The sequence below is a fragment of the Myodes glareolus genome, chromosome 4 (assembly GCF_982192425.1).
Source record: "Myodes glareolus chromosome 4, mMyoGla1.1, whole genome shotgun sequence".
Lineage (NCBI taxonomy): Eukaryota > Metazoa > Chordata > Mammalia > Rodentia > Cricetidae > Myodes > Myodes glareolus.
In genome coordinates, this window is record NC_142029.1 from 107,004,187 (window position 1) to 107,076,275 (window position 72,089).

Genomic DNA, 72,089 nt, shown 5'->3' on the forward strand with positions numbered 1-72,089 from the left:
TGTGACCATGCCACTCCACCACAAAACCCAGAAAAATCAGAGGCTACCTAGATGCACAGGCTCAACCTACATGGAATGGAGGGAGAATCAATGCCTGTACCTATAATTACCCCAAACCCATATGAATCGAAGGCAATATAGTAATACATTCAACAAGACAAAGAGCAATATGGCAGGACCAGACACAGTGGTTCTATACCAGCAAGATATAACCTTCCCAAAACAGATGAAGCAGAAGAAAACGACTTTAAAAATATCTTCATGAAGATGACAGAGGCACTTGAAGAGGAGAGGAAAATTCTATTAAAGAAATGGAGATAAAGACAAACAAAAATTGAAAGAAATCAATAAATTCCTTAAAGAAAGCCAGGAAAGTTAAGAAAAAACAGGAATCTAACAGGGGAAGAAACAGTTCAAGACTTGAAAATTGAAATAGAGGCAATAAATAAAAGACAAACACAGGGAATTATGGAAATAGAAAATCTGGATAAACAAACAAAAAACATGGATGCCAACATAATCAAGAGAACACAAAAGATGAAAGAGAGAACTTCAGGCAGTAAGACATGATAGAGGAAATAGATCTCATTAGTCAGAGGAAATGTCAAATCCAACAAATTCTTAACACAATACATCCAGGAAATATGGGACACCATGAAAAGAACAAATCTAAGAATAATAGGAAAAGAAGGAGAAAAATGCCACTGCAAAGACACAAAAAATATAATCGACAAAATCATAGAAGAAAACTTTACTAACCTAAAGACAGACATGCCAATGAAGGTACAAGAAGCAAACAGAACACCAAATAGCTGGACAAAAAAAAATAGTCCCCTCACCACATAATAGTCAAAACATTAAACACAAAATAATGAAAGAATATTAAGAGCTGCAAAAGAAACTAAAAGGTAACATATAGAGGCAGATCAATCGGAATTAAACCTGACTTCTCAAAGGAAACTCTGAATACCAGAAGGTCCTGGACAGATGTTCTGCAGACACCAAGATAGATCACCAGAGACACAGACATTCCCAAATATTCCAATCAGAGGAAAAGATGGGTAGGCAAGGTAAGACCACACTCAACACCAGAATGAGCAGCACAATACCATTAAAAGCTAATAGCTCTACAACAGTAAGACTTGATCAACCAAATATAGATGAAGCAGAAGAAAATGACCTAAAGATAACTTTAGGAGAATATTTGAGGCCCTCAAAGAGGAAATGAAAAATTCCCTCAAAGAAATGGAGGAAAAGAAAAACAAAAAATTGGAAAAAAACCCATCAAATCCCTTTAAGAAAACCAAGAAAAATTAATCAAATTGAAAAATACTATTCAAGACTTGAAAGCTGAAATAGAGACAATATTGGAAACACAAGCTGAAGGAATTATAAAAATCGAAATTATCTAAACATTATTAGGAACAACAAACGAAAACATAAACAGCAGTATACAAGAGAAGGAAGAGAGAATCTCAAGTGCTGAAGATGCAATAGAGGAAATAGACTCATTGGCCAAAGAAAACATTAAATCTAGCAATAGTTTAACCACAATATCCAGGAAACATGGGACAACGTGAAGAGGCCAAACCTAAGAGTAATAGGTATAGGTAATAACAACAACAACAACAATAGGAGAAGTCCAACTCAAAGGCACAGAAAATATATTTAATAAAATCATAGAAGAAAACTTTCCCAATCTCAAGAAACATATGCTTATGAAGATACAAGAAGCTTACAGAACACCAAATAGACTGGATCAAAAGAAAATGTCCCCTTGCCAAATAATAATCAAAACACTAAATATACAGAATAAAGAAAGAATATTAAGAGCTTCAAAGGAAAAAGGCCAAGAAACATATATAGGCAGACATATCAGAATGACACTTGACTTCTCAATGAAAACAATGAAAGCCATAAGGTCCTATTCAAGCGTTATGTAGATTAAGAAACCATGCATAGCAGCCCAGATTACTATACCCAGCAAAATTTCAATCACCATAAAAGGACAAAGCAAGATATTCTATGACAGAACCATATTTAAGCAATACCTATTCACCAACCCAACGCAACACAAAGTACAAGAAAGGAAACAAAAGCCAAGGAAAATGGCTATATCAACAAAAACACAGGAAATAGATGATCTCACAAGAGCAAATCCCAAAGAATAGAAAAACACATGAAATAACATCCACCTACAATGAAAACTAAATTAACAGGAGATAGCAATCACTGGTCATTAATATCCCTTAATATAAAGGGACTAAACTCACCTATAAAAAGAAATAGGCTAACTGATTGGATATGAAGCCATAACCCATCTTTCTGCTGCATACAAAAAATACAACTCAAACTCAAAGACAGTCATCTCCTTAAAATCAATGGTTATAAAAATATTTCCATTCAAATGGACCTAAGAAACAAGCTGGTATAGCTATCCTAATATCTTACAAAATAGAATTCAAACTAAAATCACTCAAAAGAGACAAAGAAGGAAATTGCATACTAGTCACAGGAAAAATTCACCAAGAAGAAATCTCAAGACTAAACATGTATGCCCCAAATATAAGGACATCTCATATGAAGAAAAAAAGCACTTCTATTGCTTAAATCATGCATTAAACTCACACTAATAGTGGGAGACTTCAACACCTCACTCTCACCACTGGACAGGTTTGTCAGACCGAAAATTAACAGCAAAACAAGGGAACTAACAGATGCTATGACTCAAATGGACTAAACAGACATCTATAGAACATTCCATCCAAACATAAAAGAATATAGCTTCTTCTCAGCACCTCATGGGATCGTCTCAAAAATTGACCACACACTAGGTAACAAAACAAACCTCAACAAATACAAAATAAATTGGAATCACTCATGCATCTTATTGGATGATCATGGCTTAAAATTAGAATTCAACAGCAACACTAATTCTGGAAAGCCCATAAACACATGGAAATTAAACAATGCTCACCTGAAACATCAATGGATTAAGGACAAAATAACAGAAGAAATTAAAGACTTCCTAAAATTCAATAAAAATGGCCACACCACAAACCCAAATTTATTTAGGTTGGGGGTGAGGGGTTTTTATAGGAGAGCAAAAAGCGAGGTTTACAGAAGCGAGATGCAGGGTGGTAAATTCTTAACCTAGATAACAATGAGGGGACTACTCAGCAGTTTACTGTTCCTCTTATCCTGCCTCCCCCTTTCCTGGCTGGTGACCAGATGTCTGATTGCACAGCCCCTGACTCGTGACGAGCCCCGCTTTATACGTGACTCAGGCCTTGCAATCCTCTCTTTCTTTGTTTCTATGACCAATCCATAAATCTGTCTCGCAGCCAGATAAGGCTGTCTTTGCTCTAACCTCAGGTATCTTTGCTCAGCATTCCGGAGGCACTGAATTCCGGAGGCCCTTAGTTAAGCTTGCTATCTGAAAACCTTTGCAGAACGACATAACTGTGGTTAAGACGAGTTGGGGTCCCTCACCCTCTGACTTTGCAAGCTGTGTGCCTGCTCACATGTTCCTGGCTATGCCATCTGTACTGGAAGTACCCTCTATTTCAGCTCTGGACCCAACTAATGAAACCCCACCTTTGCAACCTCAGTGGTCAGCTACCTCTATACCCACACTTTCTACTCCTGTTCCTTCAGCCCCTGCCATTGTTCCTTTGACCTCTGTTTCTACTACTGTCCATTGAGCCCCTGCCATTGTTCCTTAAACCCCAGTTTCTGCTCCTGTCTCTTCAGCCCCTGCTGTTGCTCCTTCAACCCCAAGTTTCTGATTCTGTCCCTTCAGCCCCCACCGTCACTCCTTCAACCCCAGTTTCTACTTTGGTCCCTTTAGCTCCTACTCCTGTTTCTATGCTGGTTTACCCACTGCTCCCGACCAGGCTAAGGAATTCACATCTTTCCAACCTCAATAGTCAGATACTTCTGCTTCTTTACCTCCCGCTGCCTTACCACCTCCCTCTGCTTGCTCTTCAGATATCTCCACCTGCCCCAACTCCCTGCTCCAGCAGCCCTGGGTGGGATTTTGGCTAGGGACTGGTTTTTGACTTGGCTCCTGACAGGTCTTTGTAAGGTTGCCCTCAAGCCAGTAATCTATACTAAGCTCTCAGAGAGCATTCAAGATGGGAAGAAAAATCCTTCCGCATTTTTGGAATGCCTCACAAAAGCTCTGTTACAATATTCTAACTTAGATCCAGAAACGACGGAAGGCAGACAATTACTAATGACTCATTTTTTTAATAAGTGCTACTCTGACATTAGGGCGAATCTTAAATGTTTGAACAAAGGACCCTTGACTCTGAAGGCAGAAGTCTTATAGTTGGTTTTTAATGTGTACCACGTGAGAAATGACTGTCACATGCTAACCATGGCCTCCCGACCAGCCGAGGTGACAGACTGCCCAATCTGTGTTGTTCGTGCTGCTACCTTGTCACCCTGAGCTCGAGAACTGCCAGGCCCATGTTTCAAATGTGGTAGAACTGGTCATTGGGCTCAAGCATGCCCTAATCCTCATCTTGGTCCCACGAGACCTTGTCCGAGATGCCATAGGGAAGGATATTGGGGAGTAGATTGTTCTCATGCACATAGTGGCATGGAGACATCAAATCCAGAAAATTCCTAAGTTGACCTTCTAGGTCTGGCCATGGATGAGTGCGGCTGTCTAGGCTCCTTTGACCCGACCACAACCGTCATCGGTAATAGGGAGCCATGGGTAAACATCACGGTGTCAGGACGGCCCATCGCCTTTCTCTTGGACATTGTAGCCACATATTTGGTAGTCGGGGAATTCTGGGAGCCTACCTCTCCTTCTAGTTTCCCTGTTGTTGGGGTAGGGGGACAGCCTTGTCTACCTCAGCAGATCCCACCACTTAACTGTATTTTTAGAGGTATTTATCTCACTCATTCATTTTTAGTCATGCCAAACTGCCTGGTACTTCTCATGGGAAGGGATTATTCAGTAAAAGTAGGGGCTTACATTTCATTTGTTCCTCCCATTTACCTTACCCCAGACTCACCAGCAGCTCCACTCCTCTTTTCCAAGACTCCCAACCTCCCAACCCCAACGTGTCTTTTCCTCTACCAGCCATGCAGGTAGTCCCTTATGTCTGGGACACCCAAAAACCCTCTGTTGCTAAGCACCATTTCCCCATTGTTATCCATTTACAAGATCCTACTAAGTATATCACTCAAGTTCAGTACCCCCCTCTCTCCAGAGCGTTAGGGGCCTTAATCCTATTATCTCTGGCCTTTTAAGAAAAAAACCCACTTCCTACCTCTTCTCCCCTTAACACCTCTATACTTGCTGTTAAAAAACCTAATGGAACTTATCGCCTAGTTCAAGACCTCCAGCTCATTAACTCCGCAGTGGTCCCTCTTCATCCTGCAGTGCCTAACCCTTACACACTTTCCACCATTCTCCTAGGAACCTCCCACTTCTCAGTTCTAGACCTCAAGGATGCTTTTTTCTCTATTCCTCTCAGCTCTCAATCTGAAAACATCTTTGCCTTCACCTGGACTGATCCTGTCACTCACCTCTCCACACAGCTCACCTGGACTGTCCTTCTCCAGGGATTCTGGGAAAGCCCACATCTGTTTGTCCAGGCATTTACCTCTGACCTGCTCTCATTGTCTCTCCCTAAGTCTAAACTCATACAGTATGTGGATGACATTTTACTTTGCAGCCCATCATTGCAGATCAGCAAAACTGATACTTCCAGTCGTAAATTTCCTGTCCAAAAGGGGCAATCGAGTCTCACCTTCGAAAGCCAAACTGTCTACCCCATCAGGTCATTTATTTAGGATTAACTAAAACCCCAACTCAAAAGGCTATACCCTAGACAGAAAGAAACTAATTCAGTCCCTTGAAATTCCATCGAGAAAAGAAGAGGTTTTATCATTTCTAGGAATAGATGGCTTCCTGCATTCCTGGATCCCCACTTTTTCTCTCCCCACACACCCCTTATATGAGGCAGCTCTCAGCTCTCTGCATGAGTCCTTTCTCCATCCCATTTCTAAACCATTCCAGAGACTCCTGCAAGCTCTTATTCAGGCCCCAGCTCTTCATCTCCCAGATTTAACTTGTACTTTTTACCTCTATGTAAAAGAGAAGGTGAGATATGACCCTGGGGTCCTAGGACATCAACCGGGACCTTCTTTTGCACCTGTAGCATACCTGTCAAAGAAGCTGAACCTCACCACTCAGGGATGGGCACCCTGCATATGTGCTTTAGCAGCAGCTGAACTTCATATTTGTGGATCAAAAAAACTAACTTTTGGGTCACCCACCACTGTCTTCTCCAGCCACAATGTGTTCCACCTCTTAACTTACAAATGCTTCAAAACCTTACCCTTTTCCCAAGTTCTTTCCCTCCAGGTGGCACTAGTAGAAGATGCCACAGTCACTTTCCAATGCTGCCCACCTCTTAATATCTCAAATCTCCTACCTCAACTTAACATTAATTACTCCCCATTTCACTCCTAGATAGAAATCTTAGAGAATCTACTGCTGCACCCCTCACATATACAGGAGGGCAAACTGTCCCAGGCCCCTTAACCTGGTACACAGATGGCAGCTCCTTTTGTGATGGGACCCATAGAGCAGGGTATGCCATAATATCGGATACAGGGGTAGTGAGGCACGGGCACTTTCTGCCCATACCACTAATCAGCAGGTTGAATTGATAGCACTTAGCTCTGTCTTCCAGTTAACAAAAGGACACTCTTTAAATGTTTACACAGACTCCAAATATGCCTTTTATACCCTCCTGTCCCACACAGCTATCTGGATGGAACGTAGGCTTTTTACAATGAAAGGAGCATTCATAACTAACTCGGGTTATATTATGGACCCGTTAAAAGGCTCCCATCTCCCCAAAGTGATCGAATTTCTTCACTGTTGGTCTCATCAGACTGACAGTTCCATTATTTCCAAGGGAAATAACTGGGCTGACCATGCAGCTAGAACAGCAGCATTCCAGAGCCCAAACCTATCTCAAACACCTCAGGGGTTTCATACAGTACAGCCCGCATTCTCAAAGACACCCCCTGACACCCAGCAAATTGTGTTCTACCTACATCAGCTCTTTCATCCTAATAGTAAAACTCTGTTTTATGTTGTCAAGGCTCACCCCCAACCCACCCCTGAGTACTTAGAATTCTTAAAAACTATCACTGCCTCTTGTCTAATCTGTCAAAAGTAAGATCTGAAGACCAAATACTATAGCTTCCCTTTCCCCACTCACCAGGCCAGGGACTCCCATCTAGGAACTAATTGACAGTGGGATTTTACTCATATGGTCATGGTCAATAGAGTTAAATATCTCTTGGTCTTGGTGGAAACAATGTCTGGGTGGATTGAAGCATTTCCCACCACTAGTAAGAGGGATCAGACAGTTTCCAATGTTCTTCTCTGAGAAATCATCCCCTGGCTTGGAATCCCAACCTCTCTTCAGTTGGATAATGGCCCAGAGTTCACCTCCCAGATTTCCCAAAATTTGTCCAAGGTTCTTAACATTCCCTTGCATTTTCAAATCCCATACCACCCTCAGTCTTCAGGGAAGGTTTAACAAACTAATCACTCTTTTTAAAATGTTCTTGTTAAGATGTCACAGGAGCTTCATCTTGACTAGGTAAAACTTTTGCCTCTGGCCCTTCTTAGACTTAGGGCTCTCCCCAAGAGCCCCCCTTTTATCTTGCCCTTTAAACTCATGTATGGGTAGCCAGTTTTAACCCTCAGCCTCTCACCTAAAACCATTTCCCTTCCTGATCACCTGCTTGCTCTATTGTTATCCCATCTACACTCCCTATTATGGGATTTTACCAATTACTCATTACCTCAGCCATGTGTTAATTCATGCCCACCGCTGATTAAAACAGGGGATCAGGTATTATTCTCTCCCCATACCAACACCCCTCACCCCTTTCCCCTAAATGGCAGGGCCCCATTTTAAAAAAGTAATTCTTGTAACTCCCATAGCTGCCAAGCTTGAGGGACTTCCTCATTGGATTCACCTGTTGCATCTAAAACCTTTTACTCTTCCAGCTCAAGATACTCCCTCATATGAATAACTCAAACAGGGCCCTATTCCCTTAAGTTTCAGAGGACACCAAGATCAGCCACTCTCTCTCTAGTTCCAGAAAAATAAAAGCCTCATCCTTACTCAACTCTCCTGTGCCCAAAACTCCATATACTCTCCCTCTTCCTCTTCCTCCTATCTGCTTTTCCAACTTCTCCACATCTCCAATGTCATGCTTAAATTTCCAGTTAACCGCTCAGCTGTTATTACAGGGATTATCATTAAACATGGAGCCAGAGGTACAAGGACTGTCAAAAGCCCATATGAAAGAAACAATAATTAGTTTTTTGCCCCAAACTTCAGAAATCTCACAAAACAGACATTAACATAACAGGTTTATCACTGACTGCAGCAGTGTTTCCTGGATGGTAAGGTAATACCATGATGCAAAAGGAAAACCAGTGCCTTAGGATTTACTTCAAGTAAAACATTAAAGGCTCTAATAATTATCTGTTTCAATAATTTCCTCCTTCTTCCCCATCCCCACAATCTTCCATTCTATCATCATAATCATAAACTTTTAATATGTATAAAATTTATTTCTTTTCGAACATTTTTTCATAAGCTCCACAGAGTCAATTGGACCTACCTAAATGCACTAGACTAACCCAGAATAAGTATCATTTAATTTTTCCCCTATCCTGGTCTTGGGAACCCCTGGGAAATTCCCTCCTCCCATCCCCAAAAAAGAACCCCCCTCTATCTTGCATCTTGGGACTCTCCTCTCTTAATCACAGGAGTCTACAGACATAATTTTCTGCCTTTCCAGCATATTGCGAGGTCCATGATGTCAGCCAGCCAGTTCCTCAGAGCTGGAAACAGCAATCAGCCACCCCCAGACATGGTCAATCATCTAAACTCCTCAACGCCCACAAAGTCAGCATGAAGCAGTCACGAGAGATCTTATGGCACCCCATTCTCATCCATTAAGACTTCCTCAATCTCCCCAAATTTTGGTAATAAACAAAATGTTGGAATGTAATTATTCAGCCATGGTTAAGACTGCACTTCCGTGTTCTAAAGGCAGTCATGTGAGGACAGGCCCTCAGGAACAAAGGGCACTGTGTGTGACCCATATGTGCATATCTGTGGCTTCATCCACATATGACTGAGCTAAACCCTTGTGCACACGTGTGAGTTATCCATCACCTCCGTCATCAGTGTGACATAGTCCCACCAACCCCCGGTGCGCGTGAGCAGGGTAGCTTTTAAAAGCTGGATGCACCATACTCTCTGTCTGCACCTCGATCTCTAGGCCTGTGCACACTGCCCTCTAATAACCTCCTAAGCTGGTTTGTTGGCATTCTGTGTCTTCTTCTCACTCACACCAGGTAATTTTACCCTGTCTCCAAAAACAAAACAAAAAAAACACCACCACCACCAACAAAAAGAATTAGGGAAATACTAATACTTGTAACCCTTGCACTTGGGATGCTGAGGCATGAGGATAACAGTGAGTTCAAGGCCTGCCTCATCTACCAAGCAAGCTCCAAGGCTGTTACATAGAGAAACCCTGCCTCAAAAAACAAAACAAGACACAAGACACAAAAGAATTAGGAAAGTGCTCATGAAACACCACGAACCAACTAGGTGTCACTTAATAGCAATCAAAGGTGAAATATACAATGCTGCCCTGCGCTGATGTCTTGCCCGCAAGAACGACGCGGGGCACTTAGGATTCTTCTGCAGTAAAGCTTTAATGCATTGAGAGGGAGAGCATCAGCTTCCAAAGCGGAGACCCAGAATGAGGGGAACCCAGCCCTTATAAAGGAAACAGTCCTCACTTCTGACGTGTCACTCTTGGATTGGTCCGCTGCCCATTATCCCAGATGATGCCTCGGAAGTAGGCAGGGACGCAGCAGTAGAGAGTTACCAAGCACAGGCGCTGGGATTAAAGGCTTGTGCTACATCACCTTGAACTCACAGAGATCTGCCTGTCTCTGCCTCCCAGGCATTGGAACCAAAGGCGTGTACTACCACGCCTTGAGGTCACAGAGGTCAATCTGCCTCTGCCTCCCAGGCCTCGGGACTAAAGGCGTGTACCACCACACCTTGAGGTCATGAGGTCAATCTCTACCTTTGTCCCTTGAAGCAATGGAGAATGTGGTTGCGGCCCTCCACACAATGCAGAGAAATTATTTGATGAAATACAACCTGTTTTCACAGTCAAAGCTGTACAGCTAATAGAACTAGAGGGAACATGTGTCCCTCTATCAAATTTAAAAAAAGCTAGACTCTCACATGATCATAAAAGATGAAAATCTTATAGCTGACACCACCCAACCTCAAGTGAGAAAAACTTGACATAATGCAACAGGAACTCTTGCTATTCTCCAGTACACCATATAAGGGGAAATTTTGTCCCTGCAGATTTTGGAACAACTAAACCCCTCTTATCTTCTTTTCTTTTCTGTCATCCATTCATCCCCCTCAGTGAACATGTGGACATTTGAAAGGATTTGGTTCTCTTTCATTCAAGTAGAAGATTCCTCAAACATAACTCTGAAAACACTACAATTGTGTCTTCTCCAGTTCAGTTCAGTTCAGTTCAGTTTTCTACCAAAAACTCCTGTCTGGCATGTCTTTGTCTTTGGTGAGTTACTATCCCACCATCCTCACAGCATCCAAGAGAGAGCTGGCAGCAATCCATAACTTTAATTTCAGCAGAAACGCCCCCCTCCTTCTGTCCTCTGAAGGTACCAACCAGGCACTCTCACAGGGTTCACAGAGGCAGGCAGTCACACAGGCAGTGCATGTGTGTGGTATCAAGCATGTGTGTGTGTGCCCTGTCATCCTTTATGATAGGGCAATGGCACTATTAAATTGGGGTAGGTCTCAGGAGCATACAAACCCAGATCTTCATAAGGCAGTGAGTACAGGAAACTAGACCCTAAAATGTAGCCTTGAACCAGTTCTGGAACTCCCAAGTGCTGATATTAAAGGAATGTGCCACCACTGCACCACCCAGCAGGATCTCTCCTCTTCTCTGCAGGTGGACATCAGCTTGACTGACTGACATGGCACTACCCAGGACAGGAACAAATGTGCGAATGCCACTTTGGGCATCCCAGCTCCTCTGTGCACACCACATAGGTGCCCTCCCTCCACCTCTCTGCTTTACAAGAAGGTGCTAGGCCTCCATTGAGAATCCCCAGGAGGTGCCCCATTTTCTACCTCACTGTGTCTGATGGCTCTCTGAACCTTGTTAAGATCAAAGAAGGTTTCCTGTGCAGCCTGTGAAGGACGAGAATGTCAATTTTAATCCCATAAAACCCCTTCTGTATAAGCCATGTACACCTACCCCACCAGCCAGCACTGTCTTTCCATGTTTCTTAGTTTCTTCATATATTGACGTGAGGCATCTCTTTACATAGCCCTGCCTGGAAAACATGACTTTCAGAGTTCACAGAGTTCACTCTCCCTCCTGAGTGCTGAGATGATGATAGTAAATGTGTTTTGCTTCCATTTATTGTATATTTAGTTTAATGTTAAATTTTATTCAAGTGTTTCTGTGTGTTTGAGAGAGAGAGACAGTGATAGAGACAGAGACAGAGAGAGAGAGAGAGAGAAAAAAGAGAGAGGGTGTTGACTATAAAGTTATTCAACCAGACACTTTCTAGGTCACATATCAAAAGTTTTCATTATGAAAACAAAAGCCAATTAACAACTGTGAACTTTTTCTTTATTTGCTTGTTTTTTAGTTTGTTTTTCTGTTCATTCATTCATCTATTCACATATTGCTTACTTTATTTATTTACAGTGGAAGAGTTCAGTTAGAGTTAGGAATCAGTACAGAATGAGAATGATATATTGGTATTTGTAAGTTATTGTTTTTAGAAAATTGTATTGGTGTTGATTTTTATACATTGATATATTGAATATTGTATGTGAGTATGCTTCTACCTCTATTTGTATTGATATATATATACATATATTTACATTCCTACCTCTGATTAAGATATTTATGTAATGATATACATTGTTTACATTTGGAGGTCATTGTCCTCACTCATTGCACAGTTGTTCATTCTCTTAGTCTTCAAGTTAGATAAATAGAAATCAATAGTCATATATGTTTATTATATTTATATTTAGGCTAATCAGGTTATTTAGGTGCATACTTAGTATAGATAGTATAATCTTCAACCTCTTCGAAGAGCTGTGGAAAATGGTCTTTAATCTAACTCATAGTTCTATAGTAGTGAGACACAATCACTCCTGGCATCACCACTCTACTCCCGAGAGAACATTGAGCACCAAAGACACTCCACCTGGAGCTTGTCTTCTTCCTGGGAGAACTGGCCTTTGGGCAAAGAAAAAGTCCATACCTCGACCACTGACAGAATTACAAAATATCCGTAAATGGATAAAAGCAGGATTGTCTTATCTTGCCAAGACAGGGTGAGAGAGTCCTAAAAGATTTCTTGCCTTTAAAAAACGGCATGTCAGTTACATCAGGCCTTAGCCAAAGTTGGTTGACTCAACATTGCATACGAGACTTTGGGTGATTGCCCAGGTATTCAGTTGTCTCTTCCATTCGTTGCACATTTCGGAAGTTTCCCGCTTGTACTTCCGGGCTGCTTGAGTAAAATTATTTCCTTCTCAGATCTTTGATGGAGTTGAAGATTAGATAGTTGTAGTTACCCTCTACATTATTTAGACTCCCTGAAATAGAATGTTTAGTAAAACTTTTGTTATATGTTTCTTGCTTAATATTGTTTATTGTTTGTAACTTTAAATTTATTATTTGCTTCTATTGTATATGGTTGTATTTGGTTTGGTTCTGTCTTATTTTAGAAAAAAGGGGGAGATGATAGGGGAGTTCAGTCAATCACATTCTGTTCGTGGGGTGTGTCACCCTAAGGCTAAAGTTTACCTATAAACCTGGTGAGTGTGCTTCCTCTAGCTCTCTCGCCTGGCTCTTGCATCAGGATGGATCGTTTGGATTCTGGTGTAAGCTGGTGTAAGTCTTACTTCTGTTTATTAAAGTTGTATATTTTGTATTAAGAGAGTCTGGGGACTTTTCATTACCAATCGCCCTGCAACATCAGTAGGTAGGAAGGTATCATGGGAAAAGAGTAAGACATCATGACCTTCCCGTTTGGGAGGGAGCATTCTGGGTTGGGGGGGAACAGCTCAAGAAGGCAAGACTAAGATAAGAAATCTTAGTTTCAAGTGCTTCCTGCTTCCACAAGTCCTTTCCCCAAAGTCAGGCATTTAGATAAGAAAGGGTCTCCATTCATTCCCTTTTGAGGAACTTCAGGTCCTGGCATTAACATATTACTGGGGCCTATTGCCAAGGTCAATGTTAGCTACACTCCTTCAGGGACCTGAAGCCACACCCCAGTTCACTTCTGCTGGCAGCCATTTGAATTCATTCTCAGATCCTGCAGCCTCTTCAGGCCACAGACCATTTCTTTTAGAAATCCTTTCCCCACCACCCACATATATCAGATCAATAAATATTCACCAGCAGAAGCTCGAAAGAAGCTTCTCAAAAATTGTTGTGATTTTTTTTTTCTCGAGAGAGGGTTTCTGTGTAGCATTCCTAGGTGTCTGGCCTTGAACACACAGCCTGCCTTCTTTGTAGATCCTCCAAAAACCAGTTCATTTCTTTTTTTAATGCCGAATTATTTAGTTTAATTTTAGTTAATTTTCTAAAATTCCATACTTCCTTTTGAAACCGAACCCATTGATATACATTAGCAAGAGACTCTGTTGAATTTGGCATAAAATTCCAGCCAATCTGGGATATGTATGTCTTCAGATTAGAATCCAGTGCTGGACTGTCCTGCTGAGTCCCTTCTGTTCACCTGATCCCATCACTCAGACCTCACCAGCCAATCAGAGCCTCCAGCTGACCTGTTAGACAGATGGGAGGGCTCTTCCGGGAGCCAGACTTCCTTCTTGTTTCAGCTCTCTCATGAAATGTGGCTTGGGCTTTCTTGTGGGCAGATAGCGTGTCAGCTCGGCAGCTTCACCATGGTGAGTGAGGGGTTGCTCTCCACAGATGGGAGGAGGGGCTGGGCTTGGCGAGAGAGGGGCCAATGTCCCTATACTGGGTGGAGCAGCCACTGGGGCTTCAGGCCCATGTGGTGGCTGGGTGGGAGCTGGCAGACAGACAGAATTTAGCATCTTCCTGCCTCAGTAATCCTAAACTTGCAGCTCTCTGCTGGGAGCCTCTGAATCCCTTCACTGCCCGGGCTGTGTATGCACAGAGCAGAGCGTCGGGAGCCGCAGATGGTGGTGTCTGTCGTGCTTATATTGTTGTATGTGGAGAGATATCAGCACATTCGCCAAAAGCGAAGACTCCTGGTGTCTCCTGGGTCTTCAGGAGTTCTGCACTTTTAACATTTAGGTTTGGGATCCGTCTGTAGTTAATTTCGTGTGGCTTGTAAACGGTTTCTCCTGTGTAGAGTAGCGCTCCGCTACTAAACTGTGATGTAGACGAGTATAGTTGATAATAGAATTAATGGTGTGAGGATTTAAAGGTTCTTAGGAGACATTAACTCACACAAAGTAGAATTTAAGTGAGGGAGGGCTGCATGCCAAATATCCAAAGATGAGTAGCATGCACACTATGCCTGTTAGAGATTAGTATCATGAGTTGTAAATGTTTGTTCACCAGGATTAATCAGCCATTAAGGTACATTCCTATAACAAATGAGACAACCAAGATTTACACCCAGCCAGAAGACCCACTTCTCCATCAAAGGCCTCTGACCTGCTTGCTACTCAGGGGCCATTACGGGGTCACAAGCTTGTGTCCCAGGAGAGTATAACAATTCTAGAACAGCTGTATTTTTCAACTCTTAGGAAAGCAGTTGTGACTCAGTGTCCCCTGTGCTGATTGAGGAGGACTTGAATCCTGTCTGCAGTCCCACAGGGCATTGCTCTTGGCCAACCATCATACATTCTTAGATTACAAGTATGCTGCACCACCGAGCTCTCAAATTACCAGTTTGAGTCATAAAGTGGGACTGTCCATTGCAGTAACAATGAAAGGATTTGCATATGGAGCATGGCTTCTCCCTTCAGACCAGAAAAGTAGGAACGATGTACTGTGAATGCTGGAGGGGGTAAACACACTGGACAATAGCTAGATCTTAGACTGAAGTTTAAGGCCATGGGCTGCAGGGGTGTTCATTACAAGGAAGGACATGGTGATGGGACACAGTGAGTGACTTAATGTGTAATTCCCATCATACATCAATTTGTTACTTGTGAATGAAGACAGACACTGGTGGTTGTACAGTTTAGGGAGGAGAGCTTGAACTCCTAAGTATTTAGTTTCCAATTAGTGAAATCTCCCATGCAGATAATGTTCAATCCTGGTTGACACAGTGAAGTCTGTTCAGATGTTTGTGACACAGGCCATTGGATGTAACTCCATGTGTCAGCTTACAGCACTTAGCAGCTAACATTTTACATGGGACAAAGTCATCAGGAAAGTGATTACTCTGTTTCAAAGTCAGTATCACTGAGTGGTCAATTATTTTTTATCATTTTAAGAAGTGAATTATTGGTTATCATTTTTTTAGATTTCATTTTCTTCAATGGCAAGACTGGTATAAATTGTTTCCATTTTCCAATGTTTTGCAGTTTTTGAAATTTATTCTATTTTTTAAGTGCTGTTTATTTATTCATCAGTCATTTATTTATATCAGTTTGTAGTAGTGGTTCTCAACCTGGTGGTCCACGATTCCTTTTGGGAGATCAAATGAACCTATCACAGGACTGGCCTAAGACCACCAGAAAGTACAGATATTTATATTATCATTCCTAACAGTAACAAAAATATAGTTATGAAGTAGCATTAAAGATAATTTTATAGGTGGGGAGATCACTACCTCACGAGTAACTGTATTAAAGAGTCACAGCACTGGGAAGATTGAGAACAACCAGTTTAGATTAATGTCTCCTTTAGCTGAGGTTTGCATCATACTATGTAATTGAGCATTGCTGTGAACACCTAATCCTGCCTTTGCTACCCAGTACTCGACCTTGACTGGTCTGTGTGAAGGAGAATAGATCAGTGAATGAGTATCTTCCAATTTCTCTAGATTTTATTGTGAATTTACAAATGAAGTGGAACCCATGTTAGAATTGAGTTCACTGTCTAACTGTAAAGCCGGTGTAGTCACAACAGACAAAGGATGGGCAAGATGGAGGGTAAAAGCTTTTCTGCTGTGCCTGTAGTTGACATTAGCTGTGAGTAGTGAGGTGATCAATTTTAGATGTTCCATTAATGTCCTGTCTGGCCATTTGATGGGTCCCGGTGCCTTGGAGGAGGAACAGGAAGTACTCTGGGAGAATGAAGGATTTTATTAAACTACAAATTTCCCTGATTAGGGTCTTGTCTGACTATGTGGAAGGATAAACCTGGAGGATGTTTGCTTTTTGAGACACTCGATCTCTGCTCACCCAGTATGGTAACTGCTAATGTATTGAAGCCCAGCTGGGTGGTTCTAGGGGGATCCTGATTGGCAATTACGAGCACCAGAGGTAGTTTACAGGTTCTTTCCAGGATTCTCTTGTTCTGTTGTATGGAGCTGTAAGGAGGACCACAAGCCATGCCATGGTGAATGTAGGAGCGACTCTCCCCAGACCAGGAAGAGAAGGTTTGCTGAGCTGTCAGAGCTGCTTGGACAGGGATGAACCATGAGCCAGACAGGTTCTATTGTTCTTTGTGGTGTCCTGGGTAGTGGCCTTTGGCCTCTGAGCTTTGTTGAGAGTGCGGGAGACTATGAGTTTGTAATATTGTTGCCTCATAGTATGTAATTGAGAATGGCTTTGAAAACCTAATCCTGTCTCTACTGCCTACTGCTGGGTAGATAGTCCTTCAACTTTTTCAGGATTGGGCTTTGACTGGTCAGTGATAAGGAAAAATAAACCAGGTGATGAGTGACCTCCAGTCTCTCTGACTTTCAGTGTATGATTATAGATGAAGAGGGTGAGTACATAGGTCAAGCTTGAAGCTGGTAGATTCACAGTGCAGAAAGGGAGAGAAAGGACAGTGGTTGACAACTTTCCTACATCAACAGTAGTTGAGATTAGCATTGCAGAACCAGGTAATCAATTTTAGGTGCTCCACAAATATCCTGATGGTCACTTTTTAGATGTTCACAGATCTACATAAAGAACTAAACGTATCATGAAACGAAATTGCTATAGTTACAGTAGTTCAACCAAAATAGATCTGAGTAAAATGTGGCCCTGCCTTACAGGACTGTTATTTTGCTGGTTTTAAATATACACCCTGAGATAAAAGGTTTGAGAAATCTTTGATGTGCTCTAATATAAATCCCTTGTTTCTGAAGCACATGGCCATATACCCTGTTTCAACTTTTCAAAATTATTTTTTGAGATTATAACTATATCACATCCATATTCTCTTTCCTGTCCCCAAGCCTTATCATGACCCCTTAATTTCTCCTAATTCATGCCCAGTTATTTTTAACAACAGTTGTAATTGTGACTTGTGTTTGGCGGCAGGATTTCCCAGGTATGAGGCCATGGGTTTGCTGCACTGCACATTGAGTGTGTAATGGAATGTGCGTACAAAGGACCATGTGCTTTGGATGAGGACCAGGGTATGCTCTAGGAAAGTGGATGAATGTGTACTGAAATACAAACTTTCAGGACTAAGGACCTGTCTAATGGGCTGTGTGGGCAGAGCAGGAAGTACTGTGCTGTCTGAGTCATTTGATCTCTGATCACCCATTAGGGGGAACTGATAATATTCTGAGTCCCAGCAGTGTGACCTTAGCCAATAAGGGACTCTGGAAAGTCTTAGCAAGCAGGAATAATAGTGGAAGGTAGCAGGCAGGTTCTTTCCAAGATTCTTCTCTACTTTTGTTGTAATGAGTTGTAAGGAAGTCTACAAGCTATACCATAGTGAGTGTAGGGTATGCAGAGAAGATGTGTTGATCCATCATTTCTGCTTGGATTTTGATGGACCATGTGCCAGGCTGTGGTTCTGTTGCTCTGTGTAATGATTTGTTCTGTGTTCCCTGTCCTCTGAGCCTCCCTGTGTATGGATTTCCTGGGGTGAGGGAGACTCTGCATCTCTGGCATGGTAGGACATTATGCTTGTAATCTCACTGTCTAGTGTACACACAGAGTCATGCTTTTGGTGTGCAGTGGGAAGATAGTTTTGCAAACTGATAATCTGGTTTCTAGGAGTTCTGAATATTGCAGTAGTCTATTTTCAAGTTTGTCTAATAAATGTTTCAAGTAGTTTATAAGCTGGTAGAACTACAGTGACGTTGATTTAGCAATGCATGAATTAAATATTTCTAAGTTTCTACTACCACCAGCTGCAATGGTGTGATTCATTGATGTTTAGTTCCAGGAAGCACTTCCCTAAAGAAGCTGTGCATCCTTTGTTTCCAATGCTGAGTCAGGAAGACCCCTCTTACAGGAGCTGTGGCACCCTTGCTTGCTGCCAGATAACAAAACCCATCTGAAAAAAATATGTGGCTACCAAGAAGTCTTGCTTAACCCTGTTCTTTTCTATCTAGATTTTTTAAAAAAACTCTCTCACATTTTATGTTGATATAGCTGCCTAATTTTGTCACCATTTTGTTGACAGAGGCTGTTTGTTTGATTCCTGTCTTCCCAGAAATAATTTCAAACAAACTACATTGGTTACAACACTGCTTGTCCAATAGCTTTGGCTTTTATTAATTAACACGTCTTCAATTAACCTATTTCTATTAATCTGTGTATTACCACATGGCTGAACATGCCAGTAAATTACAGCATCTGTCTCCTTCAGTGACTACACATCCTCTTCCTGACTCTGCCTTCTTTTCTCCTCTATCTCTGCTTGGAATTCCCACTTTGCTCTATTATGTGCTGCCATAAGCCCAAAGCAGTTTTTTTTTTGTGTTATCCAATGAGAATAAAAACATATTCACAGCTTTCAAGGGGCAATTCCACATCTCCCTGGAAGCTACAACTGTATCGATCCTTCAAATTGCTATTATCTCCTATTTTTGATAAATAAAAGTCTGAGTGTCCTCAATAAAACAGTCACAGCCTTGTCTTGCTGTGGCCCTTTCTAGCCCAATTCTGACTTCATTCCTTATGGCACCATCAGGTGATGTTAGCTTGGTACACAAGCACAGGTGCTTAAAAGACTTCATGAAAAAATTATCTAGAGATCATTTGTGTGATATTTTTGTCCTAATCTTTCTTACTCTCTCCTTGTCCTGAAATAGTGCATAGGCAGAATTACAAAGGAATAAACTGATTTCCTGTACAAAATACTGCTTCAATTGGATGGTTATTACTGATGACTCATTCAGGTCTACAGTGAAAAAAACATGAAGAAAGAGATGACAAGTGTAGTTGCAAGTTTCCCTCCCATCTGGCAGGTCCCCAATAACCATTCTGAGGCTTATATTAATTATAAATATTTGTCCAATGACTCAGACTATTACTAGCTAACTCTTACAATTAAATTAACCAATATTTTGTATATATCTGCCTTGCTACCTGATTAATGTCTTGTTGCCTCCCATCTTGTTCCTCCTGCAGCTCTTGGAGTCTCCTTGACTTCACCTTTTTTCTCTCTGTATTTGTTTGTATTCCTAGCTAGCTCTATTCTGCCCTGTCATTAGCTAAAACATCTTTGTTCATCAACCAATAAAAGCTACACATATTTACAGCATTCAGAGGGACATCGCACATCAGAGAAGTGTGTTTTGATAAGAAAAACAATACTAACTAATTTCAGATGGCAGTCCAGTGGTTAAAAGGGTGCAGAGTTAGTTTGTCAAGGATTTTAGCACCACTTAAGGGAAGAGCCTGGCTGTACATTTAAAGCCTAGGAACATGCTCCAAGTGTAAGATTGCATCTAACTAAGTCCTTAACTCTTGGAAGGAGTACACAAAGTAATTCCTTGTCCCAGGAGCAACATCATATAGAACTTGCAGCAAATTTGGTCCAATCTTGGTAGGGTCCACCAAATCTTGGCAGGGTTACCTTTGTCATACTTATTCAGAAAACAAGAAAGATGCAAAATATAAAGGTCATGGATTCTTCTTTTGTGATCAGGTCATTACTATTTTGCCCATCTATGTTTGGCAGAGTCAGAGCCCCAGTAAATAAGAGATTGTGAGAGTTCATAGTGACCCGGGTTAGAATGTAATTGTATGAATGAAAAACCTCCCAGATAGGAAGATGTATTTTAACATGTGTCTCTTTTTGGTAAGTTTCATTTGATTGGTTATGAAACCATTAATAGGGGGAGCCTTTCTGGATGAAATTTCTCATTGGGATGTGAAATGATATAGTAAGTAGGGATGCTTGTTTGTTTCCAGATGGTCGGCCCCAAAATAATCAAACAGAAACCATATTAGTTAAATCATGGCTTGTCCCATTAGCTCTAGTTTCTTATAGGCTTACTCTTACATTTTAATTTATATAACCCAATTCTATTAATCTGTGTATCACTACGTGGCTGTGGCTTACTGGGTAAAGTGCCCAACATCTGTCTCTGGTGGGTCTACATAACTTCTCTCTGACTCCACCTTCTTCTTCCCAACATTCAGTTTAGTTTTTTCCCCCACCTACTTAAGTTCTGTCCTATAGCTCTGCTATAGACCCAAAGCAGTTTTTTATTAAACAATGATAATCACAGCATACAGAGGGAATCCCACATCACTTTCCCTTTTTTGTTTAAATGGAAAGGAAGGTTTTAGTTTTAACATAGTAAAATTACAAATTACAAACCAGGTATCATGCAAGAATTACAGTTTCAATATTTATATCTACTTTATCTTTTGTCATAACTAAAGAAAACTATAAGTATAAATCCTTCAAATCCATCAAAGACCCCAGAAGGATATATTGTTACGTAAGTAAACAGAAAATATATTTTAAGCACCTTCCAAAACTTTAGAAATGACAGAGACATCTCAGTCACCCAAAACTCTTCTGTGTTTTGGGGGCATTTAGTCCTCAGCCCACAGACCCATAATATCCTGCAGTCTTTTCCATGAAGCAGGAAATTTGAAGACCTGTTCTGCCTTGCAATGGAAAAGTCCATCAGTTGCTGTCTTCTGTGTCCTGTAGAATGTCTGGCAGACTCTTTCATGAATCAGGAACCCTGAAGAATCATGTCACCTTTAAACAAGCTCATAAGTCATTTCTCTGTGGGTCCTGCATGTCCTGTTCATTAAGCCTTCCAGGCAAGAGTAGTTTCTTGCCCAAATGTCTAACAAACTCCATAAGGAGCCAGTTTGATGTCCATCATCCTCTCAAAGTAGACTGGTGCCACCAGGAGCAGATGTGTTTCATTGTCATGAAAAGTCTTAATGTCTTAAAACATTTTATTTTTTGTTTTTTTTGTTTATTTATTTCTTTATTATTTATTTATTTTATTTTTATTTTTTAAAGATTTCAACCTCTTCACCAACTCTCTTTTCCTTATCCTTCCCACCTTTCGCTCCCCAGTTCCCCCTCCCCAGTTCCCCTCCTTCCCTAGTCTTAAGAGCAGTCATGGTTCCCTGCCCCATGGGAAGTCCAAGGTCCTCCCCCATTCATACAGGTCTTTAATGGTGAGCATCCAAACAAACCAGACTCCCACAAAGTTAGTCCATGCAGTATCATTAAATCCCAATGCCATTGTCCTTGGCTTCTCAGTCAGCCTTCATTGCCAGCCATGCTCAGAGTGTCCATTTTGGTCACATGCTCCATCACTCACAGTCCAGCTGGCCTTGGTGGGCTTGCATTAGATCAGTCCCACCTTCTCAGTGGGTAGACGCACCCTTCGTGATCCTGACTTCCTTGCTCTCGTTCTCCCTCATTCTGTTCCTGATTTGGACCTAGGGAGCTAAGTCCAGTGCTCCAATGTGGGACTCTGTCTCTATCTCCATCCATCACCAGATGATGGTTCTATGGTGATATGCAAAATATTCATCAGTATGGCTATGGGACAGGGCCAGTTCATGCACCCTCTCCTCTGCAGCCCAGGAACAATCTGTGGATCTCTCCTTGGACCTGGGACCCCCTCTAGAATCAAGTCTCTTTTAAACCCTAAAATAGCTCCCCTAGTTGAGATATTTACTTCCCTGCTCCCATATTCATTCTTCCTCCATCCCACTCACCCCATTTCCCCAAACTATCCCGAATCCTCCCCTTCTCCCTTCTCTCTAACCATCTCCCCTTACTTCCATCCTCCCCCTCACCCCCCCCCCCCCCGTGAACCCAACTTTGCATGGCAATCTTGTCTACTTCCAATATCCAGGAGGGTAACTATATGATTTTCTTCAGGTTCACCTTCTTATTTACCTTCTCTAGGATCAAGAATTATAGGCTCAAAGACCTTGAATTATGGCTAGAATGCACTAATGAGTGAGTACATACCATATTCCTCTTTTTGGGTCTGGGTTACCTCACTCAGTAAAGCGTTTTCTATTTCCATCCATTTGCATGCAAAATTCAAGATGTCATTGTTTTTTACCACTGAGTAAAACTCTACTGTGTATATGTTCCACACCTTCTTTAACCATTCTTCTATTCAGGGTCACCAGGTTGTTTCCAGGTTCTGGCTATTACAAATAGTGCTACTATGAACATAGTTGAACAAATTTTTTTGTAGTATGATAGGTCATCTCTTGGGAATATTCCCAAGAGTGGTATTGCTGGGTCCTGAGGTAGATTGACTCCCAGTTTCCTGAGAAACTGCGACACTGATTTCCACAGTGGCTGCACAAGTTTGCATTCCCACCAACAACGGATGAGTGTTCCCCTTACTCCACATCCTCTCCAGCATAGGCTATCATTGGTGTTTTTGAATTTTGCTAGTCTGACAGGTGAAAGATGGTATCTCAAAGTTGTTCTGATTTGCATTTCCCTGATCACTAAGGAGGATGAGCATGATCTTAAGTATCTTTTGGCCATTCAAAGTTCTTCTGTTGAGAATTCTCTGTTCAGTTCAGTACCCCCATTTTTTAATTGGGTTAATTAGAGTTTTAGTGTTTAGTTTCTTGAATTCTTTGTATATTTTGGAAATCAGACCTTTGTCTGATGAGGGGTTGGTGAAGATCTCCTCCCAGTCAGAAGGTAGCCTTTTTGTCTTAGTGACAGTGTCCTTTGCTTTACAGAAGCTTCTCAGTTTCAGGAGGTCCCATTTATTCATTGTTTCTCTTATTGTCTGTGCTACTGGGGTTCTACCTAGGAAGTGGTCTCCTGTGCCCATGTCTTGTAGAATTCTTCCCACTTTCTCTTATATTAGGTTCAATCTGGTCAGATTAATATTGAGGTCTTTCAGCATTTGGACTTGATTTTTGTGCATGGTGATAGATATGGATCTACTTACATTTTTCTACAGGTTGACATCCAATTATGCCAGCACCATTTGTTAAATAGCTTTCCTTCTTCCATTGCATACCTTTAGCTTCCATGTCGAAAATCAGGTGTTCAAAAGTTTGTGGGTTATTATCTGGGTCCTCTATTCGATTCCATAGGTCAACTTCGCTGTTCTTTTTTTTTTTTGTAATTTTATTAAATTATAAAAAGTTTCCATTTACGCCCCTCCTCCCAGCGCCCTCCCACTCCCCCCTCCCTCTCCTCCTCCCTCTTTGTCCCCTAGGGAAGTCAGGGTCTCCTGCCCTGTGGGAAGTCCAAGTTCCTCCCCCCTCACTCCAGGTCCAGGAAGGTGAGCATCCAAACAGACTGGATCCCAAAAATCCAGTATATGCAGAGGAAACCAGTCCCAGTGTCATTGTCAATGGCTTCTCGGAAAGACTGCAGGCCAGCCACATTCAGAAAATCCGGCCACATTCAGAGAATCTGGTTGGATCACATGCTCGTTCAGTCACGGTCCATCTGGCCTTGGTAAACTCTCATTAGATCCGACCCCTTGTATCAGTGGGTGATAGTATCCCTCGCAGTCCTTCGTCATTTTCTTCCTCCTTTTGCTCCTCGTTTGGATCTTGGGGGGCTCAGTTCGGTGCTCCAACGCGGGCCTCCATCTGTATCGTCATCCAACGCCAGATGAGGGATCTATGGTGATAAGCAAAATATTCATCAGTATGGTCACGGGCCAAGGCCGGTTCAGGCACCCCTATTAATATCACTTAATATCAATGAACTCAAATCACCTATAAAAAGGCACAGACTTAGAGATTGGATACGAAAACAGGATCCAACATTCTGCTGTCTACAAGAAACACACCTCAACCACAAAGACAGACACCTACTCAGAGTAAAGGGTTGGGAAAAGGTTTTCCAAGCAAATGGACCTAAGAAACAAGCGGGTGTGGCCATTCTAATATCTAACAAAATCGACTTCAAACTAAAATCAATCAGAAGAGATGGAGATGGACATTTCATACTCATAACAGGAACAATTCATCAGGAAGAAGTCTCAATCTTGAATATCTATGCCCCTAATATAAAGGCACCCACATATGTAAAAGAAACTCTTCTAGAACTCAAGGCAGTCATCAAACCACACACACTAATAGTAGGAGACTTCAACACTCCTCTCTCACCAATGGACAGGTCAATCAGACAGAAACCTAACAGAGAAATAAGAGATTTACTGGAGGTACTGAATCAAATGGACTTAACAGACATCTATAGAACACTCCACCCAAATAGGAAAGAGTATACCTTCTTCTCTGCAGCTCATGGAACCTTCTCGAAAATTGACCACATACTTGGTAACAAAGCAAACTTCCACAGATACAAAAAAATATTAGTGACCACCTGCGTCTTGTCAGATCACCATGGATTAAAATTAGAATTCAACAACAATGGTACCCCCATGAAGCCAACAAACTCATGGAAGTTGAACAGTCAACTACTAAATCACCCCTGGGTCAAGGAAGAAATAAAGAAAGAAATTAAAGTCTTCCTTGAATATAATGAAAACAAAGACACAACGTATTCAAACCTATGGGACACAATGAAAGCAGTGCTAAGAGGAAAGTTCATAGCACTAAGTGCCCACCTAAAGAAAACAGAGAAAGCACACATTGGAGACTCAACTTCGCTGTTCTTATGCCAATACCAAGCTGTTTTCAATACTGTAGCTCTGTAATAGAGTTTGAAGTCAGGGATGGTTATACCTCCAGAAGTTCCTTTATTATATAAGATTGTTTTGGCTATCCTGGGTTTTTGTTTATCTGTATAAAGTTGATTATTGTTCTCTCAAGGTCTGTGAAGAATTTTGATGGGATTTTGATGGGGATTGCATTGAATCTATAGATTGCTTTTGGTAGAATTGCCATTCTAACTATGTTGATCATCCCAATCAAAGAACAGGGGAGACCTTTCCATTTTCTGGTATCCTCTTCAATTTCTCTCTTCATAGACTTAAAGTTCTTGTCAAATAGATCTTTCACTTCCTTGCTTAGAGTTATCCCAAGATATTTTATGCTATTTCTGGCTATCATGAAAGGTGATGATTTTCTGATTTCCCTCCCTGCTTCTTTATCCTTTGTGTATAAGAGGGCAACAGATTTTTTTGGAGTTGATCTTGTACCCTGCCACATTACTAAAGGTGTTTATCAGCTGTAGGAGTTCTTTAGTAGAGTTTTTGGGGTCACTTATGTACACTATCATATCATCTGCAAATAATGAGAGTTTAACTTCTTTTCCAATTCGAGTCCCCTTGATCACCTTATGTTTTCTTATTGCTATTTTTAGAAGTTCAAGAACTAAATTGAAGAGGTATGATGAGAGTGGAGAGCCTTGTCGTGTTCCTGATTTTATTGGAATGGCTTTGAGTTTCTCTCCATTCAATTTGATATTAGTTGTCAGCTTGCTGTAAATAGCTTTTATTATATTTAGGTATGATCCTTGTATCCCCAATCTCTTCACCACCTTTATCATAACGGGGTGTTGAATTTTGTCAAATGCTTTTTCAGCATCTAATGAAATGATCATATGGTTTTTTTCTTTCAGTTTATTTATATGATGGATTACATTGATAGATTTGCATATATTGAACCAGCCCTGCATCTCTGGGATGAATCCTACTTGCTCATAATGGATAATTTTTCTAATGTGTTCTTAGATTTGGTTTGCCAGGATTTTGTTGAGAATTTTTGTGTCGATGTTCAAGTGAAATTGAACTGTAATTCTCTTTCTTGGTTGTGTCTTTATGTGGTTTTGGTATCAGGGTAACTGTATCTTCCTAAAAAGAATTTGGCAATGACTCTTCTGTTTCTATATTGTGAAATACATTAAGGACTATAGGTATCAGCAGTTCTTGGATGTTCTGGTAGAGTTCTCCATTTAAACCATCTGTTCCTGGGCTTTTGTTGTTCAGGAGGTTTTTGATTAACAGCTTCTAATTCTTCACGACTAACAGGTCTATTTAGATTGTTCACCTGGTCTTGATTTAACTTTGGTAATTGGTACTTATCTAATAACCAGTCCATTTCTTGTACATTTTCCAACTTTGTGGCATATAAGCTTTCCTAGTAAGATCTAATAATTCTCTGAATTTCCTCTGTGTTTGTTGTTATGTCCCCTTTTTCATTTCTGATCTTATTAATTTGGGTTTTCTCTCTATGCCGTTTGATTAGTTTGGCTAGGGGTTTGTCAATCTTGTTGATTTTCTCCAAGTACTACCTTTTTATTTCGTTGATTCTTTGGATTGTTTTCAGTGTTTCTATTTTGTTGATTTCAGCCCTCAGTTTGATTATTTCCAGTCTTCTACTCCTCCTGGGTGAATCTGCTTCTTTTTTTTCTGGAGCTTTCAGGTGTGCGCTTAAGTCTCCAATGTGTGCTTTCTCTGTTTTCTTTAGGTGGGCACTTAGTGCTATGAACTTTCCTCTTAGCACTGTTTTCATAGTGTCCCATAGGTTTGAGTATGTTGTGTCTTTATTTTCGTTAAATTCAAGGAAGACTTTAATTTCTTTCTTTATTTCTTCCTTGACCCAGGGATGATTCAGTAGTTGACTGCTCAGCTTCCATGAGTTTGTAGGCTTTCTGTGGTTAGAATTGTTGTTGAATTCTAACTTTATTCCATGGTGATCCGACAAGACACAGGTTGTTACTAATATTTTTTTGTTTCTGTAGAAGTTTGCTTTGTTACCGAGTATGTGGTCAATTTTCGAGATGGTTCCGTGAGCTGCAGAGAAGAAGGTATATTCTTTCCTATTTGGGTGGATTGTTCTATAGATATCTGTTAAGTCCATTCGATTCTTTACCTCTATTAATTCTCTTATTTCTCTGTTGGATTTCTGTCTGATTGACCTGTCCATTGGTAAGAGAAGTGTGTTGAAGTCTCCTACTATTAGTGTGTGTGGTTTGATGACTGTCTTCAGTTCTAAAATTTTCTTTTACATAAGTGGGTGCTTTTATATTAGGGGCATGGACATTCAGGATTGAGACTTCCTCCTGATGAATTGTTCCTGTTATGAGTATAAAATGTCCATCTCCATCTCTTCTGATTAATTTTAGGTTGAAGTCAATTTTGTTGGAAATTAGAATGGCCACACTCACTTGTTTATTAGGTCCGTTTGCTGGAAAAACCTTTCCCCAACCCTTTACTCTGAGTAGATGTCTCTCTTTTTGGTTGTGGTATGTTTCTTGTAAACAGCAGAATGTTGGGTCCTGTTTTCATATCCAATCTTTTAGTCTGTGCCTTTTTATAGGTGAGTTAAGTCCATTAATATTAAGTGATATTAATGACCAGTGGTTTTTGACTCTGATTATTATTTTTTTTTATTTTTATTTTTTGTGTGTAATAGAGTTTGTATGTTTCCCTTCTTTGAGTTGTGGTTGTGAAGGGTCGCTATAAGTCTGAGTTATTATTGTACGCGGTGTTGGCAATGTTGGATTCCTTGGGTTGTGATTTTCCTTCTATTACTTTCTGTAAGGCTGGATTTCTGGCTACGAATTGTTTAAATATGTTTTTATCCTGGAATATTTTGTTTTCTCCATTGATAGTGAATAATAGCTTGACTGGGTACAGTAGTCTGGGTTTTCATCCATGGTCTCTTAGTTTCTGCAGTACCTCTATCCAGGACCTTCTGGCTTTCGTGGTGTCCATAGAGAAGTCCGGTGTAAGTCTGATAGGTTTACCTTTATAAGTTACTTGACCTTTTTCTTTTTCAGCTCTTAATATTCTTTCTTTAATCTATATGTTTTGTGTTTTGATTATTATATGGCAAGGGGATTTTCTTTTTTGATGAAGTCTATTCGTTGTTCTGTATGCTTCTTGAACCTTCATAGGAATATCGTTCTTTAGTTTGGGAAACTTTTCTTCTATAATTTTGTTGAATATATTTTCTGGGCCTTTGATCTGCAATTCTTCTCCTTCTTCAATCCCTATTATTCTTAGATTTGCTTTTTTCATTGTGTCTCAGATTTCTTGAATGTTTTGTGATGAGGGTTTGTTTTATTTGCCATTTTCTTTGATCAGAGTGTTTATTTTCTGAATGGTGTCTTCAGACTCTGAGATTCGTTCTTTTATCTCTTGTATTCTATTGGTTATGCTTGATTCTGTAGTCTCTGTTTGTTTACCTAGATTTTCCATATCCAGCCGGCCTTCGGTTTGTGTTTTCTTCATTGCCTGCATTTCAGTTTTCAATTCATGAACTGTTTCCATTACCTGTTTGATTACTTTTTCTTGGTTTCCCAGGGTATAATTCACGGATTTACTCATTTCTTCGAACTTTTTGTTTTACTTCTCATTCATCTCTTTACTCATTTCTTCAAACTTTTTGTTATACTTCTAATCCAGGTCTTTAAAGGAGTTATTCATATTTTGTTTAAGGGACTTTATTGCTTTCATAATGGCACTTTTTTCCCACTTCTTCTGGATTAAGTTGTTCAAGTCCTTCTATTGTAGTGTCGCTGGGATCTGGTGTTTTCATGTTGTTTTTCAGATTGTTGGAGGAGTTCTTCCCTTGGCATCTGCCCATCTCTTCGTTCAGATGCTCTCTATTGGATCTTATGATAACGGGTCAGGTTCCCTTGTTGGGCAGGGACTTCGCTGACAGAAGGCCTACCTTTCCTCAGGCAGTCTATTGAAACATAGGAACTGCCTCCTGCTGAGTTGCACTTACAGCCCAGGCCCAGTGTTCAAGGCAGCTGAGCTGGGCACATTTTATGGCCCCTGGGGGAAGGGAGGAATAGAGGAAGGTGTAACTGGATGAACCCTGGGATGGGAGGTGGGAGAGCTCAGCAGGGTGGAGCCACCACTGCAGGGTGATCAGGGAGTCAAGGGGGTCAGGGAAAGTCTAAACTCCTCCTTGCTGGGCTTCTACCGCTGGCCTGGAGCAAACTCACCCCTCCGATGGATGTCTGCTAGAGGATCAGTGCTCCTTGCTGGCCAGGAATGTCACTGAGCTGACACTGGGCCTACTTGTCCTAGGGCAGGCTATTGAAACACAGGAACTGCCTCCTGCCAGGTTGTGCTTAAGAACAAGCTTTTGGTTTCATTGAATCTTTGGATTGTTTTACGTGTTTCTATTTTGTTGATTTCAGCCCACAGTTTGATTGTTTCCAGTCTTCTACTCCTCCTTGGTGAATCTGCTTCTTTTTTTTTCTAGAGCTTTCAGGTGTGCTGTTAAGTCTCCAATGTGTTCTTTTCCATTTTTTTTTAATTGGGCACTTAGTGCTATGAACTTTCCTCTTAGCACTGCTTTCATTGTGCCCCATAGGTTTGAGTATGTTGTGTCTTTCTTTTCATTAAATTCAAGTAAGACTTTAATTTCTTCCTTTATTTCTTCCTTGACCCAGGGGTGATTCAGTAGTTGACTGTTCAGTTTCCATGAGTTTGTTGGTTTCCTGAGGATAGCATTGTTGTTGAATTCTATCTTAATACATTTTAAATGCCACATTCTTAAAGTCTCTGAAAGATTTGAAGAGTCCCTATTTGAAATACATGTCTGTACATCATGAAAACCTAACTAACATTAGTACAAAGTTGAGTATTACTATCATAGATGACTCTCTACCTATATTTTAATTATACATTACATGTTTAAATGAGCTGCACAAATACAATACCTTAATCAAGAGCAGAAATACATATAATTGAATTGACCTTAAATTTGTATCAATAAACCAAGATCCATCCCAATGCAAATGACTATAGCATCACCCCCTTTAAATGTAAAAAAACATTTATGAATTGTATTTGGGAATATGGGTATAGTTCTCTCCAAACTGATTCCTGCTTCTTATTTTGTGAAGTAATTTTTGGGGACATTCACAGTGACCCTTTGAGTGGTCTTGATTCATCAAGCCACATTAGTCTGGAAGGGTTCCACCAGTTCTCATGCTCTGTGGAAACAGAAGAACCTCTTTTCTAAAGCAAAAAATCCTTAGACCCAAATTTTGAAGACATGATACCTTTGAAGCATATATGTTTGTTACTTAGCTCCTTTACAGTCAAAAATTCATAGTAAAGCCCAATAATATACATAATCCAGACCCTCTGTATATAGTCCATCTTTATGTGGCTTATTTTTATTCTATTACTTTTTACTTTTTATTTTATTATCTTTACTAGTTTATGATGGTCTGTACTCTGTCTTTTTAAAGTCTTCATTAGATTTTTTTATAAACCATTTACTTCTTTAATAACTCTCTGTATTACTTTTCTTCTTTCTCTCAGGCCTATGTACATTTTTTAGACATACTGTGTCTCATTTAGAGGTCTTTTATGTATGAATCTGTGTTGGGTCCCTAGAGGACAGGCCTTCACACCCCCACTTGATCTGTTTTGCACTATTGCACTTGGTTGAAAGCTGAAACAAAAACAGGAACAACCTGTTGTCTTCAGCAATGTTTCTAAGGATGTTTACCCCTAAGCCATTGAGTTACGGCGATGAGCTTCCTGCTTTTGCTGTCTTGGCCTCCCCTGCTGAGGGCTATATATACTGTGTGAGAAAGTGGAATAGTGGCTTGTCTGCAGAACCTGAAGTTGTGTTGCATGTTAATCCTGACGTTCCTCGCTCAGAAGAACGACAGTTGCTGTGCTGGTGCGGCAAATCTGTACTAATGTGTATTTGTTATTCTGTCGTGTTCTGGAGCGCTTGTTAAAATGCTAAGCACTTCTTATGAACTTAGCTATGCCTGTCCAACATGACAGAGGCAAATTTACTGCCTCTGAGAGCCATGTACATTACCCCATTTTCAGGCATACACCCGGTCTAAGTTGCCATTAGTAATCTTCTCGCAGACCCTCCAGAAGGAGTCAGAGTTGGCGCTGACAGCACAGCCCAGAAAGCCAGCATTTCAAAATTGTGAAACTTTTTAAAGCTACCTGTAAATCAGGAAAGCCTCTCTTAAAAGTGCTGCAGCACGTCACCAGTAAGTAAAGCCCATTTGGGGAAATAAATGTGGCTAAACTTCATTTTTTACTGTCTATAATTCCTTTCCAAGCTCTCTAAGATTTTAAGTGGATTTTATTTGGCTACATGGGCACCAGTTTGTTATGGGAAGCCACTCGGTAGTTCCCAGCTTCTCAGTCTGAAAATAACCACACAGAAATTGTATTAATAAATCACTGCTTAGCCCATTAGTTCTAGCTTCTTATTGGTTAACACTTACATATTAATTTAATCAATTTCTGTTAATTTGTGTATTGCCATGTGGCTGTGGCTTAGGAGGTAAAGTTCTCAGCATCTGTCTCTGGTAGGGCTCCATGACTTCTCTCTGACTCCACCTTCATCCTCCCAGCATTCAGTTTAGTCTTCCCTACCTACCTTAGAGTTGTCCTAAAGCTCTGTTATAGTCCCAAAGCTGTTTCTGTACTAAACAATGATAATCACAGCATCTAGAAGGGAATCCCACAATATGAATTTCTGTAGTCTCAATCCATTTCCAATTCTTGTACGTACTGTGTTGTGGTTGAAACTAATCAGTCAGCTTTCTTCTTTTGCTGTCATAACTTCCCCACCACCATAAACTCTATCACTGAATCACACAAGATTCAGTAGAATTAGCTGCTATTTGGTGCTAAGGTGGTTTGGTAGCCTACTGTTTATATTTTTGTTTATTTATTTTTGAAGACAAAGTTTGTCGGTGTAGACCTAGCTGTTCTGAAAGTAGTGCTATATACCAGGTTGGCTTCAAACTCAGAGAACCTCTGACTCTGACTCCCAAGTTCTGGGATTAAAGGTGGACCAGCATTCCTGGATTTTTGTGTTTTTATATTGTTGTATGATGGTTTTGTTTTTATCAAGCCTATACTGTTGTAGTGAACTTCATCCATATCTTAAATTTTAAATTTTACAGAGGGTATCATTATATTTCCCAGGATGGCATGTATTCATGACATTAATACTGCCTGTGTCTTTTGAGTCATTGGACTGCAGGTGCATAACCTTCTTTCTGCCTGTTTTGTTTGTTTGGAATTTTTATTTTAAAAAGAGTATTTAACCTATATGCACGGATATGCCCCAGTGAGTACCTGGTCCTTACACTGATCAAAAAAAGATTGTACTAGAAACCTTGACCTTGGAATAATGGATAGTTAGGATCCTCAATAGAAGTCCTTGAGCCCACCTTTATACAACACCATGAGGACGCTTTACTGTTGAGCCATCTTTCCTGCTCTGTGTTCATTATTGGTAATCAGCATATTAATTGCTATTATTTTCATTTGTCAATTTGTAACTCTTAAAATACACAGTGCCTTTTAGTAAAATCTTATTTATGTTTCAGTTCAAATTGGGGTACTTCAGATTTCTGGTAGATGAATAAAGAGTTGAAGTGAATGCATAACTTTTGTAGAAACTTCAGCAAAAGCCTATGAGTTATTTCTAACTTTTATGTTTGATTAACTTTTATCATGTGAAAGAAGTATTTAATATGTATTTCTGGCTGCCATAGAAGTGATTGTGTGGACTAGGCTGGTATTCAACTCAGAGGCAGCTAGACATACATGCCTCTGCCTTCTGAGTCCTTGGATTAGAGGACTCAATGCATCCAGCTTTTTCATCTTATTTTTCTTTTTTGTAGTTAGAAATTAATCATTCATACAATTTTTCTTATCTGTACTCTGTACTATTGATCTGTTTACATATCTTTCATTGTTGGTTAGTAGGTATTTCTCTTGCAAAGTGATTTCCCATTCAACGGGTTCATAAATGGCAATGGTGAACTTTGTATTCAGTTTGCTTCTAAAGTGACTTTGTGATTGAATTATGATGTCTATGTCATGGAATAAGTATGGGGAACACCAGAATTCTATGACTATAATGTCAAAGAAGTATATATTTACAGTGTTGTCAACATCATACTTTCTATTGGACACATGTATGGGTTTTTAGAATGCAGTGACCTATGATGATGTGCATGTCGACTTCACTTGGGATGAATGGACTTTGTTGAATCCATCCCAGAAGAGTCTCTACAAAGATGTGATGGTGGAGACCTACAGAAACCTCACCGCTATAGGTAAGACTGAATTATCTTTTATGTTTCAAATGAGGGGACAACTGTTCATTGGTTAATGATGCTCTTTTGTAATATGATTGAGATAGAAAAATGGTGTAAATAAATCAGGCATGGTTTTAAGTCTTGCTTCAAATGGTAACTAAATTTTTTACAATTTTTAATAGATAACATACATTTTTCTGGCACTGTGTTTTAGGATATAATTGGGAAGACCATAATATTGAAAAACATTGTCAAAGTTCTAGAAGACATAAAAGGTAATTTCCATGTATAAGCTGATACAGATATATCCCTGAAGAATTTGTAATGTATCCTATATCTTTTAAACCAAAACAACAATGTACATAATAAAGTACATTGTTGCTTATTAAACTATCACAAAATTATATACCTAAATTTCAGATGGGTGAATTACATTTGAAAGTCATTCTTTTAAGAAAGAAGTCAAGGAAACAATGCCTTAACCTATATTTTCATTTGATTCATAATACAATGAGCTATTCTGTAAAATTGTCAATGCATTTATTTCATATTCTTATTATAAAAGATATACATTTTGAAAAGGTGATAGGTATATCTCTGAAATTCTCTATTACGCTAATATTCCATAGAAAAGGTAGTTTAACCCATATACTTGTGACTGTGTTAAGTTTAGTGAGGGGGCAGTTAGAGTCACAAATCAAGGGTCAGCTGTTGTAGAGAGGCCTTAATCCAGATATCACAAGTCTATTAGAACAGAAAGTCAAACTGTGAACTCAATGTGGAAGCCTTATATTTGTTATTCTTTCTTTACTAAGTATATCATAAGTTCCCCTGGAGACAAGCCACATGAGCATAGGGATGTGAAAAAATATAACGTACCCCTCTCTCAGAACAAGTAGAAGATATGTAACAGTCCCCATGTTGAGTATACTTGTTGAATTTGATATACAAGTATACATTTACTTGGTTTTCTAGTCTCATTGTTAATATATCAACAAGTTCACATTTCAGAAAAGCACCATGAGTACTAGGACTGTGTGAAAACTTCTGTTTGTCCTAGTTCACTTAACAAATTTAGTATCACTCACAGTATAGGAAGCGTTATGAATGCAATAAGAGTGGTAAAACTCTGAGTTTTTTCAGTTCTCTTCAAATACATGAAAATTCTTATACAGAAAAAAAAGATTCTGTAAATGTGAACCATGTAATAAAGGCTGTTTTCAGTTATCCTCAAAGATGAAAAACATGCCTGAATGAAGGGGAAAAACAAGATTGTAACATGGTGATAAAACCTTAACATATAATTCTTCTTTAAAATAGTACTAAATTTTAAAATTAATTTATACAGATAAAAATATTCAACAGTGTATTAAATGTAGTAATTCTTTCACATGTACCGTTATCATTGTCAAACTAGACAGAAATCTTCTGTATATACTCAATGTGTTAAAGCCTTTGCGTGTCATCTTCACAGGCATGAAAAAACATATACTGGATTGAAGCCCTATGAAGAAAATGAGTGTGGTAAAGCCCTTTTACATCACGGTCATCTTCGAATGCATAATAGATCAGGCATTGGAGAGAAAGCCTATGAATGTAATCAATGTTGTAAAATCTTTGCATGTCAGCGTACTCTTCAAATGCATAAAAGAACACATACTGAAAAGAAGCTATATGAATGTAATCAGTGTGGTAAAGCCTTTTCATGTCCAAGTAAGCTCCAAAATCATAAAAGAATTCATAGTGGAGAGAAACCCTATGAATGCAATCAGTGTGGTAAAGCCTTCGCATGGAACAGTGATCTTCAAATTCATGAAAGAATCCATACTGGAGAGAAACCCTATGAATGTAATCAGTGTGGTAAAGCCTTTACTAATTCCAGTAGTTTCCAAAAACATAGAAGAACCCATACTGGAGAGAAACCCTATGAATGTAATCAGTGTGGTAAAACCTTCACACAGAGCAGTCAACTTAAAATTCATGAAAGAACCCATACTGGAGAGAAACCCTATGAATGTAATCAGTGTGGTAAAGCCTTCGCACACCACTTTCGTCTACGAAGTCATGAAAGAACACATACTGGAGAGAAACCCTATGAATGTAATCAGTGCAGTAAAGCCTTTGTGTTGAACAGTTATCTCCAAAATCATAAAAGAATGCATACTGGAGAGAAACCCTATGAATGTAATCAGTGTGGTAAAGCCTTTTCATATTCCAATAGTTTCCAAAAGCATAAAAGAACCCATAGTGGGAAGAAACCCTATGAATGTAATCAGTGTGGTAAAGCCTTTTCATATTCCAGTAGTTTCCAAAAGCATAAAAGAACCCATAGTGGAGAGAAACCCTATGAATGTAATCAGTGTGGTAAAGCCTTTGCACATCCCAGTAGTTTCCAAAAACATAAAAGAACCCATAGTGGAGAGAAACCCTATGAATGTAATTAGTGTGGTAAAGGCTTTGCACAGCACGTTCATCTTCAAAATCATGAAAGAACCCACACTTGAGAGAAACTCTATGAATGTATTCAGTGTGGTAAAGCAATTGTTGTGTCACAGTTATCCCCAGATGCATGAAAGAAGCTGTACTGGAGAGAAACCCTATGAATGTAATCAGTGTGGTGAATCCTTTTTACAGCACATTCATCTACAAAGTCATGAAATTCGCCTTGCTGGAGAGAAACCCCTACAAATGTAATCAGTGTTGTAAAGCCTTTGTGTGTCACAGTAGTCACCAAACACATGAAAGAACCCATACTGGAGAGAAACCCTATGGATATAATCAATGTGGTAAAGCCTTTGCATGTATAGTGATCTCTGGAAAAATAATAGAACCCCTACTGGAGAGAAACATTACTTATATAATTAGTGGATAAAGGCTTTATTTATCATAGTCATCTTTAAAGACATGAACTAACATTGCTGTAGATAAACTCTATGAATGTAATGAGTGTGGTAAAGCCTTTGTTCTTCACAGTACTCTTCAAATGCATAAAAGATCATACACTGGAGATAAACTCTATAAATGTAATCAGTGTGGTAAGGCATTTGCATGTATGAATAATCTAAATCATGAGAAATATCATACATCATAGAAACCCTGTAAGTGGTTTTATTGTGATAAAGTTTTGTACCTTATATTGGAGTAAAACTTTTTATGTGCAACGATCTCTTAAAATCTTTGTATATTTCAATAGACATTGACTACCTGAAAAAGATACTGAGGACTTCTTATTATAAAGTATTTGGTAATATCTTTAGCCAAAACACTTATAATAAGCTACACAATGATCTGGTTTTCCCATCTGTATGTTGTGAATGTGTTTTGTTACCATTGTTTAATAAAGAAGCTGCTTTGGGCATATGGCAGGGCAGAATATAGCAAGGCAGGAATTTCAAGCAGAGATAGAGGAGAAAAGAAAGTGGAGTCAGACTCCTTGTATCTGCTGAAGGAGACAGATGCCCTGGAACCTTACTGATAAATTACAAGTCTTGTGATAAAATACAAAATGATAGGAATGGGGTGGTTTAAGATGTCAGTGCTAGTTAACAAGCATCCTGAACCAATAGGCCAATTAGTATAGCTTGTGTGTGATTATTTTGGGTCTGGGCAGCCAGGAATGAACAAGAATCTTCTGTGTATAACACAAGACTATTTCTTCTGTAGAAATGAATTTGACATCTTCAAGCATTATGATGTCCTTTTACTACTGTTTGTACTTATAATCATGGTAAAATGAATTTATGAAGCCCTATGTGTAGGGTAAGTGGGCCAGCTAAAGAAACACATACTGACCCTGAAACCAGAGCCATTGAAATATACAATTTTGACTCTGAAATTGGAGCCAAAGAAATACATCCTGATTTTAAGATCAAGACAAAGAAACACACTTTGTTCCTGAATCCAGAGCCAATAAACGAAACACCTGACTCTCAAACCAGACTCTAAAGTTTATCAGGGGCCAGTGAAAGAACACACTTTGGCCCTGAAACAAGTGCCAAAAAACACTCTACCCTTGACCACCTGAGCATAAAACTGGCTAATACCTAAACTTCAGATCTACCAACACCTGAGCATGAAATTCAGCCAATCTCTGTATTGTTCAAGATGAAGGATTGACATCTAAACAATTCCCACCCTGAGAATCCTCTCCCTGGGAAATCTCTGCCCCTAAGAACTTCTATATAAGTTCTGCACATGTTCATTTGAAATCTGCCTATTTCTGTCCTGGCAGAGGCAGTCCTTCTCCTGGATTCTTGCCTTCCAAATGAATTTCTTTAAATTTGGGTGAAGACCTTTGACTGGGGTGATCAAAAGTTTTGTAGTGTATTTGAACAGAGAAGCTTTGGACACCTCTGCTGGCAAACCCCCTTAAAGGAGCAGAGACGAAGTAGTGATTCTTCATCAGAGACTGCAACATTTCTGCAACAGTTTCCCATCAACTCCAGTGAAGCAGAGAAGTAACAAATTGGGCTGAAGCTGAGAAAAAAAAATTGACATCTCTGTTAGGAAACTCCTCAGTCGGGTGAACAGAGAAGCATTAGACACCTCTGCTAGGAAACTCCCTTAGGGAAGTGGAGCAGAACAGCAATGGATGTCTCTGCTTTGAAGCTCTCTTAACAGAGTGAAACAGGGCACAGATGTGATGGTTCTATTTTGTAGGAGAGCAGTGTTGCTACATCCTTTAGGGGAACATCTCCCACTGGAACACAGCTTCGGGTATAGCCGGACTTCCCAATAGTCAGTATATGTCAGGGACCATCTTTGACAAGTATACCACTTACCAGGGTAGGGGTATGGGGATTAGAACATAAGTAAAGAGAATGAAGACACAAGTGAAAATAATAAAACAGAAGCATAGGATAGTACCAGGAGGTAGTTCCTGTGAATACTGTAAATCTGCCTGTATTTAATTCTTCATAAATTTTTTTAAAAAAGATTTATTTATTGTGTATATGTTTTTCTGCCTACATGCATGCCTGCAGGCCAGAAAAGGCAGCTGATGTCATTACAGATGGTTTTAAGCCACCATGTGGTTGTTGGGAATTGAACTCAGGACCGTTAGATGAGCAGGCAGTGAGTGCTCTTAATCACTGAGCCATCTTTCCAGCCCAATTTTTCATATACTTTTATACCCCAACACAACGGAGGGAAGAAGACGAAAGCCTGCTCTAGCATAATGCAAAAGACAACAAGAACAGTTACTTCCTTCAATACTTTCATCCACCAAGTCCTTAATTATTGAGAAAAACATTCTGTTATGCAGGCAGTGAACCCTTCCTAGACCAAGTATGCAAGAGGCAGTCATTCCCTAAGTCAAACCTCTTAATTCAAAGAAGTAGCAGAAGTATGAACTATGTTTGGATTCTTTCACCTTTGCTCAAGAGGGAGTTGATTTACCCGTATGGGCTCTCTTAAAGACCAAAACACAAAACAACCAGACTTTAAGTCAAGGTGTGTAGTCACATCTGTTAACAATTCTGACCAACCTCAAACTCTGACTTTCAGATAAGGTGGAAATAGGCTCATGGTTTTGGGCTTCCACAAGGATACCTTTTCACATCATAGTTGTAGGTATTCAATACACTTTCCCTATTCAACTCTAGGTATGGCCCGACTTCTAACAGTCAGGGTACCCTTTTCTTCAGAGCCCTAGGTATTGGGCTACCTTCCCTCCACAGCTTCCGTTATAGCCAGACTTCTCAACAGTCAGGATTCATTTCTCTTTATAGCTATAGGTGTCCAGTATAATTTCACAGCAGTAACTATATCCTGACATGACAGTGAGGGTACCTTTCTCTTCAGAGCCTTTTCTCCACAGTTTCAGGGATAGCCTGACTTAATAACAGTCAGGATTGCTTTCCTGTCACCTGTAGATATCCAGGATTGTAGTTGGAGACTGCTTACGCAGTTTCTGTAGCCATCTAGACCCAAATAGTCACATGGAAAATATATTAAATTCAACACTGTTTAGCCTGTTAGCTCGAGATTCTATAAACTAATTCTTACATCTTAAATTAACCCATTTCTGTTAATCTCAACACAAGGTTGGTCGCCTTATCAATAAGGTTCTGTTCTGGCATCTTTCTCCTTCAATAACTACATTGCATCTCTTTTACTCCACCTAGTCTCTCTATATATCTCTTCCAGCCTGACTATATTCTGCACTGTTGTAGGTCCAAGCAACTTTTTATTATCCAATGACAAATCATGTTCACTGCATACAGAGGGGAATCCCACATCACAGGTTATCTTCCCTTCCCAACTGTAGGTATAACCTGACTTCTGACAATCTGTTGTACAGAGGCCGCTTGTTTGGTTCCCAGCTACCCAACTAGTTTAGATCTGAAATAGCCACTCAAATACTGTATTAATTAAATCACTGCTTAGCTCATTAGCTCTGGCTTCTTATTGGCTAACCCTTACATATCAATTTATACCATTTCCATTAATTTGTGTATGGCCACGTGGCTGTGAGTTTCTGGCTAAAAATCCCAGCATATGTCTCTGGCTGCTCCATGTCATCTCTCTTCCTCTGCCATTCTTCCTCCTAGCATTCTGTTCAGTTTTTCCTGCCTACTTATGTTCTGCCTATCAACAGGCCAAGGCAGTCTTTTATTCATTCATGGTAATCACAACACAAAGGGGGGAATCCCACATCAAATCAGGATATCTTTTTCCCACAGCCGTAGATATCCAGACTACCTTCCTTTCTTAGTTGTAGGTATAGCCTACAATTGTCTTCTGACAGAATAACTGTCCCTCCAGAGCTATAGCATGTGCACTATGCATGTAAACAATAATGTAACCCTTTTTCTTAAATTAAACGGAATCACTGATTCAGGCGTAAAACTTTATTGATTCACATTTGTTCCTTTTCTGTTGTAGTGATATAATTTCTCTATATAAAAATTATAAAATTATAAATATTAATTTGGCCTTTGGGGTATTCCCGCCATCCTTATCTCCCTGGCTGCTCCACAGGGGCAGCTTCCCCCAGCTAATCCCTCTCTCCTGCTACGCCATCCCAGCTTTCGGCCTGGAACCCCTCCCGTCCTCGCTCCCTTTTTCGGGGCTTAAATTCCCCCATCTCAGCCGGAGTGGGCACCGCGGCCCGGGGCAGGCGGTGAGTGCAAAGGGACCGGAGTCCCTTTGTTCGGATAGCCGGCCTGCAGCAAGCTAAGACCGCAGGCAGCGAGTCTTCTGATCAGCGAGGGGCTCTGATCCTGTGGAGGGGTGAGTGTGTTGACCGCCATACAACTCAGATTAGGTACACACTGTATTCCCGCCATCCTTATCTCCCTGGCTGCTCCACAGGGGCAGCTTCCCCCAGCTAATCCCTCTCTCCTGCTACGCCATCCCAGCTTTCGGCCTGGAACCCCTCCCGTCCTCTCTCCCTTTTTCGGGGCTTAAATTCCTCCATCTCAACCGGGGTGGGCACCGCGGGTCGGGACAGGTGGTGAGTGCAAAGGGAAGGAAGTCCCTTGGTTCTAAGAGCCTGCCTGCAGTGAGCTAAGACTGCAGGCAAAGTGATTCCTGGTTAGCAAGGGACACTAATCCAGTAGAAGAAGACCCAGCGGAGGGAAGAGCCATTGGAGGGCATCTGAAAGAAGAGATGGGCAGGTGCCAAGGCAAAAATTCCTCCAACAATCTGAAAAACAACATGAAAACACCAGATCCCAGCGATCTTACGACAGAAGGACTTGAACGCCCTATTCCGGAAGAAGTGGAAAACAGTGTCATTATGAAAGCAATAGAGTCTCTTAAATAGGGTATGAATAACTCACTTAAAGAATTAGAAGACAAATATAACAAAAAGATGGAAGAAATGTGTAAAGAAATGGAAGACAAATATAACAAAAAGGTTGAAGAAATGAGTAAATTCGTAAATGATACCCTGGGAAACCAAGAAAAAGGTAATGGAATCAGTTAAGAATTGAAAACTGAAATGGAGGCAGTGAGGAAAACTCAATCCGAGGGCCGGCTGGATATGGAAAACCTAGGTAAACGAACGGAGACTACAGAATCAAGCTTAACCAATAGAATACAAGAGATAGAAGAACGAATCTCAGATTATGAAGACACCATAGAGAAAATAAATGCCCTGACCAAAGAAAACAGCAAATCCAACAAATTCTCATCACAAAACATTCAGGAAATACGGGACATAATAAAGAAACCAAATCTAAGAATAATAGGAGTAGAAGAAGGAGAAGAATTGCAGATCAAAGGTCCAGAAGATATATTCAACAAAATTATAGAAGAACACTTTCCCATCCTAAAGAGGGATATTCCTATGAAGGTGCAAGAAGCATACAGAACACCGAATAGATTGGATCAGAAAAAAACATCCCCTCGCCATATAATAATCAAAACACAAAGCAGTCAGATTAAAGAAAGAATATTAAGAGCTGCAAAGGAAAAAGGTCAAGTAACCTATTAAGGTAAACCTATCAGACTTACACCAGACTTCTCTATAGAAACCATGAAAGCCAGAAGGTCCTGGATAGAGGTACTGCAGAAATTAAGGGACCATGGATGCAAGCCCAGATTAATATACCCAGCCAAGCTTTCATTCAATATCAACGGAGAAAACAAAATATTCCAGGATAAAAACAAATTTAAACAATACGTAACTACTAATCCAGCCTTACAGAGAATACTAGAAGGAAAATTACATCCCAAGGAATCCAACATTGCCAACACTGACTACAATAATTCAGACATCTAGCGACCCTTCACTAGCACAATTCAAAGAAGGAAAACACATACACTCTATTACCCCCCCCCCCCAAAAATGACTGGAGTCAACAACCACTGGTCATTAATATCTCTTAATATCAATGGACTCAATTCACCTATAAAGAGGCACAGACTTAGAGATTGGTTACGAAAACAGGATCCAACATTCTGCTGTTTACAAGAAACACACCTCAACCACAAAGACAGACACCTACTCAGAGTAAAGGGTTGGGAAAAGGTTTTCCAAGCAAATGGACCTAAGAAACAAGCGGGTGTGGCCATTCTAATATCTAACAAAATCGACTTCAAACTAAAATCAATCAGAAGAGATGGAGATGGACATTTCACACTCATAACAGGAACAACTCATCAGGAAGAAGTCTCAATCCTGAATATCTATGCCCCTAATGTAAAGGCACCCACATATGTATAAGAAACTCTTCTAGAACTCAAGGCAGTCATCAAACCACACACGCTAATAGTAGGAGACTTCAACACTCTTGTCTCACCAATGGACAGGTCAATCAGACAGAAACCAAACAGAGAATTAAGAGATTTATTGGAGGTATTGAATCAAATGGACTTAACAGACATCTATAGAACACTCCACATAAATAGGAAAGAATATACCTTCTTCTCTGCAGTTCATGGAACCTTCTCGAAGATTGACCACATACTCGGTAACAAAGCAAACTCCCACAGATACAAAAAAATATTAGTAACCACCTGTGTCTTGTCAGACCACCATGCATTAAAATTAGAATTCAACAACAACACTACCCCCAGGAAGTCAACAAACTCATGGAAGTTGAACAGTCAACTACTAATTCACCCCTGGGTCAGGGACGAAATTAAGAAAGAAATTAAAGTCTTCCTTGAATTTAATGAAAACAAAGACACAACATACTCAACCCTATGGGACACTATGAAAGCAGTGCTAAGAGGAAAGTTCCTAGCAATAGGTGCCCAACTAAAGAAAACGGAGAAAGCACACATTGGAGACCTAACAGCACACTTGAAAGCTCTCGAAAAAAAAGAAGCTGATTCACCCAGGAGGAGTAGAAGACTGGAAATAATCAAACTGAGGGCTGAAATCAACAAAATAGAAACAGAGAAAACAATCCAAAGAATCAGTGAATCAAAAAGCTGGTTCTTGGAGAAAATCAACAAGATTGACAAACCCCTATCCAAACTAATCAAACGGCAGAGAGAGAACTTGCAAATTAATAGGATCAGAAATGAAAAGGGGGATATAACTACAGACACAGAGGAAATTCAGAGAATCATTAGATCTTACTATGAAAGTTTATATGCCACAAAATTGGAAAATGTAAAAGAAATGGACATTTTTTTAGATAAGTACCATATACCAAAGTTGAACCAAGAACAGGTGAACAATCTAAATAGACCTGTTAGTCGCGAAGAATTAGAAGCTGTTATCAGAAATCTCCCTGCGAAAAAAAGCCCAGGACCAGATGGTTTCAATGCAGAATTCTACCAGAACTTCCAGGAAGAGCTAATTCCTATACTCCTTAATGTATTCCATAATATAGAAACAGAAGAGTCATTGCCAAACTCCTTTTATGAAGCTACAGTTACCTTAATACCAAAACCACATAAAGACACAACCAAGAAAGAGAATTACAGGCCAATCTCACTCATGAACATCGACGCGAAAATTCTCAATAAAATCCTGGCAAACCGTATCCAGGAACACATTAGAAAAGTTATTCATTATGATCAAGTAGGCTTCATCCCAGAGATGCAGGGCTGGTTCAACATACGCAAATCTATCAATGTAATCCATCATATAAATAAACTGAAAGAAAAAAACCATATGATCATTTCATTGGATGCTGAAAAAGCATTTGACAAAATTCAACACCCATTTATGATAAAGGTGTTGGAGAGACTGGGGATACAAGGATCATACCTAAATATAATAAAAGCAATATACAGCAAGCCGACAGCTAACATCAAATTGAATGGAGAGAAACTCAAAGCCTTTCCACTAAAATCAGGAACGCGACAAGGCTGTCCACTCTCTCCATACCTCTTCAATATAGTGCTTGAAGTTCTAGCAATAGCAATAAGACAACATAAGGAGATCAAGGGGATTCGAATTGGAAAGGTTGAAGTTAAACTTTTGTTATTTGCTGACGATATGATAGTTTACATAAGTGACCCCCAAAACTCTACCAAAGAACTCCTACAGCTGATAAACACCTTTAGTAACGTGGCAGGATACAAGATCAACTCCAAAAAATCAGTGGCCCTCCTATACACAAAGGATAAAGAAGCAGAGAGGGAAATCAGAGAAACATCACCTTTCACGATAGCCACAACAAGCATAAAATATCTTGGGGTTACTCTAACCAAGGAAGTGAAAGACCTATTTGACAAAAACTTTAAGTCTTTGAAGAAAGAAATTGAGGAGGATACCAGAAAATGGAAAGATCTCCCTTGTTCTTGGATTGGGAGGATCAACATAGTAAAAATGGCAATTCTACCAAAAGCAATCTATAGATTCAATGCAATCCCCATCAAAATCCCATCAAACTTCTTCACAGACCTTGAGAAAACAATAATCAAGTTTATTTGGAAAAACAAAAAACCCAGGATAGCCAAAACAATCTTATACAATAAAGGAACTTCAGGAGGCATTACCATCCCTGACTTCAAACTCTATTACAGAGCTACAGTATTGAAAACAGCTTGGTATTGGCATAAGAACAGAGAAATCGACCTTTGGAATCGAATAGAAGACCCGGATATTAAACCACAAACCTATGAGCACCTAATTTTTGACAAGGGAGCTAAAGGTATACAATGGAAGAAGGAAAGCATCTTTAACAAATGGTGCTGGCATAACTGGATGTCAACCTGTAGAAGGATGAAAGTAGATCCATACCTATCACCATGCACAAAACTCAGGTCCAAATGGATTAAAGACATCAACATTAATCCGTCCACTTTGAACCTGATAGAAGAGAAAGTGGGAAGTAGTCTACAAGATATAGGCACAGGAGGCCTCTTCCTAAGTAGGACCCCAGCAGCACAGACAATAAGAGAAACAATGAATAAATGGGATCTACTGAAACTGAGAAGCTTCTGTAAAGCAAAGGACACTGTCAGTAAGACAAAAAGGCTGCCTTCTGACTGGGAGAAGATCTTCACCAACCCCTCATCAGACAAAGGTCTGATCTCCAAAATATACAAAGAACTCAAGAAACTAGGCACTAAATCTCTAATTAACCCAATTAAAATAATGGGGTACTGAACTGGGAATTAAATATGAGTCGTCTGGAGAGCAGACAGTGCTCTTAACCTCTGAGTCATCTCTCCAGCCTCTATTCTCATGTCTATACTAATTTATTTATTTGTTTATCTATTTATTTATATCAGTTTTATGATTTGTTTTATTCATTTAGTCCTTTGTTCAGGATCTCTCTCTATAGTACTGGAAATAACTGCCTAGACCAGTATGGCCTCCAATTTACACAAATCTGTCTGTCTCTGCTAATATTAAAAGAGTGCACCTGGACAACTGGCTTCCATTTGTTTGTTTGATTAATCATTTACTTGTTTATAATTTATTTTTTTTACTTGCTAAGTTTTTTGAGATTGTTGTAGACAGTGAGTGGTCTTGCCTGGAAACACAGATATCTGAAACTAGGACTCTTGAAGGTTTCTGATAACATTACCAAGTTAAAGAAATAGAAGAAAGCTAGGCATGGTGGTGCATGCCTTTAATCTCAGCACTGGAGTCAAGTTTGTCTGTCAAACATTTTCATGGTAGGGTTGTTGGCACCTTTGTAAGATCAGCAGCTGTTGTTTCCTGTTTTTGTACAACCTGAATGGTTGGTGACTGTTCTTTATAAAATGTCATAATATTTTTTTCAGAAACATAATTTACTTATGGTTTGTTACTAAGATTGGAGAAATGGGCACCTGAGTGCTCCATTCCTGTAACAAATTATGTCCCCACAAATTCAATGCTATGTTAGCCACACATGGCTTTTGAAGGCATAAGTCACAAACACTTCCACACCAGTTTGGAACTATGATTAATAGAATGGTTATTTATTTAAAAGTAAAAAGAACTTACAGATCACTGTCCCAGACAACAGCCCTCTGCGTGATCAGAAAAGGAGTCTAGTAGCCGGAAGCAGAGCCAGAAGTAAGAGAGCAAGCACAGGGATACTGGTGTTTTTAAAGCAAAAGGGACCACACCCAAGTGGGCTGGTATCTTAGTCTATTGGATAAGGAGCAGAAGCAGTTCCCGTGGCACTTGTCCCCTTTTTTATGTAAGAGAGTTCTAAACCTACTACAAAATTATATACAATAAGAACAAATATCCTATTTTAAGTAGCTTAAGTCTTGTATAATAAATAACTTGGCCAAGTCATGAGAGGAAAGTAACTACATTTATATAGAGTTCAACCCCATCTAAAATCTGAGAATAGAAAAACCCCATCTAAAATCTGAGAATAGAAATAATGTTACCTGAGTAATTAGGAAGTACAATCAAACAACTTCCCAAACATGCAACAAATCACAGAGACAACTGGCTACCTGGGCAATCACCCAAAGTCATGTTTGCAGCATTGACGCAACCAACTTTGGTTAAGGCCTAGAATAACTGACAGATTATTTTTAACAGGCAAGAAAATTTTCAAAACTATCTTACCCTGTCTTTGCAAGATTTGACAGTTCTGTATATCCATTTCCAGATACTATGTATATTGTCAGTAGTAGAGGTATGGGCAGTTCCTTGCCCAGTGGCCAGTTTTTCCAAGAAGACAAGCTCCAACTGGAGTGTCTTCAGTGCTCAACGATCTCTCGGGAATAGATCAGTGCTGCCAGGAGCAATTGTGTCTCACTACACAGAACTCTAAGTTAGATTAAATGCCATTTTCTAAAGCTCTTTGAAGAGGATGAAGATTATTTTATACAGAATATAATCTTTATGTATATAATGAACCTGATTAGTCTAACTATAAACATGACAAACATAGATGACTATTGAGCTACAATTCTTAATAACTATGTAATTTAAAGACTTAGAGAATAAACAGCTGTGCAATAAATGAGGACAATGACCTCCAGATGTAAACAATGTACAAGTATACATTGCAATATGCTAAATATATATATATATACATATATATATATCAATACATAAATAATTTATAAGTATCTTAATCAGAGGTAAAAATGTACACTGCAATATGGAAAATAGATATATCAATACAATATATATATCAATACATAAAAATGGTTTAAACAGAGGTGGAAGCATGCATGCATACAATAATTTTGTATCCACATGCAAATATCTATGCCAACATAATTATCTATAAACAATAACTCACAAATACCAATCTTTTATCTCTTTATCCAATTTCCCCCCATTTTTTTCAAAAAATATCCCTGAGCTTGTAAAATTCCTCCTTCAACCCTCAATCATATACTAATTATATTCATCCTGTAAGTGATGTCCCTATACCTGAGGACAAACTTTACTGGGAGAGGGGATGTCATCCTCTAGAATTACTTCCAGCTGTCATAAGGGTGACATTTTTTTCTGGGGGATCCTGTAAAAATAAAATGATGTTTAAATTTCAAGATTAATGTCTGGTAAGATTACAAATAGTTTCTGAGTAATTTGTGGAGGTCTGGCCAGAATGTTGTAAAAGATGTGCACCATTTCAGCTAACCAAGTTGGAATCATCTTGTGCAGCTGGTGCACAAAACAGGTCTTGAAGTAGACATTATATCAACCAGGTGGAGTTGTTATGTGGCCCCATCTTCTTCCTGGAATCTTCAAAAATTACTGCAGGAAAATTCATAGTTCATTGTGGAACTTAAACATTATTTATATAGAAATATAAACATATATATTCAATAAAAAGTATGATAAGGACAAAAATAGATATGAATAAAAACAAAAATGTTTTCTAAATTCTTTTTTCTTTCTGTCCCACATCAATCGGCTCTTGACATGAGACAGAAACTCTGGGTTTTTTCTTTTAACGACATACTTGGATTTAAAGAAGGACAGAGCATTGCCAACTCTAAAACCAACTCTATAAACTCATAAACATATACATACCTATACACACATACATGTATAGGTATGTATACATTGTATCATTTGTATTTATGAACTATATTTGATTTTCATAATAATTCTTATTGGGTAGTTATTTTTCTACCTGTCCTCATGCAAACATCAGGGGTTTCTTTAATTTTTGAAGATGAGTATTTTCCTGCAATGACAAGAACAGGACCCTGCCCCCATCCTAAATTCTTTTCTTGTGACTTGTATGGATATCACCAGTGTGGATGAGCTGTCATTTCTGGGTTTCAATAGGTTTCTCCTTTTCAAAGCGAATCTTTGTTAATTTTTATGGTATCCATATTTTGTTCATCTCCTGTGGAAACAAGAGCAAAACCTCTTCCCCAGTGTTGTACATCTCCTGGTTTCCATTGTGAAGTGAACACATCCTTAAAATTTACTGATTGATTCAATTCAGAAGTTTTTTCCATTATCCAATGCCTCTCCACTGCTGTTGTTCCTTTCTCATTAGTGTTAAGAAAATTTAAGTTTAATAAAGCATTATGCAATCTATTTCTGGGGGTATTTCCATCCCTTTCTGTTTATTCAGCATATCCTTTATAGTATGATTTGATCTTTGTATAACTGCCTGACCTGTAGGATTATTTTGTATACCTGTAATGTGCTTTTTATTATAATAAGCAAAAAAGTGTTTCATTTTCTTAGATACATATGCTGGACCATTGTCTGTCTTTATTTTTGCAGGTATACCCATGATGGTCGTAACTTACAATAAATGTGTGATTACTGAATCACCTTTTTCTGAGCTCAGGGCAGTTGCCCATTGAAAACCTGAATACGTATCTATGGTGTGGTGTACATATTTTAATTTACCAATTTCATAAAGTGGAATGCATCCATCTGCCAGATGTCATTCCTTTGAGTACCCTTTGGGTTACTCCCTGCAGCAATGGTGTTTGAGTATAGAAAGAACAAGTAGGACAACTCTTTATGATCTCCTTTGCTTGTTACCATGTAACAGAAAACTCTTTCTTTAAGCCTTTTCTATTGACTTGATTTTTTTTTATGAAATTCTGTGTCCAGTTATTGGTGCATCATGTACAATTTGAGGAAGAATCCAAGAAGTTCTCTTTATGAGGTTAAGTCTATCACTTTTGGGATAGTTGCTATTAATTTCTCAAAAAACAATTAGCACAAGTTCTTTGTCATGGTTTATAGTCTTGCCATAACTTTTTTATTTCATCAGTACTAAAAGGCACTATAATTTCTGCTGAGTCTATACCTGCTATTTGACGAAGTCTCAGTTTACATTTTATAATTAATTCAGAGACTTTTTCCACATAAGCTTTTTATTTTTTTACTTGGTTTATGTGGTATAAATATCCATTCTAAAATAATATCTTCCCTCTGCATTAAAATCCCTGTAGGAGAAATTCTGGAAGGCAATATGACTAGGATACAACTAAAATTTGGGTTCACTCTATCCACATGTGCCTCCTGTAATTTTTCCTCAACCATTGACAGTTCCTTTTTTGCTTCAGCTGTTAATTCTCTGGGACAATTCAAATCTTTATCACCATCTAAGGTTTTGTTTAAATGAATCATTAGATCAGGTGTTATCCCAACAGCTGGTCATAGACTAGAAATGTCTCCTAACAATCTTTGAAATTCATTAAGAGTTCATCACCCGTCTCTCCTAATCTGTGCCTTTTGTGTTCTAATTTTCTGTAAACCTATTCTGTAACCTAGGTAATTAACAGAATCTCCTCTTTGAATCTTTTCAGGAGCAATTTGTAATCCCCATTTAGGCAAGACTTTTTTTTACTTCTTCAAACATCCTTTCTAAAGTATTTTACTCTATGTTCTTCTGGCCCAATACATCAAACCATCTCACACTCTGCTTTACGTTAGATGAAGTTCAATCCGTAAAAACATTTACCTCCTTAAGGGTTCAAACTGGATGCCAAGATCCTGGTGCAATTATTTTTACATCCACATGTGTGTCTACCAGACATCCAGTGACAACATAATTTGTTCATATTTTTGATTTTGGTCTTTGTTCTTTAACAGGAGTCTGAAAAAATACTTGTTAATGTTTTTTTCTTGAAATTGTTGTTCTTTCTTTTATAGCTGTTCTATCATCCAGAGCAATATGGATTTTTTTTCAACAGACATTAGGTTCTTAAATTGATCTGGAAAAGAGTTTTCTTCACAATGACAGGAAACAAATAAATCTGATTTGGCACAGGGGCCTGCAAGAGGCCCCTCATGGAGTTTCCAGACAGCAATGGGTTATCTTGACTGTCCCTTGTTGATCTTCATTCATTCAGTCCAATGTCTCCTTTTGCCACACTGTCTGCATAATCCAGAGGGAGAGGTGCTCTGAATGGATTATGTTTAGAAAAAAAATTGTCTCTAGGAACACCCTGCTTATGATCCCTTTTAAGATGACCTTGTTTGCCATAATTGAAACACTTGACATTTTGTTTTTTCTTCAAATCTCTGGAAATCATCTCTTCTATGCAAGCATCATCATGGTCAAGAGATTCAATATTGATTGTATCTCAGATCCATTCCTCCAAAGGTGCTCATCTTGACTTTTTATCCCTTGTCATGGAGAATTAGCCTTTTCAAAAGCTAGAGATTTAATCATTATTTTTCTAGCTTCTGAATTTGGTATGATTCTATTTACTGCTGATGTCAGTCTTTGTAATCAATTAGCAAAGTTTTGGGCTTGTATGACTTTAGTAAATGACTCAATCTTCTTTCCTACTTCTTCAGTTCTTTCTCAGGCAATCAAGGCTGCTGCACATCATAAAGTCAGGGTTTGGCCATCTTGTAGGGATTTGCCTTTCTATATTAGTATAATCTCCTTCTCCAAGAAGTTGATCTTGGGATATTTCCATACCTCTAGCTCTACTACATTGTACTATTGTCTTAGCCTCTTCTTTTCACCAGGTCCTCCATTGTAATTGTAGACCAGTCTCCAAGACTGCTGTAACCAAGTCTCTCCAGTCTTGAGCAATAATTCTATTTTAATACAAGTTGACCACAGGTTTACCACTTACTCACAAGTAGTGAATGCATGCCATATGAGACTATCAATCACTTCCTTGAATCTCCTTAAATTTAACATTGCTGCAGGAGTCTAATCAGCTCTTCTAGAGCCTTGGGAATATCTATCACTTGACAATTGCTGTAAGTTTAGCAGATATATTGAGGTGGGTTGTTTGAAAACCTTAGGCTATTTTTCTCTAACATTATAATGCAATGCTGAAATCAGTTCTCCTTTAAATTACTCTGTCTGGATTTGAATGTCCCTATGATCTGTTTTATTAACTTTTTCTATGGCCTGTATCTTGGCACACATACCAAACAACTTTTTAAGAGATAAACCAAGAATTATCAAACTGATAACAAGGATTATTACAATGATAATTAACAGCACATCAATTCTAGTTATGTTCATTATTCCTTTATTTAATTGTTCCATTTTTAAATTATGCATTGTATAATCATACAGAGATCTATTGTAATTGTGTTTCCCATTTTTAATGTGGGAAAAACTATCTTGTTTAACTAACTCCTCCCTTTAAGAATTTCAATTTTGTCACCAAATCTGCTGACAATGATGATGAAGATGTGAAGCTGACTGCTACTGTGTAGAACAGTAAAAGCCTTTTTCCAAGGCAGCTACCTAATCTGGCCGCAGTCCAAAAGTGGGAATTGGGAAATCCCATCAGGAGAGAAGAAAAGAGAGCCTTTTGGTAGGTGTGTGACTCTGGCCACGTGTAACTCGGGCCTTTGATGGTGGCTGCAAACCACTAGCAAATGGCTTTTGAGAGAAGTCATACCCCAAAAGTTGGGTGCCAAATCAAGCACAAATTTTAATTGGTCTTAATAATAAAAACTCAGAGTCAGCTATCAGGGTGAAAGCTGAAGGATCAGAGAAGATGAGCAATCAGTCACTGGATAGAACTGGATGTTACTGAACATGAGTGTCAAATGATACAGACTGGTAACATTGACATGAAAGGCAAGGCAAGTCTCACTGTGATTGCTTAGTCCTGTCCCATCAATGAAGGTGGGAGGGGTTTTCCTGAGTTTACTGACAGTCCTTTAAATGTATCCTGGGCTGTGTGCAGTGTCCATGTCTTAATCCAAGTGCCAAGAAGGCAGAATCAGGCAGATCTCTGATTGGCAGGTCAGCCTGGTATAGTTAGTGAGTTCCAGAAATGCTGGGCTACATAGAAAGACCCTGTTACAAAGCCTATATGTTAAAAGAGAAAAGACACCTGTATTTGTCCTCTGACCTTCACATACACACTTAGGAGCATCCTCCATACTCATCTAACTAATCGATTAAATAATCAAGGGGTCCCAGAACAGAAATTTGCTATTCATAGTCCTGAATAATGTGTAAAGATGGTCCCCAATTAAGGGTTGGGTGTGGTGGTATATAATTTTAATCCCAGCATTGAGGGTGCAAAGGTGGTGGTGGTGGTGGTGGTGATACACAGTGCTCAATGACAACCTTGAGACCCAAGTCCATTGTTTGTAGACTACAAAGTGAAAAATTGGCAGGCTCTTTCTTAGTAATCTTGGATGGACATATCTGACTCTGACTTTGTGTAAGATGTAAAGTTCTCTTTCAACAAAAAGCTTTTAGTCTAGTTGAACTTGTTTTGAGTTGAAAATGAACTTATTGTGTGTAGTTGGCAAGGCAGGCTTTAAGGAATCTGTAGTCCTTGTGGGACAATAGATCTAGTTATAAAGGGTGTTCTCCCATATATTCTCTTTAAAAATTTTTTCATTGAGGTATATATATTTCTCCACTTCCCTCCCATCTTCTCCCCTCCCCTTCAACCCTCTCCCATGGTCCCCATGCTCCTGATTTTCTCAGGAGATCTTGTTTTTTTCTACTTCCTCTGTAGATTAGATCCATGTATGTCTATCTCAGGGTCCTCTTTGTTGTCTAGGTTTTCTGGGATTGTAAATTGTAGTCCCAACATATATTCTATAAATCAAAACTATATATCTAAATAAAATATTTGACCATCCATGGATATGTGTGATCATATATTGAAATGCAATCATAAGATTACATGTACACATTGTATGGAAATGCATGCTAATAGGGAGATATCCAAGCTGTTATTGCACAAACAAAATTACTGATGAAAACAAGTTTTCAGACTAAGTATAATTGTGCCATGGCCTGCATTAACTTGTGATAAATGCTCTTGACAGATAGCAGTGACATATATATGTATATGGCTTAGTTTAAGGTATTGCTTTTCAAATAACACTGTTCTTAAAGACATGGGATTAATAGGATATTATAATAGAAAGTATGTTGTAAAATAGCAATGGTGTTTAAGGCTACAGTTGATTTTTTAACAAAATAAATGTAGACTTACTAGCCTGCCTTTTGTTTATTTATTTTAATAATAATTCAGGATCAGCCACTTTGGTTTCCCGCCCAGGTTTTTCTAAGACAGGGTTTCTTCATGTAGCCTTGGCTAATCTAGAACTAGTTCTGTTTACAAGAATAGACTGGAAGTCAGAGATCTGCCTGCTGGGGTTAAAAGGTGTGTGCACCATCATCACCTGGCTTCATTTTTATATTAATGTTTCAATCACTTCTGTTCTTATCTTTCTGGTTGCTCAGGTTTCTGAGTTTATCATGAATGTTCTCTTGGAATGATAAAGTTTGATTTCACATTTTGTATGCAGAAGGGACACAAAATATAATATCTGCAATATCATGTTCATCTTGGTTGCCAAGTACTGAAAAATCATATTTTGGAACAGGTTTCTTTCATGTGTTTTTATTCTGGTGCTATTTATGTTGACCAGGATGTCCTTCTCCCTGATAGCTGCCTGCCTCTGTCCTCCTCCTCGAGTTCTCCAATTAAAAGTAGTCACCACCATGACAGGCAGTTTCTTCTTGGTGTCCTACAATCATAAACCATCACAATTCTATTAGTTCAGGATTTTGACTGTGAGATTCAAGATTATGACTAAATTTTTAACATGACATCTGACATGGCTTGTCAGAACTTTCAGCTGGCTTTGGAGAATTGTGTCCCATTGGACTAGACAGAAGACACTAGACTGAGCTGTCCAATGATATTCAGTGACCTGAGTTCCCTCGCATATTCATTGGTCTGAAGGACCTTTGAACTTTTGCCTTGTAGAGGGGTGAGCATGAATCTCACCAGAGAACAAGTGTGCCTTGCCATTATGACTAAGAATGGGTTTCTTTTTGAGAGAAGAAACATGCTTGTAAATCAAGGCAACTATGGGAGAAGACACTGCTCAGATGCACTAAAGTATTACCTCCACCAGGTGGCACCCCACACCTGGGATGCACACTCTTATTTTTGCAGGACAAGCACATCAGGGCGTGGGCGCAGCAGCATCACTTCTCATTTTCCTTGTATGCATTTTGATCATATACTTCCCCTCCCCCTACCAATAGTCTATGAAACTTTGGAAACCAAAATAATACTGGTCTAAAAGAAAAAAAGAAACATATTGATAAAATGACTCCTAATGATATTCTGATATACTGAAAGATCAATTCCTTGATCAACCATCATCAGAAAAGCTTCTTCCTACAGCAGATGGGAACAAATACAGAGACCTAGAATCAGACATTGCACAGAGAATGAGAGCCCTTGGAACACTCATCCCCCCAAATGGGATGTGTCCTTGAAATCCAAGACCTCAGAGCTCAGGGAATCCCATGAAAGAGAAGTTGGAAAATAGTTTATGAGCCTGAGGGAATGTTGGATGCCAAGAAAACAGAGCCCAACGAACAAGCATGAACAAAGCTTTTATGGATTCACAGAGACTGAAGCAGAATGGACAGGGCCTGCAGTGGTCTGCTAGGTCCTCCAAGTATATATTATGAGTTCCAGTTTAGTATTCTTATGGGATTCCAAAATGTGGTGAGTATGTGTGCCTTGGATCCGAGAGCCTTCTTTTGGAATCTTTGCTTAATATTAATTTGTTTTTTTTCCAATTTTGTTATGATAGTTTTTGCTTTATCTTATCATATTTTATCTTGTTATATTTTAAAATTTAATGAATGAATGACTTAACAAATGAAAATCTAGACACGACTATAAAGACTAAATATGAACTGTCACTTATACCTGCTGTGAGAGGGATAATCACTTTTCTCCAATCAATTTCTATTGCACACTGAATATACAGGACAGACCTCATTTTTTGGTGTAAATAATCAACATATAATGGACTCTACATTTTATGTTTGTGTTTTTATTTTGTTACAATATTGTGGCTTTATTTTCTTTATATATTTATTTTGTTTTCTTTGGGGGCATTAGTTTTTATTTATTTCCTTGGTTTTGGAGGATTCATTGTCTTATAGTATTTTTGTTTGATTTTTGATAAAGAACTTGAAGTTGTGTGGGTATGGAGAGGGGAATGATTTGGAAATACTTCCTGAAAGGGAAGAATATGCTATAATATATTTAAATCATACAAATGTAATAAAAGAGAGAAATAAAAATATGTTTGTAAATTGTTAAGTTAGATAGCATTCTTAAAAGTCAGAAAGAGTCATTCAAAATGTGATATGTCTTTTTCCAATTTCTTTAATGTTAGCTATCAAGATGTTTGATAAAGGTGTATTATTTTAGGCTTCATATATATTGAGTCAGTGGTATACTGGAGATCTCCAAAATAATACAGGCTATTCCTATTGTACTTTGTTGCACACCTGAACTTGATAGACTCTTACAAGATTTTTTTCCTGTGATGAGTATGAAGTGTCCTTCTCCATCCCTTTTAATTGATTTTAGTTTGAAGTCTATTTTGTTAGCTATTAGGATAGCTACACCCACTTGTTTCTGAGGTCCATTTGATTGGAAAATCTTTTCCCAACCCTTTACTCTGAGGTAAAATCTGTCTTTGAGGTTGAGGTGTGTTTCTTGTATGCAACAGAAGGATGGATTCTGTTTTCATATCCATTCTGTTTTTTATAGGTAAATTGAGTCCATTGATATTAAAAGATATTATTGACCAGTGATTGTTTATGTGGTAGTGTTTGTGTGTTTCTCTTCTTTGGGGATTGTTGGTGTGAGGCTATTTGTTGCCTGTGATCTTGTGGGCACAGCTAACATCTTTGGGTTGGAGTTTTCCTTCTAGTACTTTCTGTAAGGTTGGATTTGTGAGTAGATATTGTTTAAATCTGATTTTGTCATGGAATATCTTGTTTTCTCTGTCTATGGTGATTGAAAGCTTTGCTGAGTAGAGTAGCCTTGGTTTGCATCCATGTTCTCTTAGTGTCTGTAGCACATCCATTCAGGACCTTCTGACTTTCACAGTTTCCATTGAGAAGTTGGATATAAATCTGATGGATCTGCCTTTATACATCATTTGGCCTTTTTTCTTCATAGCTTTTAATATTCTTTTTTTATTCTGTATAGTATTTTGATTATTACATGGTAAGGGGTCTTTTTTTCTGATCCAGTCTATTTGGTGTTCTGTAAGCTTCTTATACCTTCATAGGAGGATCCTTCTTTAGGTTGAGAAAGTTGTCTTTTATGATTTTGTTGAATGTATTTTCTGTGCCTTTAAGTTGTGCTTCTTCTCCTTCTTGTATTCCTATTATTCTTAGGCTTGGTCTTTTCATGGTGTCCCAGATTTCCTGGATGTTTTGTCTTTACAAATGTAAAAGACAAAGTCTGGATGTTCAGACTTTGTTGAATTTAACATTTTCTTTGACCAATGAATCTATTTCTTCTATCATATCTTCAACTCCTGAGATCCCCGCTTTCATCTCTTGTGATCTGTTGCTATGCCTGCATCTGTAGTTCTTATTTGGGTACCCGGATTTTCCATTTTCAGAATTTCCCCTGTTTGTGTTTTCTTTATTAACCCTATTTCAATTTCCAAGTCTTAAACTATTTGAGCTGTTTGCTTCACCTGTTTATTTTTTCTTGGTGTTCTTGGCTTTCTTATGTTTTTTTTAACCACCATTTATTTAAGGGAATTTTTCATTTTCTCTTTAAAGGTCTCAATCATCTTCATAAATTCTTATTTAAGCCATTTTCTCCTGCTTCTTCTGGGTAAGGATATTCATGTCTTCATGTTGTAGGACCACTAGTTTCTGGTGTTACCATATTGCTCTTTATGTTGTTGAATGTGTCCTTATACTGCTTTCTGACCATCTCTTCCTCCAGTGGGTTCATGTGGGGCCTGTGCTTTGGGGAGAGTCCATTTCTTCTCTAATTGGTGAAGGTGGGGTCTGTGGCTTAGGTGGTCACTCTTCTTCCAGGTGCTAGAATGCTTCTGCAGCTCCTTCAGGTATAGGTGGGGCCAAAGCTCTCTCGAGGAGTAGTCAAGGCCAAGGCTCCTGTGGTCACTGATGCAGTGGGAGAATGGTTGTACTTGTGGGAATGCTGCTCTGTAGTCTTTAGGGTTTTCTGGGTGGAGAGTACAGGATATGCCTCCCTGGGCTATGTCATAAAGAGTAGAACCCTTCAACCAGGAACCCATACACTAACTTCTCCAAGGGCAGTCTATCTCAAGGCTCCAGTGAGTACAGATGCTGTGGGGGATGTTTGTGCATGAGGGAAGTCTGCTCCAGGGTCTCTGGGATGTGGTGGGTTGACAATTGGGAATTCTTAAAGGGAGGAATTGTTTAAAAGAGAGTTTTTCCCCCAACATTAAAAAACAGGAGGAACCATTACATGGAGGGTTTGCAGTGTGTGTGTGATAATATGCTAGACAGCTTGAAAATGAACTGATTAAATGAAAGGATAACTAATTTATATGGAATTTATGTAATGTCAATTGTAGACATCATCAACATTATCATTTTTGTTTTATCACTAATAATGTTGGTTAATGTGAGAGCTAAAATTCAAGCCCTAAACAACTCAATAAAAGAGATCACAGAGATATACAAATCCAGATGGAGAAACTTAATGAAGAATTCAATTTCAACAGTGTTTTATAAGGTTAGCGGGGAACAGCCTAAAGTTTTCAAACAACCAACCTTAATATATCCATTAACCTTACAGGAATTGACAAATGGAAGAGGTTTTGTTACAACCAACTGGACTCCTGTGCTAATGTTAGATTTAAGGAGATTCCAGGAAACAACAGTCTTATATGGCATACATTCACCTTTTTAGAGGCAAATGCTAAACTTGTGGTCAGTTAGTAATATAATTACCCCTAAAAACTAGATAGAATTGGTTAAAGTTGTTTTAGAGCCTGGGCCACACTTACAGAGGAGTACCTTGTTCAGAGAAGAGGCTAAGATTATTGAACAATAAAATAAAACTAGAGGTAGGGAAACCTCCCAAGATCAACTTCCTGGAGAAGAAGATTATGCTAAAATAGAAAGGCAATTTCTATATGATGGCCGTATCCTAGCTTTATGCTATATAGCAGCTTTGAATGCTTGGTACAGAAGTGAAGAAGTCGGAAAAAAGATTGAGTCATTTACTAAAGCCACACAAGCTCAAAAGAAATCAGCACTGATTTATTACAAAGATTGACATCAGTAGTAAATAGAATGATACCAAATTCAGAAGCTAGGAAAGTAATAATTGAATGTCTAGCTTTAGAAATTGCTAATTCTCAATGAAAGAGGTCAATTGAGCTATTAAAGGCAAGGTCAGCACCTTAGGAGGAATGGATCTAAGATACAATTAATATTGAATCTCATGGCCAAGACAATATATGGATAGGAGAGTTGATTTCCAAAGGTTTAAGAAAAAACCAAAATGTCAAGTGTTATAATTGTGGAAAACAAATAAAAGGATTTGTAAACAGGACATTCCTAGAAAGGATCTGGTTTAGAATTGCAGGTATCCGTTTTCAAGCCTATGCCGGGATCCAAAGCCTAACACAATGTGCCCCTGTGCATACTCTATTACTCTGCTTAGTTTTAAAACTTAGATTTAAGTTTCTATCTTTTCTCTGTGTGCATGGAATTATGCATTTTATCTCTCCCTACTCAGTTCATTGGGACATGGTGGATCAGGTCTGGTGGAAGGATCAATGTTGGTGGAGGCTGCTTGTTCATTTCCTGGCCACCCAGACCCAAAATAATTACACAGAAACTATATTAGTTACAACACTACTTGGTCTATTAGCTTATACATATTTCTAGCTAACTCTTAACATCTTAAGTCAACCCCTTCATATTATTTTGTGTTTTACTATGAGGCTTGTGGTTTATGAGTAAGGTTCGGAGACAGGCAGGCATCTTTCTCCTTCAGTGGTTACATGGCATCTCTCTTTCTCTGTCTACTTTCTCTCAACATTCAGTTTAGCTCTATTCTGCCCTATCACAAGACAAAGAAGCTTCATTATTAATCAATGATAATAACACATCTTCACAGCATACAGAGGGGAGTCCCACATCACCTCCATTTTTCTGTCTAAATACAAAGGAAGGTTTTAACTTTAACATAGTAAAATTACATGTAACAAAACAGGTATCAAGCAAGAATTGCAGTTACAATATTTATGTCTCCTTTATTTTTTATCATAACTAAGAAAACTATAATTATAACTATCTATTAATCAACTCTACCAAAGACTCCAGAGGAATATAATATTACTTAAGTTAACAGGAAATGCATTGTAAGCAACTTCCAAAACCCTAGAATTGACAGAGATGACTTGTTGCCTAGACAATTATCAAAAGTTTTTCTGTAACATTGGGGAATCCAATCTTCAGTCTACAGGCCCATAGTATATGGAAGACTTTTCCATGAGCAGCAAATTTCAAAGACTGTTTCATTATATGGGCAGTTTCTCAGTAACTTTCTTCTGTGTCCTGCAGAATGTCTGGCAGACTCTTTCATGAAGCACAAACCCTGAAGGACTGTCTCACCTTCTTTAGGCAACTTCAGCAGTCATTTTTTTCTGTGGGTACTGCATGTCCAGTTCATAAAGCATGCCATCAAACAGTCCAGGCAAGATATGTTTCTTGCCCAAATGGCTAACAAACTCCATAAGGAGCCTCTACAAAGCCCATCATCCTCTTGAAGTAAATAGGTGCTGCCAGGAACAGATGTGTCTCATTGTCATAAAAAGCCTAAATTCTTAAAGCATTCTAAATGCCATATTCTGTTAGTCTTTCATAGGTTTGAGAAATACCTATCCATATGAAATATGTTTTTCTACATCTAGAAAACCTAAGTAACATGGCTACAAGCTTGACTCTTATAGGTAACCACATATTACCCTGTATTTGTTAATTATACATTACACCTTTAAATGAGCTGCATAAATACAATACGTTAATCAGGAGCAGGATATATGTGTAAGAAAATTGGCCTTAAATTTGTATCACTAAACCAAGATCCACACCAATGCAAAGTATTCATCTCTATAGCATATCCCCGTTTAAATGTAAGCAAACATTTATAAACAATCCTTTATGGAATTTGGGCAATATTCTCTAGACTACTTACTGCCGATCAGTGGTGCTGTTGATCTGGTATTTAATGGGGTATCCTGTGTGGTAGGTCCAGCTCAGTCACAGTCCTGTAGTTATCATGGATGCTGGACCATCTGAGCTATTGCTTCAGGGGGACTTGTTTCATCAAACCATATTAGCTGGTAAGGAATTCACAGCTTTCTATCCTCTGTGGAAACAAAAGCAGAACCTCTTTTCCAAAGCATCATATCCTAGACCTAAATTTTGAAGTCAACATACCTTCATATATGTCTCTCTGTACTTAGCTCATTCAGTCAAAAAATTTAAAGAAAACACATTAATATACATAATCCAGATTTTCTGTGCATATTCCATCTCTACTGGGTTATTGTTTTGCTGTATTACTTTTTTGTATTTCATATTTATTTTATAATGTTTACTCCTTTAATCTATGACTGTCTGTACTGCCTCTTTAAAGACTTTGTTTTATTTTTTAAACATTTTTTTATAACTGTCTATATTCTTTTTCTTCTCTCTTGAAAGCCACACAGGCAGAATGATAAAAATAAGAACAAGAGGATTGTTGCACCATCCACAACACATTAATCTGTTCCTGCAATAAGGCTGTTTGCTGATTTAAATTTAATATCCACAATTGAATATGTGAGTCAATGGTATTTTGAGTCTCTAAGGTCTGGGTAACATAGGCAGCAAGAGTGTTAACAGTCTCTGCATTCTGGGACATGGTGATTCCAGCAATGGTGGCGGCTGTGGCTGATTTGGCGAGAGCTGCGATGACTGTGGCGGTGATCCCAAAGTCTCTTCTTTCTATGTACAAGATAAGCTCCCATCCTTCATGTGGATCTTCTACCACCAGGGGAACCAGGGCAGGAATTCTTACCATCAGCACAGACTCTTCCGTTGGCGACAAGCAGTTGCTCAAAAAGCAGGAGCTGGAAGAACAATCAAGAACACCATTCTCCCCGACCGATCCATTAAAGGAGACAAATAAAAAGGGAGGCAGATCACAAGCTAGGCTGAGAATGGAGAAATTCATTCCTGCTGCATAATTAATCTGGAGAAATGTTTCAAAGATGTCTGATAAGTTCCATCTGGCTGTAGCATTGAAAGACAAGCCCCTTTGAAGGGCTAAAGTCCTAATATCTGTACACGCACGAGGGCCACAGAGAAACATGCCTGTGAGAGTAGGTGAAACTGCCATATTTGGATTTCTTTTTTTTTTAAGTAAATTTTATTAAATTATAAAAGTTTCCATTTCCGCCCCTCTTCCCAACACCCTCCCACTCCCCCCACTCCCTCCCCTCCTCCCTCTTCGTCCCTTAGGGCAGTCAGGGTTTCCTGCCCTGTGGGAAGTTCAAGTTCCTCCCCCCTCCCTCCAGGTCCAGGAAGGTGAGTGTCCAAACAGACTTGATCCCCAAAATCCAGTATATGCAGAGGAAACAGGTCCCAGTATCATAGTCAATGGCTTTTCAGAAAGACTTCAGGCCAGCCACATTCAGAGAATCCGGCCAAATTCCGAGAATCTCGTTAGATCACTTCCTCATTCAGTCCCAGTCCAACTGGCCTTGGTAAACTCTCATTAGATCCGTTCCATTGTATCAGTAGGTGATAGCATCCCTCGCAGTACTGATTTCGTTTTTCATGTTCTTCCTCCTTCTGTTCCTCATTTGGACCTCGGGGGGCTCAGTCCGGTGCTCCAATGTGGGTTTCCGACTGTATCGCCGTCCGTCGCCAGATGAAGGATCTATGGTGATAAGCAAAATATACATCAGTATGGTTATGGGCCACGGCCGATTCAGGCACCCTCTCCTCTGTCCAGAGAACAATCTGGGGGATCTCTCCTTGGACCTGGGATCCCATATATAATCAAGTCTCCTGTAAACCCTAAAATGACTCCCTTAGTTGAAATATATTCTTCCCTGATCCCATATTCATCCTTCCTCCCCCCCCCATTCCAGGCCACCGAGCTTTCCCCATTCCTCCCCTACTCCCTTCTCTCTAACCCTCTCCCCTTCCATCAACCCTCCCACCCCCCCATGCACCCGAGGTTACCTGGGACTCTTGTCTATTTCCTACCTCCTGGTGGATAGGTAAATAATCTTCATCAGGTTCATCTTCTTATTTAGCTTCTCTAGGATCACGAATAATAGGCTCAAAGACCTTTAATTATGGTTAGAATCCACTAATGAGTGAATACATACCGTGTTCCTCTTTTTGGGTCTGGCTTACCTCACTCAGTAAAGCTTTTTCTATTTCCATCCATTTTTATGCAAAATTCAAGATGTCATTGTTTTTTACCGCTGAGTAAAACTCTAATGTGTATATGTTCCACACCTTATTTAACCATTCTTCTATTGAGGGGCACCTAGGCTGTTTCCAGGTTCTGGCTATTACAAATAGTGCTGCTATGAACATAGTAGAACAAATGCTTTTGTAGTATGTTAGGGAATCTTTAGGGTATATTCCCAAGAGTGGAATTGCTGGGTCCTGAGGGAGGTTGACTCCCAGTTTCCTGAGAAACCGCCACACTGATCTCCACAGTGGCTGCACGAGTTTGCATTCCCACCAACAATGGATGAGTGTTCCCCTCACCCCACATCCTCTCCAGCATAGGCTATCGTTGGTGTTTTTGACTTTAGCTATTCTGACAGGTGTAAGATGGTATCTCAAAGTGGTTTTGATTTGCATTTCCCTGATCGCTAAGGAGGTTGAGCATGACCTTAAGTGTCTTCTGGCCATTCGAAGTTCATCTGTTGTGAATTCTCTGTTAAGTTCAGTACCCCATTTTTTAATTGGGTTAATTAGAGATTTAGTGCCTAGTTTCTTGAGTTCTTTGTATATTTTGGAGATCAGACCTTTGTCTGATGAGGGGTTGGTGAAGATCTTCTCCCAGTCAGAAGGCAGCCTTTTTGTCCTACTGACAGTGTCCTTTGCTTTACAGAAGCTTCTCAGCTTCAGTAGATCCCATTTATTCATTGTTTCTCTTATTGTCTGTGCTGCTGGGGTCCTACTTAGGAAGAGGCCTCCTGTGCCTATATCTTGTAGACTACTTCCCACTTTCTCTTCTATCAGGTTCAAAGTGGACACATTAATGTTGATGTCTTTAATCCATTTGGACTTGATTTTTGTGCATGGTGATAGATGGTGCGGGAGAATTGTCTGTATTCTGTCAATCATATTTTAATAAAACGCTGATTGGCCAGGCAGGCAGTATAGGCGGGAAAGCCAGACAGGAAGTAGGGGTGGAGCAAAGAGACTGGGAGTATTCTGGAAGCAGAAGCTCTCTCAGCCACTCCTGGGCAGACCACCGAAGAGGCAACATGTAAGCTGTCACATTGAGAAAGGTACTGAGCCCATGTGGCTAACATAGATAAGGATAATGGGGCAACATAAGTTATAAGAGCTAATAAGTACCCTGACCTAATGAGCCAATCAGCTTATAATCTTATGGAGTCCTGTGTGTGATTTTCGTTGTGAGTTGCCGGCTGTGGGGTACTGGGCGGGACAGAAACCCCAACAAGCCGGCCCTCATGTTACAGAAGTGGTGCGGGAGAATTGTCTGTATTCTGTCAATCATATTTTAATAAAACGCTGATTGGCCAGGCAGGCAGTATAGGCGGGAAAGCCAGACAGGAAGTAGGGGTAGAGCAAAGAGACTGGGAGTATTCTGGAAGCAGAAGCTCTCTCAGCCACTCCTGGGCAGACCACCGAAGAGGCAACATGTAAGCTGTCACATTGAGAAAGGTACTGAGCCCGTGTGGCTAACATAGATAAGAATAATGGGTTAAGATAAGTCATAAGAATTAATAAGTAGCCTGACCTAATGGGCCAATCAGTTTATAACCTTATGGAGTCTTGTGTGTGATTTTCTTTGTTGCTTGCCGGCTGTTGGGGTACTGGGCGGGACAGAAACCCCAACAAGCCGGCCTTCGTGTTAAAGATAGATATGGATCTACTTTCATTTTTTTACAGGTTGACATCCAGTTATGCCAGCACCATTTGTTAAAGATGCTTTCCTTCTTCCATTGTATACCTTTAGCTCCCTTGTCGAAAATTAGGTGTTCATAGGTTTGTGGGTTAATATCTGGGTCTTCTATTCGATTCCATAGGTCGACTTCTCTGTTCTTATGCCAATACCAAGCTGTTTTCAATACTGTAGCTCTATAATAGAGTTTGAAGTCAGGGATGGTAATGCCTCCAGAAGTTCTTTTATTGTATAAGATTGTTTTAGCAATCCTGGGTTTTTTGTTTTGCCATATAAACTTGATTATTGTTTTCTCAAGGTCTGTGAAGAAGTTTGATGGGATTTTGATGGGGATTGCATTGAATCTATAGATTGCTTTTGGTAGAATTGCCATTTTTACTATGTTGATTCTCCCAATCCAAGAGCAGGGGAGGTCTTTCCATTTTCTGGTATCCTCCTCAATTTCTTTCTTCAAAGACTTAAAGTTTTTGTCAAATAGGTCTTTCACTTCCTTGGTTAGAGTAACCCCAAGATATTTTATGCTATTTGTGGCTATCATGAAAGGTGATGTTTCTCTGATTTCCCTCTCTGCTTCTTTATCCTTTGTGTATAGGAGGGCCACTGATTTTTTGGAGTTGATCTTGTATCCTGCCACGTTACTAAAGGTGTTTACCAGCTGTAGGAGTTCTTTGGTAGAGTTTTTGGGGTCACTTATGTAAACTATCATATCGTCCGCAAATAACGAAAGTTTGACTTCATCCTTTCCAATACGAATCCCCTTGATCTCCTTATGTTGTCTTATTGCTATTGCTAGAACTTCAAGCACTATATTGAAGAGGTATGGAGAGAGTGGACAGCCTTGTCGCGTTCCTGATTTTAGTGGAAAGGCTTTGAGTTTCTCTCCATTCAGTTTGATGTTAGCTGTCAGCTTGATGTATATTGCTTTTATTATATTTAGGTATGATCCTTGTATCCCCAGTCTCTCCAACACCTTTATCATAAATGGGTGTTGAATTTTGTCAAATGCTTTTTCAGCATCTAGTGAGATGATCATATGGTTTTTTTCTTTCAGTTTATTTATATGATGGATTACATTGATAGATTTGCGTATGTTGAACCAGCCCTGCATCTCTGGAATGAAGCCGACTTGATCATAATGGATAATTTTTCTAATGTGCTCTTGGATATGGTTTGCCAGTATTTTATTGAGAATTTTCGCGTCGATGTTCATGAGTGAGATTGGCCTGTAATTCTCTTTCTTGGTTGTGTCTTTGTGTGGTTTTGGTATTAGGGTAACTGTAGCTTCATAAAAGGAGTTAGGCAATGACTCTTCTGTTTCTATATTGTGGAATACGTTAAGGAGTATAGGTATTAGCTCTTCCTGGAAGTTCTGGTAGAATTCTGCATTGAAACCATCTGGTCCTGGGCTTTTTTTGGTAGGGAGATTTTTGATAACAGCTTCTAATTCTTTGCGACTAACAGGTCTATTTAGATTGTTCACCTGTTCTTGGTTCAACTTTGGTATATGGTACTTATCTAAAAAAATGTCCATTTCTTTTACATTTTCCAACTTTGTGGCATATAAGCTTTCGTAGTAAGATCTAATGATTCTCTGAATTTCCTCTGTGTCTGTGGTTATGTCCCCCTTTTCATTTCTGATTCTATTAATTTGCATGTTCTCTCTCTGCCGTTTGATTAGTTTGGCTAGGGGTTTGTCAATCTTGTTGATTTTCTCCAAGAACCAGCTTTTTGATTCATTGATTCTTTGGATTGTTTTCTCTGTTTCTATTTTGTTGATTTCAGCCCTCAGTTTGATTATTTCCAGTCTTCTACTCCTCCTGGGTGAATCAGCTTCTTTTTTTTCTAGAGCTTTCAAGTGTGCTGTTAAGTCTCCAATGTGTGCTTTCTCCGTTTTCTTTATTTGGGCACCTATTGCTATGAACTTTCCTCTTAGTACTGCTTTCATAGTGTCCCATAGGTTTGAGTATGTTGTGTCTTTGTTATCATTAAATTCAAGGAAGTCTTTAATTTCTTTCTTAATTTCGTCCTTGACCCAGGGGTGATTTAGTAGTTAACTGTTCAACTTCCATGAGTTTGTTGACTTCCTGGGGTTAGCATTGTTGTTGAATTCTTATTTTAATCCATGGTGATCTGACAAGACACAGGTGGTTACTAATATTTTTTTGTATCTGTGGAAGTTTGCTTTGTTACCGAGTATGTGGTCAATCTTCGAGAAGGTTCCATGAACTGCAGAGAAGAAGGTATATTCTTTCCTATTTGGGTGGAGTGTTCTATAGATGTCTGTTAAGTCCATTTGATTCAATACCTCCAATAAATCTCTTAATTCTCTGTTTGGTTTCTGTCTGATTGACCTGTCCATTGGTGAGAGAGGAGTGTTGAAGTCTCCTACTATTAGCGTGTGTGGTTTGATGACTGCCTTGAGTTCTAGAAGAGTTTCTTTTACATAACTGGGTGCCTTTATATTAGGGGCATAGATATTCAGGATTGAGACTTCTTCCTGATGAGTTGTTCCTGTTATGAGTATGAAATGTCCATCTCCATCTCTTCTGATTGATTTTAGTTTGAAGTCGATTTTGTTAGATATTAGAATGGCCACACCCGCTTGTTTCTTAGGTCCGTTTGCATGGAAAACCTTTTCCCAACCCTTTACTCTGAGTAGGTGTCTGTCTTTGTGGTTGAGGTGTGTTTCTTGTAAACAGCAGAATGTTGGATCCTGTTTTCGTATCCAGTCTCTAAGTCTGTGCCTCTTTATAGGTGAATTGAGTCCATTGATATTAAGAGATATTAATGACCAGTGGTTGTTGACTCGAGTCATTTTTTTTGGGGGGTAGTAGAGTGTATATGTTTTCCTTCTTTGAGTTGTGCTAGTGAAGGGTCGCTAGATGTCTGAGTTATTGTAGTCAGTGTTGGCAATGTTGGATTCCTTGGGATGTAATTTTCCTTCTAATATTCTCTGTAAGGCTGGATTAGTAGTTACGTATTGTTTAAATTTGTTTTTATCCTGGAATATTTTGTTTTCTCCGTTGATAGTGAATGAAAGCTTGGCTGGGTATATTAATCTGGGCTTGCATCCATGGTCCCTTAGTTTCTGCAGTACCTCTATCCAGGACCTTCTGGCTTTCATGGTTTCTATAGAGAAGTCTGGTGTAAGTCTGATAGGTTTACCTTTATAGGTTACTTGACCTTTTTCCTTTGCAGCTCTTAATATCCTTTCTTTAATCTGAATGCTTTGTGTTTTGATTATTATATGGCGAGGGGATGTTTTTTTCTGATCCAGTCTATTCGGTGTTCTGTATGCTTCTTGCACCTTCATAGGAATATCCCTTTTTAGGATGGGAAAGTTTTCTTCTATAATTTTGTTGAATATATTTTCTGGACCTTTGGTCTGCAATTCTTCTCCTTCTTCTACTCCTATTATTCTTAGATTTGGTTTTTTTTTATTATGTCCCATATTTCCTGAATGTTTTGTGATGAGAATTTGTTGGATTTGCTGTTTTCTTTGGTCAGGGCATTTATTTTCTCTATGGTGTCTTCATAATCTGAGATTCGTTCTTCTATCTCTTGTATTCTATTGGTTATGCTTGTTCCTGAAGTCTCTGTTTGTTTACCTAGATTTTCCATATCCAGCCGGTCCTCGGTTTGTGTTTTCTTCACTGCCTCCATTTCAGTTTTCAATTCTTGAACTGATTCCATTACCTGTTTGATTGTTTTTTCTTGGTTTCCCAGGGTATCATTTACGAATTTACTTATTTCTTCAAACTTTTTGTTATATTTGTCTTCCATTTCTTTACTCATTTCTTCCATCTTTTTGTTATATTTCTCTTCTATTTCTTTAAGTGAGTTATTCATACCCTGTTTAAGAGACTCTATTGCTTTTATAATGACACTGTTTTCCACTTCTTCCGGTATAGAGTGTTCAAGTCCTTCTGTCATAAGATCGCTGGGATCTGGTGTTTTCGTGTTGTTTTTCAGATTGTGGGAGGAATTCTTGCCTTGGCGCCTACCCATCTCTTCCTTCAGATGCTCTCCAATGGCTCTTCCCTCCTCTGGGTCTTTTGCTACTGGATAAGTGCCCTTTGCTATCCAGTAATCACTTTGCCTGCAGCCTTAGCTTGCTGCAGGCAGGCTATTAGAACAAAAGGATTTCCGTCCCTTTGCACTCACCGCCTGTATGTCCCGCGGTGCCCACCCCGGCTGAGATGGAGGAATTTAAGCCCCGAAAAAAGGAGAGGGGAGGGTATGGGTTCCAGGCAGAAAGCTGGGATGGCGTAGCAGGAGAGAGGGATTAGCTGGGGGAAGCTGCCCCTTTGGAGTAGCCAGGGAGATAAGGATGGCGGGAATATTGTGTGTTCCCTAACCGGCCTTGTGTGGCGGTCAGGAACAATACACTTACCCCTCCACAGGATCAGATCCCCTCGCTGGTCAGAGGTGCCCCTGCCTGCAGTCTTGGCTTGCTGCAGGCCGGCTATCAGAAAAAGGGACTCCAGTCCCTTTGCACTCACCTCCTGACCTGGCCTGCGGTGCCCACCCCAGCTGAGATGGAGGAATTTAAGCCCCGAAAAAAGGAGAGGGGAGGGTATGGGTTCCAGGCAGAAAGCTGGGATGGCGTAGCAGGAGAGAGGGATTAGCTAGGGGAAGCTGCCCCTTTGGAGTAGCCAGGGAGATAAGGATGGCGGGAATATTGTGTGTTCCCTAACCGGCCTTGTGTGACGGTCAGGAACAATACACTTACCCCTCCACAGGATCAGATCCCCTCGCTGGTCAGAGGTGCCCCTGCCTGCAGTCTTGGCTTGCTGCAGGCCGGCTATCAGAACAAAGGGACTCCAGTCCCTTTGCACTCACCTCCTGACCTGGCCCGCGGTGCCCACCCCAGCTGAGATGGAGGAATTTAAGCCCCGAAAAAAGGAGAGGGGAGGGTATGGGTTCCAGGCAGAAAGCTGGGATGGCATTGCAGGAGAGAGGGATTATCTGGGGGAAGCTGCCCCTTTGGAGTAGCCAGAGATATAAGGATGGCGGGAATATTGTGTGTTCCCTAACCGGCCTTGTGTGGCGGTCAGGAACAATACACTTACCCCTCCACAGGATCAGCTGGATTTCTTTTTTTTTTCAAAGTTTATTAAATTATAAAAGTTTCCATTGCCGTCCCTCCTCCCAACACCCTCCCACTTCCCCCATTCCCTCTCCTCCTCCCTCTCCATCCCTAAGAGCAGTCAGGGTTTCCTGCCCTGTGGGAAGTTCAAGTTCCTCCCCCCTCCCTCCAGGTCCAGGAAGGTGAGTATCCAAATGGACTGGATCTCCAAAATCCAGTATATGCAGAGGAAACAAATCCCAGTGTCATTGTCAATGGCTTTTCAGAAAGACTCTGGGCCAGCCACACCCAGAGAATCTGGCCACATTCAGAGAATCTGGTTGGATCACGTGCTCATTCAGTCCCAGTCCAACTGGCCTTGGTGAACTCTCCTTAGATCAGTCCCCTTGTATCAGTGGGTGATCGCACCCCTCACGGTCCTGATTTCCTTTTTCATGTTCTTCCTCCTTCTGCTCCTCATTTGGACCTTGGGGGGCTCAGTCCGGTGCTCCAATGTGGGTCTCCATTTGTATCGCCATCCATCGTCAGATGGTTACCTCTGGTCTTGTCTTCTTTGCTCACATTCTCTTTCCTTCTGCTTCTCGGGCCCCTCTGAAGGATTTTTAAAGGTAGGTCGGTGACCAAACCACCATAAATATTTATCTCCCTCCAATTTCCATGGTTCCTTAGGAGCACAATTTCCCCAAGATAATGGTAAGTTCAATCTGAAGGATTGTGGTGTCTTCCAACTTAAGGGAGCTGGTCTCAGAGGGGTTGGGCGTCCAGAAACATTTCTTTTAAAATTTATTGGGTAAAAGATATCTCTCAATCCAAAACAGGGATGCCCAGAAGAATTAGAAGAATTGTCTCCCAGAGAATAATTACTAAGGACCATGCATGGTCCAGAAGGAGAGATACTAGGCATCTCTGAAATATTGCTAATCCTCCGGAAGCAGAGGGCATGGGATATATCAAAAGTTAAATTACCCAGTGAAGATCTTTCTAATGCTGTATTTGCTGTAGGAACCCCCAAGGTATAATTTGTGGAAGAAAAGGATGGAAAAACAGCTTATTTTACTTGCTGGCATCAGTATGGGTGGATTCTTCACCAGTGCCCATCTCAGGCCTCCCTCGATGTTCTGCACTTGAATCCATATTATCAGGGCCAGTAGAGCCTGGCTCTACTGGCCGAACATTCCGCTCCGGCACCCAGATGGGTTTTTTGGTTCCTGGAGGGAAGATGCAAATGGCTCCCCTCACCCTAGCCAACATGGGTGTGGGTGATTGCCATTGTCCTGTGATACTATCCTACCATTTAACCCAACCCAGAGATTGGGAAGGTTTCTGCCAATGTCTCTCCATTGCTGATAGACCTTGTTTATCTACTGTTTAAAAAGTTAAAATGTATAAAATTGTAGATAATTGGGTATTTGGGAGGTGATATACTCCCCCTTCTTTATTTTACAAAAAAAAAATGTTTAAGGGTAGCATGCGTGTGCTGTACTATGGCCTGTCCTGTGGGATTATGTGGAATTCCAAAGGTATGTGTAATTTGATGTTTATGGCAAAATTTTGCAAACCGTTGGCTGGGATAAGCCAGTCCATTGTCTGTTTTGAGAAAATCTGGTATGCCCATATTGGCAAAAGCCTGTAGACAATGGGCAATAACATCCTTAATCTTTTCTCCTGAATGTAGGGAGGCATAAATTACCTTGGAATAAGTGTCTACAGAGACATGTAAAAATTTAAGTCTGCCAGCTTGAGACAAATGGGTAACATCCATCTGCCAAAGGTGGTTAGGACGGAGGCCTCGAGGATTAACACCTTCGTTGGGGGCATTATGAAATGGAGCACAAGCTGGACATTGGGACGTGATTTGAGTAGCTGTGGCTAGAGTACAGCCAGAATGAAACTTTAGAGAAGAGGCATTTAAAGGATACTTTTCATGAAGATGATGGGCTCGTTGTTCCTCAGAAAGGAACAATTCCATTGGGTGGGTAAAGGAATGTACAAGCTTATTTCCCTCTGCCAAAGGCCCTGGCAGATCAGTATAGGCCCAAATGTGGCCAATAAAGGTAGTAAACTCTCTTTGGCATATAAGACTTTGCAGCTGAACCAAAAGGTGGAAAACCTGAGAGGTAGGTAATATGTTTGGCGAGGTTTCCAATGGCCCTACAAGCCTTGCCACATATAGTATCAGTATACAAATTGAATGGTTGATCCTTGAAAAGAGAAAAGGCCATAAGGCAGGCTGTGTGTTCTGCAGCTTGGGCAGAAATTGGACCTAGGGGTTGCT

At 39.6% G+C, this 72,089-nt stretch overlaps 1 protein-coding gene across 1 annotated transcript; it reads left to right on the forward strand.

Annotated features, from left to right (window-relative positions):
- Positions 1 to 4,657: 4,657 nt before the first annotated feature.
- On the forward strand, positions 4,658 to 36,153 carry LOC125400576 (uncharacterized). The gene is given in 5 exon segments (XM_087905953.1): positions 4,658 to 4,843; positions 33,351 to 33,477; positions 33,674 to 33,734; positions 34,934 to 35,956; positions 36,042 to 36,153. Coding segments are annotated over 5 exon segments (1,509 nt in total).
- The last annotated feature ends 35,936 nt before the right edge of the window (positions 36,154 to 72,089 follow it).